We start from the raw sequence: 72,089 nt of genomic DNA, 5'->3' as shown, positions 1-72,089 counted from the left end.
GTAGAAGGTAGTGTTTAAAGGTATGGTCCCTGATACCAGAATGTCAAGTTTAAATCCCAACTTCCTTATTATGCATGGCTGTGGGTCACTGCTCAGGATTTTGTCACTCAGTTTCCTTTTCTGTTGGGTGGATCAGTGACATGCCTGTGAGGTTTCAAGGAGGTATCACTGAATAGAGCACATTTAAAAATCATCAGTAGGTGCCAACTGTTACTAAAATGTGGCTAGGAGGAGTTGGGACCAAACATCAGTTATGAGAGTACTTACTTAGCACAAAGCTCTGGGTCTGAACCCCAGCATGACATAAACTGGGTGTATATAGGTGGAGAAGTAAGTTTGTAATCTCAGTACTCAAGAAGGGGAAGAAATTGGGGTCAAATGTTCAAGGTCATCTTTAGCTATATAGTGAGTTTAAGGTCAGCCTGCAATGCATAAGAACCTGTCTCAAAAATATCCCTGGCAGATCTTTCCACATTGGTATGTGTTTCGGGAGTCCCTGGTATGTGTGTAGGATTCAGCTTAATTACTCGCTCTCCTCCTGTGCCCATCTTGCCACCTTCCAGATTCATGATCACGAACAGCATTTCAGAGACTTCTGTACTATGTCTATGCTACTTTGTCACTATGCAAACATATGTAGTGTTTTCCAGGATCGATTCCTTGAACTGAAATTGCTGGAAAGAAAAGTATGCACATTTTAATTGCCGAAGGCCTGCCAGATTGCCTTCCAAGAACATGGAACCAATTCATGTTCCTGCCAGAACTATTTGAGGCCCGTTCCTCCATCAGATGGGCAGACGCAGTAGCTCACTCTGGTCTAACTTGCATTTTTCTCATGGTCTCTGCTGCTGAGGTGTCTTTCCATATACTCAATGGCTACTTCCATAGTCACCTGTAAATTGCTTCTTTTTATTCATGGTCCATTTTCCATTTTTAAGTATCTTTTTCTTGATGTTACAATCCCTATATCTACCAAAGTGCTCTTCAGTCAGATCTATTTTGCTGAAAATATTTTTAATTTAAACAGTCATATTTTTCAATTGCATGCTCATGTTTTTAAATTTTGTAACAGTCTACTCTTGTTTCATGGATGACTACTCTGTTGAGAAAGATAATGCAGATCTCTTAAAGCTTCCTTTTGTTTCCTTTATATATTTGGAATTTTCTTAGAAATCTGTTGGGCTACTGAGATTTAATCATTCTGTTATTGTTGAGGTGGTCCTTAAATAACTCAATAATGAGACAGTCGTCCAACATTCAATCTTGTTTATTCATGTGTAGACAATTTATGTTTCCTAAATTCAGTGTCTTCTGTAGCCTTGGGGCCAACAAAGAGTAGCTCTTTGAGGGATATGGAAATGTCTGTGTTTTTGGTTTCCTCAGTTTCACCAGCAACAGGAGCACACATTTATTTGCAGTTGTATCCCTAATGTGTCCCCAGCTTGTACTTCTTCTTAGACAGTATATTTGTTTGTCACATTTTACTTGGTGGCCTTACTTCCTGTTTTTGCACACTATACAGAGGCATTTCTTTTCAAGGGAAGCTTCTCCCTTTTATTTCTAGGAAGTTGAGTGAGGGGAGGTAGATAAATGGCCTTAGTTTTCTGTCTCTAGCCATTTTCTACCTAACTCCCCATGAATGTTTATATCTTTTCTTGATATGAATTGGATTTCCTTTCTTCTCTTTTCCCTGTAGGAGGAAATCATCACCGTTTCAGGGGGAGAGTTGCTACAGGAGCCCTGCGGACAGAGGGATAGCCCACCAGACTATCACCTGTTGTTTGAATGATTTTTTTCCCTCCTCTTTGGACTCCTTTGAGTATCCTGATTTTAAACTGAGCTTAATAAGGTCCCAACTCAAAGCCTCATGGCATTCTGGAAGATCCACCATTCTTCAGATGAACAATTGTAGTACCGAGCCTCCAGGATGTGACCTATGAAATGTGACTACATTTGTGATACTGGTCCCATTCCAAAGCTCAAGACAGAAACCCCAAATAACGATGCATCTGGAGGCCTGTCTGTCATGGCTGTGCTAATCTGAACTCCGAGAGTGAATGGGTCATGTTTTAGTAACCCAAGTAATTCCAGTGCCGAACCTTCCATTTAATATAGAGCCAGTACTCAATTAATTATTTGTTGAGTGAATGCCCTTCTGAAAAACTCCCAACATCAATGACTTCTAGCAAATTATTTTCTATACCACTCCATAAAGTCATAGAGATAACGGAAGCAGGCTTGTGACTAACTTCCATGTAAGGCATACATATTGCATCTTTCCTACTGTTCAGGGACTTGTTGATATTATCATGGGCGTTACCCAAGGTTGCTATGCTTGGCTTTCAGGACAGAGGATTAATGTTGCGCTAGCTGCCTTGTTGAATCACTTCTACCTCTCTCTTCTATCTCACATGTGGCTCTGGTTTTTCAAATTTGTGGTAATGATGTCATGTGAATGTGCAGAATATCTGGATGGATTATAAATCCAAGGATGGTGTTTTGATACTTGACGAGGCAGGCCTTTGCTGTCTAGAATGTTCTCTGTGTGCTCTCTACTTAAAGGCTTTAGTATGTTTCATTTCATTTTATTTTTATTTCTTCCATCTGAACATGTTCTTCATATTAATGAGAATAACCTCCCAATAACTTAGTAACTCTCAAGGATGGAGTCTATCTTAGGGCTTTACTGATGCAAAGAGACACCATGAACATAACAACTCTTAAAGTAAAACATTTAATTGAGGCTGGTTTGTGGTTTCAGAGGTTCAGTCAGTCGTCGCCATGATGGGGACCATGGCACTTTATAAGCAGACACGGTTTGGGAGAAGAGTTCTACATCTTGATCTGAAGGCAACTGGCAGAGAGCCTGTCTTCTAGGCAGCTAGGGGGAGGATCTCAAGGCCCACCCCTGCCGTGAGGCAACTTCCTCCAGCAAGGCCACATGTATTCCAACAAGGCCATACCTCCCAATAATGGATCAGCATATTCAAACCAGCACAGTGTCTAATGCTAGCACAGTCATGCCCCCTTATGATGATAGTCAAGGAGATAGCAGATGTCACAGCAAGATTGCAGGTTCTGAAATCTGGAAGGTTTCAGTTCCAATCCACACTCTGAAACTTTGTGACATTATAATCCTTATAGCACTGGGTTTGGCATTTATAAAAGAATAGATGGACTCTGGAAACACCAGGAAACTGTTTTATCTGCCTTGAGAGTCGTGTCATAAGAAGAATAAGGTGTCTTTGTCCTCCACTCAACCTCTTGGCTCTTGTTTCTTGCATCCTTGTCCACTTGTACCATCACCCACCCTCATGGCTATTGTTACAGCCAGTTTTGGGAATGACTCTGCTTTCGTTCGTTCACCATATTCTCCAGACTCCTGTGTACATATGCCAATGGTGCTTTGCCACACACACGGTTCTTTGGGGGGAGGATTTATTTAGTTATTATCCTTTAAACTGTTTTTTCTTTATTCTTGAGAATTTCATACATCTATACAATGAAAAATTTACTGTTCCCCTTCCCCATCCTCTTCCCCAAATCTACCCCAGTGTACTCTCAACATCATGTATTCATAAAAAATAGCTCATAGGTACAATTAATGCTGCCATGTGAGCATGAGTGTGACCTTTCACTGCACCATAGAAATCTTACGAGGGGCCACATCTCCAAAGAAGAGTGACTCTGTCTTCTCCAGAAATTACCAACTACCAATAGCTCTTCAGTAAGGGCTAGGACCAAGAAGCATCTTTTATAGTCAGTTTCTTCTATTAGAGTCCTAACAAGACTTACATGTAGCATCTGGTATGCTCTTAAGTCTTTGATAACACCCTTCCTCCTTTACTCAGCCCATGACTGGTTGTATAAATTAGAGTTCTATAAAATGACCTGTATTCTGAACTTGTCTTATTGTTTCCTGTTGTTATTTCTGTGTTGGCTCTATTTCATATTTCTTGGCTTGATTTGATTGAGACTGGATTTGGGGAAAAAATACTTTCTTAGTACATCATATCACAGGGATCCTTGGGACACATTGGCCCAGATTTTCTAGACTTGTCAGTGGGTTTAGAATATCTCAACCTGAGTACTCCAGTTGTCCTTCTTCACCCTTGTCTTTTGTTTTTGTTTTTTTGAGGTAGAGTCTCATAACACAGGGTACTCTTAAATTCCCTATGTCGAACTTCTGATCTTCCTGTCTCCACTTCCCATGTTCTGGGATTATATGTGAGTACCACTATGCTTGGCTCCCCTTTTGGTCACCCTCTCCCTTTAAGCAAAAAACATGGCTCTCATATATTTATCCCCTGTTGCTTCAGTGAAGCCTAGGTCAATGGGATGCTCAGGTTGGTCGCTTACTTCTTCCTGCATCCTCCTGGATGAGAGACAGCTCTCGATGTGGCCTCTTAGAAGACAGTCATGCAAGATGACATAGCCAGATCTACCAACACCCGTGTTGCCACTCATTCTGTCTTTTCCCTCCCTGGAAAGTTCTTCTGAGATGCTACTCCAGAGCTTAGTGGCTGTCTTATTTAGTCTTTACCTCTTGGGAACTCAATAGGTAAGTGCCTTCCACACAAATATGTATTCTGACCTTTTGTAACTGGAATCAGGGTCTTCCCTGGAAATCATTAGCTTAGGTTTGGTTCTGAGTTCATGATCTTGCGTTAGTTTCCTGAGTGCTAGATGACAGATGTGTGTCATCACAACTGGCCACATTACGGTTTTATGTATCAGTTCCATGGCTTCCCTCCATCAGCCAGTATCACCGCATGAATGAAATGATGTGACGATGGAAGGATCTTGCTTTCTGAACTCTATGAACTCTCAAACCGTAGCCAAATTCTATTCTAATTACATCTATTCTACCAGGGCTCAGAAGACCCACTCTTGCTCTGATTTTTCTCTGTATTAGTCATGTGAATTTGTTCAGGCCTCTCTCACTAAACCTTTCTATAACCGGGAGTAAGATTTTTTAAAAAAATGTGGTCACCATTAGCTTCTTCCAGCTGATCAATTAAGTGACAACTAGGAAATCTTTGTCCAAATGAAAGACCTTGCTATCCACAGCCACACAGTGGCAGATTCCTGCCAAGCAGTGCTGTGTCAGGGGATTCCACAAGATGATTTCCCACACACTGGAAGAAAGTTCCAAGCAGCAGCTTTGAAAGGAGTCCAGGATGAGTTGAAAAACCTGACATCCTGGATGGTGGTTCCTGTTACCTGCTAATTAATATGTGAGAGATAACAGCTGAGTTTACCATCCCTAACCCATTTATTTCATTTTATTTGGGGCCTGCACTTTCTGTACGTCCCATATATTTTAGGTTTTACCTGGCTTTCAAATAAATTTCTTGTAAGTTGTCCTGCAAATGAAATTACTGTCTGGAAAACTGCAATTTCATCTTGAGAGTTTTATTATGCTAATAAATGTCAGAATTCTCAAATAAAGAAATGGCCTCTTTTTTCCCCCTCCAAGCCTTACAAATATAATGAAAAACAGTCAGCTCCAAGACTCCAGTAGAAGGAAAATTTACAATCTATAACTAGAAAGAGAAGCTGTAAAAAATAATATGCATCTTAATAAAAGATAAATTTCAGGGAATTAAAGGGCAAATTGGGGCGCAGATTCTTGGAGACTCCTGCATGGCAGGTATTCTTAGGGACTATTTAAGGGTTCATGAGCTCAAAAGAGACTAGGGACAAAGTGGTTGTTTAGAAGGATATGTGACAGTGATGGCCTTGGAGACTTTCAGATCATGGGCACTTAGACCTGTTGCTTTGTGCCTGGGATGGCACAGAACAGAGTGGCAGAAAAAATGTGGTCGAGGCTTATTTAACTCAGGGCAGCTAGGAAACAGAGAGTAGAGAGTGGCCAGCCAAGCCAATAATTCCCTCAAAGGCATACCTAGCTTTCTTCCACTAGGGTCTTTCTCTTAAAGGGTTTGCCCTTTTCCAGTAGTGTGCAGGCTAGGGACCAAGTCTTTAATTTGTAGGCCTCTGGGGGAAATTTCCAAACCACAGCACTTTGAAAGGAGTCTAATGCTCCAACCGATGCTTCAAAGAAACCCAAGTAAATGCACTGAATTTTATAATAATCTCTCCATCTGAATGTTGGCTTATAGCTCAGGTCTAGAATTCGCAAAGGGGGTCATTTTTCTTGTCCAAGGATTCTAATCAAAGTAAGCAGGTAGTACCACAACTGTATAAACACTTAGTTACAGAATCACTGAGGGCACTAATAGATGTGCTTTGTGTATTTCCCCCTCCATTCTGTGAGGTCCTGGGGGTCAGGAAATGTCATGTGTATATGTGTATTTTAGGGTTCCTCGAACAGTCAGTGTAGAACTCACTTTTTAATGGACTAGCAAAACTATGTTATACGATTTCAAAGACCTACTTTAAGCTTAAGAGACCCCTATGATGAAAAACTCCAGGTTGGGAATGTTTGCTGCCTTGGGTAAAAAAAACAATTGATTGCTTTGTGTCAGGACAGACACTAAGTAAGCATACCAGTGAGATGGGAGTCAAAAGCAGTTTTGTTAACAAGCCAAGGTGGGGAAACTGAACATTGAAACAGAAATCCTATCTCAGGAGGACAGGCGCTGTGGTGCCCCAGCATGCAACAGGGACTGGAGCCCGTGCTAACCAGCTCATGTTGCTGCTTTCCATGGACCCTCAGATTAGCCAACAGGAATGTTGCATGACTTTTTAAATATTTAAAGTAAAATGTATTTGTATTTATCACGTGGGAGGACAGAGCAGGGCATTGAATATCTCTATAGCTGTCAGCTCTACTGCCTTGAATCAAGGCCACTCGCTGAACCAGAAGACCACCATTTTGGCTAAATTGAGTTCTCGGGATTCACTTGTCTCCAACTCTCAATGTTGGGGCTATAGACATGTGGAGCCATGTCTAACTTTTTAGGCAAGGGCCAGGGATTTAAACTCATTTTTGACTGTAAGCAAGTACTTTCTTCCATTGAGCCATGTCCACAGGTTGACATTTTCCCCATTTCAGTGGCATTAAGTGCAGTCATATTGTGACTGTCAATACTGTATTCACTTTGCAAAATCAAAACTGTGAAGGTGTTAAACAATGACCTTCCCGTTCACCCTCCCCCAGCCCTGGGTACCTGCCATTCTTTTTATCTTTACAGGGTTGTGCCTGTAAGTGGAACCAGGCAGTGTTTGGATTTTCCCGAGTGCCACTTATCACTTAGCTTTACACCTTTAAGGGTTGTTCATGTTGTAGATGAATCAAAATGTCTTTCTGAGGTATACAACATCTCTTCTGATGCATATAGCTTATTTTATTTACCCATTTTCTGTCAATGGTCATATGAACTTATTTTGGTTACTGTGGATAACACTAATTTGAACATAGGTATGGATTTTTTTGACACTTGCTATAATATTCTTATGTATTCTTATATATTTTTGTGCATATTACTTCTCCTTTCTCGACTTCTCCTAGCTTCTCTCCACCTTGGTGACCAAGCAACTTCATAATCTCCCTTCCTTTCTCTCTCTTTCTCAAAAAACAACCTCAATAACGTATCAAAAATAAATATTAATACACACAAATAAAAGTAATCAAGAAACCACACAAAAAATCATGGGGTCTGTTTTGTATTGGCCAACTACTCCTGGGCATGGGAACTGCCCTAGAGTCTGGTTGATATACACAGTGAAACTTCATAAAAGAAAACTGATTCCCTTTGCCAATCTGTACCAGTTGTGAATATCTTCTTGTTTGGGTGGATCTTAAGTCCACTTCTTCTCAGTGTTTGTCTTGGTTATTTTAACACCTCCATATTGTACAGATTTTGGCCACTTTATACTGAATATATTTTAATAAAATTTTTTTCCTCTCAATGGTGTTATGATTCCTCTGTTAAGTACCCATTTTTGCTGCAGAGTCAGTTGTAGGTTTAGATATTTCAAAACCTACTTAATAGGGTTTTCAAATCCTTCAATCTTCCTTCTAGTCCATTGACCAGAGGCAGCAGAGAAAGAAGGCTAACAGGGAAGGGGGTTGTGGATCTGTTTAGAAGTAGGTCTTTAGAGCAATTCCAATCTTCATTGTCAGGATATTAGCAGTCTAGTTCAATAGCAAAGACCAAACACGAATCAGTAGTGGTGGCTCAATCCAGCAGAAACTGCAAGGCTCCTTCCAATTGACTGGAGTCAGAAGAAGTGGCAAGAATCAGTCAGAATACCATGAGAAGTTCTTTGGAGTGTTTCTCTCTAGGAAGTGAGGAGCAGCGAAAACCAGTGAAGTGCTACAAGGCGTAGCAATGCAAGAGCATCCTCTTACTGTCAGTGGGGTTATATTTATATTCTTTCTTTCTAAACATCAGGTGCTCTCTTAAGCATCCACTCCAGCAAAACATCATATGCACTCTCATGTGTCTGCTTAAGCAAAACATCCTCTCACAAGACAGCTTTCAGAAAAACATTGCATGGCCCAACTGAGTTACCAAAGAAACCAGATATGTATACTTTAGTCAGTCAACTTGACTTTGGCTATATGTGTTCCTGGTAGGACTGAGATGATGGGACATAGGGATGACACCCCTGATGCCCTCTAGGGCAGATGCTATGTAAGGCTCAGTGAAGTGATTTGCAGCATCCTGATGATTAGTGACACTGATCACATTAGTTATTTTTCTATTGCTGGAATAAAGAGCCCTGACCAAGGTAACCTACAGAAGGGAAGGACTTATTTGGGTTATGGCTCTGGAGGGATAAAAGTCCATCACTTTCATAGTAGGACAGCGTTGCATAAGCAACAGGCATAGTGGCAGCTGATCTTTCACAAATTGAACCACAATCAGGAAGTAGAGTGAGAGAGAACTGGTCTTCATGCTCTCAAAATCTGTTTCCAGTGACAGTTCCTCAAGCAAGGCCACATTCAGCCTCTCCAAACAATGCTAGGAACCTGGAATCAAGAGATCAGATGGCTGAGGGGAACATCTCAATCAAACTGACACTCTTACCATTTCTTTTTTTTTTTTTTTTTTTTACCATTTCTCATATATTTGTTAGCCACCCTTAAATATTTTCTTTTGAGAATCATCTCTTCAGACCAGTTGGTCATTCAACAAATCATATTATTTACTTTTTTGTGGTCATGTGTGTTTATTTTCTATTCTAGACATTTACTCCATTGGTGAGTTGGTTGCCATTGTCTTGCTGAATGTTGTCTCTTCATCCTGTTGTTTGTTTTCTTTGCTCAAGAAGCTTCTTTGTTTGACACAAACCTGTTTATGTAGCTTTGCTTTTGTTGCCTAGGCTATTGATGTTGGAAAATCACTGCTTATATTGGCATTCTGAAACGGTTCCCCTACGTAATCACCATGAAAATGCAAATCAAATTCATGATGAGATATGAACCCACCCCAGTCAGAATGGTTACTTGCCCCAACGTGAAAAGTCAGAGATGTTGAAAAGGGTGCAGAGGAAGGGGTCCTCTTATAGCTGCCGGAAGCACTCCTACCCATTCTTTCCCTTTATGGTGCTGAGGATTGTTCCTGGGGTCTAGCATGCTAAGCATGTTCTTTACTACTATGCTGTCTCGCTAAACCAAGGAGAGATTCTTTTTTTTAAAAAAGATTTTATTTATTATTATGTATAAGTACACTGTAGCTGTCTTCAGACACACCATAGGAGGGCATCAGATCTCATTACAAATGGTTGTGAACCACCATGTGGTTACTGGTATTTGAACTCAGGGCCTCTGGAAGAGCAGTTAGTGCTCTTAACCACCGAGCCATCTCTCCAGCCCCAAGGAGAGATTCTTAAAAATAAAGTAAAGGTCCAATATCTGTATGTTCCAGACATCCCACTTCTGGATATACAACCAGAGGAATGATCAATATACCAAAGATATCTTCACACCATTGCCAATAGCCAAGATATGGAATCAACTGAGTTATCTACCAGAGGTCATTTTATTAAGTGAAACAAGGCACAAACAGATAACACATATTTTCACTTATATTCATAGCTAAAGCTGATGATAAAGTAGGAAAGAGATTACTACAACCTGGGAAGGGTAACGAAGAAGGAATTACAAAGAAGTTGGATTATCTGGGCGAGGTGGCTGACATCTTTAATCTGAGCACTTTGAAGGCAAAGTCAGGCAGTTCTCTGTGAGTTTAAGTGAGGCCAGCCTGGTCTACAGAGCAAGTCGAGGACATACAGGGCTCTGTTACACAGAGAAACCTTGTCACAAAGGAAACAAACAAAATAAAAACCAAAACCCACTGAACAAAACAACCCTCCCAAACGACAGAACAAAATAAAACCCACTAAAAACCAGCAAACAAGACAAAATGAAATAAAACAAAATGGGGTTGGATTATGGGCACCAAAAATATAGTCTGGACATGTAGTATTTTACAGCATAGCAGGGTGACCACAGTTTACAGAGATGTAAATATTTAATGAGCAATTAGAAGAGAGGCCATTTGAGGCCGCAAATACAAAGGGACGCTAACTGTCTAAGGAGACAAAAATTCTAATTATCCTTATTTGCGTATGCCACACATATACACTTATTGAATTATACTGCAGCCCATACATATGTTCATTATAACAATTAGCATAAATTAAAAAAAACCTCAGTATTCTCTCTGTTTGTGCTGGGCAACATGCTCGTGTGACTCTTGGCTGTGTTTGTACCTGTGTCTCTTCTCATCTCAGAGAATGAGTTCAGAGACTTGCTGAGCTGTAAGTGCATCTCCTGGGAGGCCATTAAATGAGGATGGTGAGAAGGCAGAGCCAGACGCAGACTCATACGTAGTTGTGCTCGCTGCTTCTCTGTAGGACACTTCCTCCGCATGGGTGGAGTTCTAGTCTCAGAGACAAGAGGTCCCAAGGGCCTCCTCGACAGAATGTGAAGGACAAGAGACGGATGTCCACCCTACAGTGGGCCTTTTACCTCCTTCCCAGAGATGTCTGCCCATCCTCAGAAATCACCTTTCTTATTTTTTTGTCCTAAGTGGTAGGAGGAGACAGGATAGGCTAGAAAGAAGAGTAATTTCTTAGGGACTATCAATAAAATCTGAATTCAAGTCAGGAAAGGAATGGATGAAGTCTCCAGGAAAAGGAAACAAATTGGCACAAACAGAGATCTGGTGGCAGGAGTGTGTGTGTGTGTGTGTGCGCGCGCGCGCGTGAGTACGTGTGAGTGCATGTGTGTGAGTGCATGTGTGTGTGTGTATGTGTGTGTGTGTGTGTGTTTGTGTGGTGTGTATTTCTGTCTGTGGGGCAAGGCTGAGATGTGCGTTCTTGCTCCTTATTCTACTCTTAACGTATATACTAAACGTTTTCACAGTCAACTTCTTCTGGGAGGACCACTCTGTTTAGATTTGGAGGCACGAGTGAAGGGTGTTAGACAACTCTGCAAACCTTTACAGTAACAGCAATTTGTACCAATAGCCTGGGTGCTGGCAAAATACTCAACCCAGTCTTGCCCTGACTTGGTTAGCTCATCACAACTGCTTTATTTCACCACTGCTGTATTAAGGCAACAGTTAACTACCTATGTCCATGTACTGCATGCCTCTCCTTCTTACAGCTTTGTGAACATTAATATTTGGTTTATTCTGGCTTGCTGCAATGCTAGCTTCTTACTGGAAATGCTGATTCGCGGCAAAGCGGTAAGCAGGAGGCTGATGTACCTGGCAAGTGTATTCTGTTCTGCTCAGGACCAGAGGATTGATTTAGGGTAGTTAAACCTTTGTCCACTTCCGGTTTCCGAGGATTCATGGAAAGTAAGGCACTCGTGTCAAACACAACAAACAGAAACATCAGATGATTTCATGATAGTAAAAGTAATAGTTATTCTAGTAAATAGCTAAATTCCTTAAATCATCTGGAAGCTAGAAGCCCAGAGTCTTGTTCTAGCATAGTATTTTCTCAATCAGCCCTCCTGGAGTCTTTCTAACAAAATACTACTTTCTATTAACAATTTAGCCATGTAAGAGGGAAGGAGTCCCTGAGTGAACCAGCCACCAGAAAACTGACGGCTGCATTAGATCTTCTGCTAACTTCAAAGACTAGCTTCAGACTCTGTTGAGGCAGACATGTAAAATCCTCTTAGGAACAACTTAGCTTTTATTGCATAGTACACACCAGGGGAGAAATAGTGCCTGTTTAACATCATTCACTTGACACACATATACAAACAATAAGGCTCAGGTCCAAGCTGTAGCACACCTTATCCTTAAAGAGAAAGTGTCAGCATTCACAATAGAGATTTATGTCCCCCATTAGGTAATTCCATTATTGATTTAAGGGAGGCACCGTCTCTCCCAACAATTTTAGAAGTCCCCGGATGCTACTTTAACCAATTGTACTCAAAAGAACAATAAAGACTCAAAGAGGAGGAAAAGAGATGCATTCCCACTGAGAAGCATTTTCTTAAATCTCAGTTTCTTCTTCAGGTAGAATCATCCTTCTGCCCTGCTGAATACACGGTTGATCTTCTACGGTCGCCTGAGAAGGGCTGGGGTGAAGCGGATCTAGGGACTGTTGGTATTAGCATTCGGTAGGGACCTTGGAGGAAGGATCAGGAAGCTAAAAAACAAAAACAAAAAACCAAAATAAAACACAAAACCTTTTGAGCAGGACTTTTTTTTTTTTTTTTTTTTTTTTTGGTGAAGGTCTGGAATTCCACCTTCTCAGAGGTTGAGGCAGGAGAATTGCCTATTTAAGGTCTGTCTGGGAAAGACACACTTAGCCAGGAACTGCCTCAGTGCTCTTGTTTAATAGGTTCCCAGTCTCATTCACCTAGGCCAGAAGGACAAGATAGGAACAGAGATGCACGAACAATTGGGCACTTCTGTAGAGGGGGTGGATCACAGGAATAAAGCCAGTCTAAGGAAACGGCGGTGGTTTGAATTAAAATGGCCTCCATAGGATCAATATATTTGAATGCATAGTTCTCAATTAGTGGAACTAGTTGGGAGTGACTAGGAGGTATAGTTTTGTTGGATAAGGTATGTCAATGGGGATGGATTTTGAGATTTCAAAAGCCTGTGCCCCGGATGTCACCCCACTCCCCTGCACTGCGTGTCTGTCTGTCTGTCTGTCTGTCTGTCTGTCTGTCTGTCTCCCTCTCTCTTTCTCTCTGTGTGTCTCTGCCTCTGCCTCTGTCTCTCTCACTTCCTTCTGCATTTGAATCAGGTTCTAAGCTCTTAACTACTGCTCCAGCACCATGTTCGTCTGCTTACTTGTATGCTGTCATAGACTAACCCTCTGGAACTATAAATAAGCCTCCCCCGACCCCACGTTAAATGCTTTTTCCTATAAGTTTCTTTGGCCATGGTGTTTCTTCACATCAATAGAACAGGAACTATGAAATCAACATTGCAAGAATAGTTTGCACCGAACATGTTTGCTAGTCTTTGTTGCTAATCTTGGTAGATAAACTAGGTTAAAACCAGCAAGTTTCAGTCTCTTGGTATAACCTACTCAGGTCTGCTGCCTTCCAAGGAGGCTAGAAATTACATATAGAAGGTTCAAGTTAGTCCTGAGGTATTTCTTTCCATAAAGGAGAAACTTTGTCCAAATTGTACCAAATACTTAGCCTTCAGCCACACACATACGTGGAAATTTCTTCCCATCAACTGTGGTGTCTTATGATTGATCTCAATTCTGTCACCCTCTCTAGATTTAGAGTTAGATCTCTCTGGCTGAGGGCTCAGACCTACAAGGTGGCCTCTCCTTTCAAATGCCAGTTCCCAGCTGCAGATAGTAACGGTGTTTCTGACTGGATGTATGTCAGTATCTTAACAGGCTCTCCCAGGTTTGATTAATCTTCTGTTACACCTCACAGAACTCAGAAACACATCCACCTACTCACTATGGTGTATATTGTCTTCATGCAGGTGAAGGCGGGCACAAGATGAGACAAGGCCTGTGATTGGACAGTGAAAAAGTAAGGCGGGCACAGAGTTTTGAAGGGAGGAGAGAGGAGAAAGGGAGAAGAACCAAGATGGAGGAGAAGAAGTGTGGCCAGATCTGTGTGGCCTTAAGGGGCCACAGGTAGTTATGAATATTTCATAAGGGATGGATTTCTATAGGACAATTTGTCTCATCTAGGTGGGCACTTGATGTCATTATCAGTTGGTTGCGAGTCTATTGTGTGGACATTTTGTGGAATGAGAATTTAAGTTATAAATCGGATTGCTAAATTACCTGCTTATTGAGTTTTGATTTCAATGGGCTACTGGGAGTTGTGACTATAACCACAGGGGGCGGATGCTGGGATTGTGAGCAGTTGCAAGAGGGTGGCGGCTGTTGGGCTCAGAGAGTAGCCCACGACAACACGGGATGGAGATTGGACCAGAGAGTAGCCCACGACAACTCGGGATAGAGATTGGGAGCTTAGTGGTTGAGACACTTGGCTGATTGAGATGAAAATACCCAAGAGATTCCATGTGGCCCATCAGAGCCGGCACTAGCATGGGTTACTAGATTCTTTTACTACTGTTTACCCCTACATTACGAAGGCTACAAATGAACAGCCTCAAAAAAGAGAGGTGTTGTAGATCAAGGTCTGGTCTCGCCCAGCTCCTAGATATCTTCTTTTGATGTATGACATTCTAGACATCCCTGCATATTTAGTAACCCAGAAGTCCTCTTAAGCCTGTCCTTCTTTTAAAATGGCGGTTTGAGTGTGCATGTGACTCTCTCTCTCTCTCTCTTTCTCTCTCTCTCTCTCTCTCTCTCTCTCTCTCTCTCTCTCTTCTGTGTGATTACATCATCAGACAGCAATGGCCAGCTCAGCTTTCACCACTGTCCCCCAGAGGTTGAAGGTAGAGCTGGACATTTAAGCTCTTTAACCCAATCCTTTCCTGACTGTTATGGTAGAGTTCTCAACCTTCCTAGTAACCCTTTAATGCAGTTCCTCATGGTATTTCATTTCTACTTCATAACTATAGTTTCGCTACTGTTACAAATCATAATTAGGCATCTGATATGTGATTCCCAAAGTGGTCGGGACGTACACCTACAGGTTGAGAACTGCTGTGTGTATCCATGAGAGAGTTTCTAAAACGGTTAACTGAGGAGAACATGCAAAATCATCTCTTGGCTGTTTCCCCGAATGCACCCCCCTTCCCCACCCCGAGGAATAAAGAGAACCAAAGGAGGAAGTGCACAGGGTGCCAGCATACATCTCTCTCTCAGCTTCCTCACTCAGATACAATGTGGTGAGCAGCCTCCTATCCCGGCCACTGTGCTTTCCCGTTGTGGTGGAGTGTTCCTTTCAACTGTGAGCCCGAACAAACCATTTTTTTTCCAATTCTTTTTTTTAATTGAATATTTTTTTTATTTACATTTCAAATGTTATCCCCTTTCCTGGTTTCCCCCTATCCCATCCCCCTCCCCTTCTTCTATTGAGGGTGTATCCCCCCACCCATCCACCCATCCCTTCCTGCCTCCCCCCACCCCACATTCCCCTACATGGGGTGGTCCAGCCTTGGCAGGACCCAGGGCTTTGCCTCCCATTGGTACCCAAGAAGGCCATCCTCTGCTACATATGCAGCTGCAGCCTTGAGATCCTTTGTTCTTTTTTTTTTTTGATTTTTTTTTTTATTAACTTGAGTATTTCTTATATACATTTCGAGTGTTATTCCCTTTCCCGGTTTCCGGGCAAACATCCCCCTCCCCCCTCCCCTTCCTTATGGGTGTTCCCCTCCCAACCCTCCCCCCATTGCCGCCCTCCCCCCATAGACTAGTTCACTGGGGGTTCAGTCTTAGCAGGACCCAGGGCTTCCCCTTCCACTGGTGCTCTTACTAGGATATTCATTGCTACCTATGGGGTCAGAGTCCAGGGTCAGTCCATGTATAGTCTTTAGGTAGTGGCTTAGTCCCTGGAAGCTCTGGTTGCTTGACATTGTTGTACATATGGGGTCTCGAGCCCCTTCAAGCTCTTCCAGTTCTTTCTCTGATTCCTTCAACGGGGGACCTATTCTCAGTTCAGTGGTTTGCTGCTGGCATTCTGTGATTGGGTTAGCTCACTCAGGATGATATTTTCCAGTTCCAACCATTTGCCTACGAATTTCATAAACTCGTTGTTTTTGATAGCTGAGTAATATTCCATTGTGTAGATGTACCACATTTTCTGTATCCATTCCTCTGTTGAAGGGCATCTGGGTTCTTTCCATTTTCTGGCTATTATAAATAAGGCTGCGATGAACATAGTGGAGCACGTGTCTCTTTTATATGTTGAGGCATCTTTTGGGTATATGCCCAAGAGAGGTATAGCTGGATCCTCAGGCAGTTCAATGTCCAATTTTCTGAGGAACCTCCAGACTGATTTCCAGAATGGTTTTACCAGTCTGCAATCCCACCAACAATGGAGGAGTGTTCCTCTTTCTCCACATCCTCGCCAGCATCTGCTGTCACCTGAGTTTTTGATCTTAGCCAATCGCACTGGTGTGAGGTGAAATCTCAGGGTTGTTTTGATTTGCATTTCCCTTATGACTAAAGATGTTGAACATTTCTTTAGGTGTTTCTCAGCCATTCGGCATTCCTCAGCTGTGAATTCTTTGTTTAGCTCTGAACCCCATTTTTTAATAGGGTTATTTGTTTCCCTGCGGTCTAACTTCTTGAGTTCTTTGTATATTTTGGAAATAAGGCCTCTATCTGTTGTAGGATTGGTAAAGATCTTTTCCCAATCTGTTGGTTGCCGTTTTGTCCTAACCACAGTGTCCTTTGCCTTACAGAAGCTTTGCAGTTTTATGAGATCCCATTTGTCGATTCTTGATCTTAGAGCATAAGCCATTGGTGTTTTGTTCAGGAAATTTTTTCCAGTGCCCATGTGTTCCAGATGCTTCCCTAGTTTTTCTTCTATTAGTTTGAGTGTGTCTGGTTTGATGTGGAGGTCCTTGGAGATCCTTTGTTCTTTAAGTTGCTTCTGCCACACATTTATTCACAACACTGGGAAAGTGGCTAATGCTCAGACTTTAAGGAAATTGTTTTCAGTTCTGTGTCCCCTGCGTAGGTGCACAGGACAAGACCGGCACGGTTCTGTGGTGAGGATGATGTTTACTCTTCATCACAGGACAAGCACTGTGGTAAATGCAACTCTGTTTTTTAGATTGATTTAATTTTCAACAGTTTCCATCCTACCGAGATGAAACTCAGGTACTTCAGGTCAAAACCAATTTTGAATCCTCTCTTCTTTCCAGGCTGAATTTGGGGGTATACGGTGGGATTGGCTGAATGTTGTTATCTCAAGAGGTGCTCTCTTTGTTTTCAATACCCCCTCACCTTGGGTGGCTGTCCCTGTCCCTGGTGGATCCAGGGTCTTAGTTAAGGAGTCACATGGCTACAGGGATGAGTCTTCTCTGGGCTTTTAAACATTTCCAGTTCTGCTTCAGAGCCCTGGAGGAAACTTGCTGCCTGCTTTCTGTGTTCTCTCTGCCCAGGTACGGAAGACACCACAGCACTCCTCTGAGCCTACCCTCCTAGAATCTCTTTCCAATCCTTTTGTTCTGAGTCTGGTGCTATGGTGGGCTGTGGGAAGTCTGGTTGTTGGCTTTCAGGCCTCAACCCTCACCAACGTGCTGACTTATCTCTGCTTCCAACCTGCAGGGCTCCTCCAAAGGTGGGGCTCCCTAGGTGTCACTTGTCTAGCATAGTTATCTTGTTCTTTCCAATTCTTTTCTTCTCATCACTGGGAGGAGTTCTCTCTACTCCAAGAGAGCAAAGCTCAACTGCTGGTCTAATCTGTTTCTTCCACTTTGTTCCCTTAAGCTTGGACAATGGCCTCTGGACTGACATCCAAACTGCATTGGTAACCATAGGACTACCTGGGGAGCGATTATTCTATTATTTCCGTTTGCAGATGTGGTTGAAATTTTTATGTTAAAAACGTGGTAGTTTTTGTTTTCCAAAATGTGAATAACATGGTTTTTCGGGCTCCTTTGTAAAAGCAGCCCCAAAGGGTAATTTGTGTCTGGAATCCTGAAAAGGCAAGGGTCTCAGGGACAACAAAGAATCAGTGTGTCAATGTGTACCTCTGTCTCTATTTCTCTGACTCTGTCTGTCTGTCTTTCTCTGCGTGTGTGTGTGTGTGTGTGTGTGTGTGTGTGTGTGAGAGAGAGAGAGAGAGAGAGAGAGAGAGAGAGAGAGAGAGAGAGAGAGAAAGAGCGAGAGAATGTGCACACACTCTGTTCTTGACTCTAACCAGAGCAAGGAAATTGTCCTCATCTCTGCTCTTTCTCCGAGGCATAGGATTAAACATTGCCTGTTCACTGCCATGAATCCTTCAGCGCTCTCCTGGGAAAGCTCATCTGTCAGGGGCTTACAAGCCTGTTCAGTCCTGCCTTCCACTTGCTAGTTGTTGAAGAGAAGTGAGCTGCCATGGCCAATTGCCTGTGTCCTTTGGGTATTTCATGTGACTTCTGGAAGCCGAGGCTTCTTTTCTCCTTCTCTGGGGAATACGAAGCTACTTTCCTGCTTCGATTCAGAACCTCTAGAGATTTGTCCCCTCTATAGAGACCATGTCCTCCAAGCAGTGACTCCATTAGATCTTTAGTAAATGACATGGGCTTCCAGCTTTGGGAATGACATGATTTTTTTTCCTTTGATGCAAGTGGCCAGGACTTGTAAGACCAAAAAGTCAGTGTAAATCAGGACTCGAAGCCCCCTCCCTTTGCCTATATTCTTCTTGTTTGGGACTGTTGCTGCATTTACAGCCTGTAGATCTTGTGTACTGTCTGGTCAGTTCCTCCTTTGCTGGATATTTGCTGCAATTTTGTAAGCCTCCTACCCTGTGCTGGGTTATGGGAACACAGGGACAAGTCAGCAGCGGGCAACATTGGTGGATCTGCAGGGGCCACATGAAGTCATTGTGTCAGAGCTCTGTCCCTTCAAAAACCCCACTTACCAACACTGCTGCCAACTTCTGGCTCTCAGCAGTTCCCACCTGCTGCTCTTCCTTCAAGGAGTGGTCTGGAGGCAGTTGGACTGAATGTTTGCACTCTTCATTCTAACCATGCTGCCACTATCAAGGCGTGCTGACTATGGGCTATGGAGTTGCAGAATTGTCTATAGTTACCCTCTAAGGTTTCCTTGGAGTGAAATGTGCCAGCCTGAAGCTGTCCTCTGCCCTCTTTTGTCTGGGATCTGTACCTCACAGGCTTTGCCTTCTTTTGTTTCCCTTTTCTTTTTGCTCATAGGTCTGCTCTGGGAATACTTTACAAATCAATTATGAAGGTCAGGTTTTGGGAAGTCTTTCTAAGGTAGTCATAGGATCCTATGTCTTAGGGCAAGACATGATTAAGGTTTAGGGTTCTGCAGGTAAACATACTTCTAGGGCTGTATGTTTGCTTGTGTGTATGTGTGACTTGTAGAGGAAATACATAAGAGAAGGTCTTGAACTTCCGTGGTGCTCTGGTGGCTTGGCAGCAGAAAGGGGCAGAACAGCCTGCAAGACGGACATTGTTGGTAGTCCATACATTGATGACTTCATGTGGCTACCAGTGAAGCCAAATGTGGAGGCAGAGGTGTGATCTCTGGGCTGTTTTGTCCAGAAATCTTGGCTGGGATTCTATTTTTTCATGATTTTTATTTGTGAAAGTTACTCTTGCCAACTAGTTGGAATTAAAAAAAATCATTAAAATATGAGTATGCTTTCAAAGAGGCTTCTAGATTAGGTTAGTTGAGGTGGGGCTATCTACCCTAAATTGGGTACAATCCCATTGACTCTACACTGAATAAAAATGTAAAAATGAGCAGATCGTTACTTCTCCACTGCCCCTGGGTACGATGTGACCAGTTGCTGCAAGCTCCTGCTGTTGTGCTTTATCTACCATGATGGGTAACATCTTCAAAAAGTGAACCTTCCTTAAGTTGTTGTTTGTAGGAGGCTTGGTGGTCTTTGTGCTCCCAGATAAGCACTAGGGGAACCTTGCATGTTAGCATACATGGTAGTTCCCTCAAGGAAGGAATGCAGTACCTGTTATCTGCCCAGAAGGCAGGGGATGGATGAAGTTTAACCTGCTGAGTTTTGCACTATCTGTGTGTCAGGAGACCACACCATACCCTTCTTCAAGTTCTTATCATAAGCTTGTTTTTTCTCATTCAGGTCTATAAGACTTGTCTTTAAAGAAGGTGTCACATGTCATTTACCAAGAGCTTCTGTGTAGCCATGCCCAATCTTTATTTAGTTGACTTTATTCTTCAAAGTGATTTATGTATGCTTTATTGTGCCCACAGGATCGAGTTAACTATTACTAGAAAGTTTTCACCAAATTGTGTTGTGTTTAAAATGCCTAAAATAAAAAAAAATGGAGTCAGACTCGGGAAGTTTGAACCAACTCTGGCTACTGAGTTGTGAATCAAGCTCCCTTCTTGCTTCCTTCAAAACATCACTCTGCTGGCTGTGGAGGTCACAGAGACCCTGTGTCTTTTGTTATGCATTTTGTTGCAGCAACAAGACAAATAACTAATACATGGCACACTTGTATAGATACTTCTGCAGCCTTCCAGGTGGTTCCATCATCCTCTGCAATCTGAACTCTGGTCTTGGGCTAGAAGTCTGTGGAACACGGAAGATAAAAAGGAAAAAGAGGGCCATGTGGCCAGGTTTAGAGGTGTATAAAAGGGAGTGCTTATGAAGCAGAAGGAGTTTGGGCTCAATAAAGATGGTGCCAGGGATAAGTTAGACCTACTTGGCCAGAAGTCAGGATAGAGAGGTATAGAGGGAATTTCAGATGAGGAGACAGGTCATCTACCCTTCATAACCTAAAGTCTTTAATGGTAAAATAAATTCCCACCTGCTTGATTTTTTTTTTCGGAGCTGAGGACCAAACCCAGGGCCTTGTGCTTGCTAGGCAAGCGCTCTACCACTGAGCTAAATCCCCAACTCCCCTGCTTGATTTTTAAATGGACATTTCTATATCAGCTTTTGTTTCTGATGTCCTAGACTCACAGGTCCAGAGCTGACAGCAAAGAAGTGCTTCCGTGTGTCTTAAATTCTAAGCTTTCTTATTTAAGAGACACCAAGGACAAGAATGACAACCTTTTGAACCTCTAAACTTCCTTGTTTTTAGATTTAAGGAAATAGATATTTCTTTTATATTCATCAGTGTTCTGTTCTTATGCACAACAGAAGAGGGAATAAGATTCCATTAGAGATGGTTGTGAACCACCATGTGGGTGCTGGGAATTGAACTCAGGTCCTCTAGAAGAGCAGACCGCGCTCTTAACCTCTGAACCATGTCTCCAACCTGCGAACCTCCACATAGTCTTTGCAGACATACATACTACGATCATTATGCTGGGGAAGAGGCTGAGGCTACAAGAACTTGTAAGGTTTGCTGGGATCATTTGGCTACAGAGAGATGATTCTGCTATGTGAGCATAGCCCCTCTAGCTGGACAGCACCATGTTTTCCCCTTTATGATCCAGGAACATTTTACCTGCAGGTCACGTTCTGGTGTCTGCTCAGCGCACATGTGAAATACAGCTCACCTCCAGTGTGGCCATGAGGCATCAATCTTAGTTCTTTTGTGTCTTTCCAGTTTGGCTATGAGAGAACAAGCACATTCATCAGGGCCGACTGAGACCACGATTAAGTGAACTGGCTGTGAGCCTTGGGTTTACAGATGTAGGTGGGTCTGACCTTGGCAGCAAGGGGGCTCATAAATGAAACTATGACGTCCATGACTTTGAGATGCTGTGATTTACACCCCTGTGTAAATGAGCACCCTTTAGCTGTACTGTGCATAGGCAGCAAATTGTTGAAGACGTGAACGTCCTGGATTGAAATCAATGTGGTGATAAGGGCTACCTGTCTGCTTACTGTGTGCCAGAAGCACTACTCAGATGTTTACACGTCATTTCTACATGCCACCCAAGAGCACAGTGAAGTACGTGTTGGTATGCCTGCTTTAAATACATGGAGTTCAAGGTTAGAGATCCTTTAGATGGGGTTTCATAGCTGGTAAATAAAAATATGGACACTTAAGCATTTGGATTTGGCACTCAAGTCTATGTACGTCCACATCAATTCTTTGCTACTCAGAATATACTCTCTTATGGGTAACATCACCTAGGAGCTTGTGAGAAATTCAGGATCTCAGGACCCAGTCGATGGGTGTGTCTATCTCCATCTTAACAAGGTCTCCAAGTGATGCTTCGGCGTATGGAATTTCAAGGCACTGGTCTGAGTTATATTATCTCAGTCTCTTTCTTTAGAGGGCTTGCTTCAATCCTGATTGCCTCTGAGCAATCTTAGAGAACTGTTTCAAGTTCTGGTGGAGAATTCTCCCAGTTTTCTTAGATACCCATCACAGAGTTCTGGTGCTGCCAGGCTGTAATACTCGATGCGACCAGCAGGTGGCACTGTTGGACTCTCTCCCAGCGTATCTATAGAGACCTCTTTATTGCAGTAAAGGCCGGGCACTCAGACCTGGGTCACTGGGAGGGTGCAATGCGTGGATTAAAAATGTCACCGGCACAATTTGAGACCCATCCCTTGGGCAAGCACCAATCCATAACACTATTAACGATACCCTGTTATGCTTGCAGACAGGAGCATGTTGTCCTCTGAGAGGCTCCGCCCAACAACTGACTCAGACAGATACAGACACACACAACCAAACAGCAGATGGGGCTTCGGGACTCTTATGGAAGAATCGGAGGAAGATTGCAGGCCCTGGAGGGGATAGGAACTCCATAGGAAGACCACCAGAGTCAACTAACCTGGATTCTTGGAGCTCTCAGAATCTGAACCACCAACCAAAGAGCAAACATGGGTTGGGCCTCCGGCCTCCCCGCTTATATGTAGCAGATTTGCAGCTTGACCTTTATGTGGGTCCTGAACAACTGGAACAGGGCCTATCCCAAAAGCTCTTGCCTGTACGTGGGATATGATCTACTAACTGGGCTGCCTCAGTGGGAGAGGAAACACCAAGCCTTGAAGAGACTTGAAGTGCCACGGTGGGGATGGCGGGGGATACCTAGGGGAGCCCCTAACGGCTCACAGTCTCCTCTGGGGAGGAGGGATGTAGGAAGGATTGTGGGAGTGGGTGACCCGGAGGGGGCCAGTGAATGGAAGGTAAAGTGAATAAGTAAAAACAAAACCCAAAACAACAAAAACCAAAACCAAAACCAATACACAAACAACAACAATAACGAACAGTAAAACGTCACCATAGAGGCGCATGTAGCACTGTGGCACAGAGGAAAGAGGATTTTTGCCAGTGTCTGTGCTTCTAAAACAGTGGCGTAAATAATTTCAGGGGAAAACAAACCCAAACATGACACGCCTGTGCCGAGCTGCAGTCAGTACTCAGGCTCAGGAGGACAGGCAGGAGGGGCCTGGCTACTACTGTTTACTTTGCCATCTGTTCCATCCAAACTCTGGGTCTTGGGTTCATATCCTGCCTTTGCGAAACCAAGAATATAAGCTCGCCACAAGGTTCTTTTAAGTCGCAACATTCCAATTGGTCATCATTAAGGGAATCTCTTTGTTAAGCTGTGTACAAATCGTCACGCCCAAAATCATGCATTTTTCTTTCTAAATTTATAACACATATAAAAGTGAAGACGGGGCCCACAAAGATGACTCAGTCAGGGAAGTGCTTGCTGTACTGCATGAGGATCTGAGTTTGATTCCAGTACCCGTGTTTAAAGAGACAAACAAACAACCCCCCCAAACGGTGTGAAACAGTGTATGCTTGCAATTCTAGCGACAGGGAAGTGGAGACAGCAGGGTCCCTGGAGCTCACCAGCAGGGCAGCCTAGTGAAAGTGGACGGCTTCGGGTCAATGACGGACCAAGCCTCAAAAATAACATGGAGAACCATTGAGGAAGGCATCTGATACCAAACCTCACCATGTACTCCTGGACACACATGTGCACACATGTGCACACACATGTCTCAAAGTAAAAGAAAAGAAAAAAAATTGCAATCAATTTTTCCCACAATCTCAAGGTCTCAAGGACAGCCCTGGCTGTCCTGGAACTCACTATGTGGACCAGGCTGTCTCCAACTCACAGAGATCCACTTGCCCCTGCCTCCCAAACGCTGGGATTAAAGGTGTGCGCCACCACACTGGGCCTGGATTTCTATCTTTCCACAGTTCTCTGGAATTCATGTGATTCGCTGATCTTTCCGTATGAATTGCCATTGAGTAATGATTCATACGAAGGACTAAAATGTTAGCTTGCTCCTCCGTTAGTGTTGAGCCCCATTTCTGCATGTCTTATTTTGATAGCTGGGATTTGGAAACTATAGAATTTCAAATCTAGTCTGAGTGTTGCTAGCATTACAAACGAGTGCTTTTCAAAAACTGAAACCAGCACCTCACCGCCGTGTTTCACGCTGTTTCCACCAATAGAGCCGCAGTGCGTCTGTAACTTCGTGGTCTGAATTATCGAGTGTATTCTTGAAAGAACTCCCGTTTCGACTAAATGTCAGAGAGAATTCTGGCTATTGCCATTAATTGTACGTATTTTATAATTGGAAGGATTTCCCCCAGGTAAATATCGTGTGTTTCAAACCTTCCAATTCCTTTACCCTCCTTATTGAATTCTGGGGGGACAGCTACATGGGAGTATGTTCCTAGGGAGACAGAACTGGTGGCCCTCCACAGTCACAACAGATCGTCATGGGAGCCAGAGCCTAGTGTATATTATTATGTGGGTACTATTCCCACTGCTGCTTGCTCTGTCTAAAATCTAAAATCAGGGCTGTCTGTTGCTGCAAAAGGATTCTGAGCTGCAGGGGGCAGCATGAGACACTAGCCAAGGCTGAGCAAGGCTTGAGACATCCCTAATAAGGTTTCCTGATAGGGATGGTGGGTAAGCTTTCACAGCTTCTATTTTTCTCCACCTCTCCTGAGTTGATTCAAAACATCAACCAGTGTTGCTTGCACCCCTTGTTCTCATGACTACTTTCCCCACCACAGTCCTGAAGCCTGGAACATTCTCAAAGTGGGTTTGGAATAGGAGCAGGTAAACTCTACATTTCCCTCTCACTTCTAAGGGGAAGGTTTATTCATCCAGAGAAATATTGATTAACTAGGTCTGGTCTCTTGCTGGTGCTGGTGATTTTCTGCCCTCCCCACCCCCGATTTTGGAACTGGGCATTTTTATGAGGATGCATTAAGTCAGATGAAGACTGAGATCCATTGAGACAATGCCGTTCTGAGAAGTCAATTTGAGCAAACAAGTCAGGAATGAGGCATCTCCAATCAGATTCAGGATTCAGTTCAGAGCTCTGCATATGGATGTGAAGGGAGGGAAGTAGCTGGTTGTTTATATTCCACAGCTAGTGTATTTGTCCAGCTCACTGGACCACTCCTAGTTAATTATACCTCTGTTGATGGATTCTGATTGATTGAGCTCAAGTTCTGTTTCTTTCTAATGGGGATTTACAAGAAACATTCCAAGGCTTTGCTTACGCTGGCAAATCGAGCAGTTAACGTTGCTTTGGGGAGCGTGTTCGTCATCTCTCCAGCATGGTAACAGATAATGGAGATGATGAACCACATAAGGAAAAGGCTTACAGTGACTGAGATTTGGATCTTTTAGGTGTCTCTGACGGTGGTGCTGGAGACAGGGAAGCATGCACTATCTAGAAAGCCTGACAAAATAATTCACTGTCCCCTAGGATGGGATGTGAAAGGAAAATGAGAAGGAATTGGGCCTACCACGCTTTTCCAGGACACAACCCAAATAACTCTGAGGTTTCCCAATAGTTCCTATCTCATAAATGTCAACCATTTTCCAATGCTTCCACCCGGGGGGTGGGAGGAGGGCAGTCTTTAACCTTTAGCCTTTGGACAGTTTTAAAGATAAACTTTAGAAGGGATGATTAGCTTTGCCTGTTTAGAGACTCCCTGGCTTGCTCTCTATTTTAATTTACTTTAATAACTTTATAGGGCCAATGACCCAAGTTCTTCAGAAAACAAATGACACACAAATAGGAGTGCACACATGAGTGTGTGTGTGTGTGTGTGTGTGTGTGTGTTGGTATTGTGTACATGTGTATGCTTGCGTGCATGCATATATGTGCATGTCTGGGTTGCTATTGTGAGTACATGTGTATGTGTGTGCTAGTGTATGTGGTTGTGGTGTGTATGTGGGTTTATATACGTGTGTGCACGTGTGTAAGTATGTGTGTGTGTGCGTGTGTGTGTGCATGTGTCTTGTGGCAGAAACTTTTAGATTAAAAGAAATGTAAAAGAAAGGTACAATATGTAAATTGGGTCTCTTTTTAAAAAATGTAAAAAGAAAGTAATGTAAAAATCAGGTACAGAATGCCGACATTTTTCTGGAAAGCTAGTGTTGTTGCGTATCTATTTCAAGCTTTCCTCCTGTCTTTGGTGCAACTAAGTTCTAGTCAAGTGTTCTATAACTGATGGTAGCCCCGGTCATTTTATGAACACTGATTTGAATCGACTGTAGTAAAGGACACTTGTGGTACAAATATGGTCTGGGAATTAATTGGTATTAAGGAATTTTTATCAGTGTTGTCAATGTGGTTGGATGTGAGCTGGAGATAGTTTGAATTAAGGTTCAGTTAAGGGGTATTACTCTAAAATGCACCCCCTCTCTGTATGTGGGGGGTATAGGGGATGTGCATAAAGGACAAGGCAGAGTAATATGCTCAAGAGAAGATGACAGGAATCTGGGTAAAGGAGACCACATCCACATTTTTCTTCTCGTCTTCCTGTCCATCCTTTCCCATAGTTACCCTCTTTCTTGCCCATGGCCCTTGACCAGGCTATGATAAGTTATAGATCACTTGGCTAGATCTTAGTTGCGGCAAAGACAGGGGGAAGCTTGAAATAGATATGCAACAACACTAGCTTTCCAGAAAATGTCAACACACTGTACCTGATTTTACATTGCTTACTTCTCAGGAACACTCCTTGACTCCTTCCTGTTCATGATGTTTCAGCTTTCCTTGATCTGAACTGGACTCTAATCTCATTGCTGTTTTTTCAATGAACAAACATTGGATTCCTGAGTTTGCAGGCTATTATTGCTTATGGGTCAATGATTGGCTCCATGTTCATCTTGCCAACGAACAAGCTAAGTTAAGTGTGTTGTCTGCTCTATCCTTTGTGCCCAGGAGAAGTTTACCAATTGAAAAATACACAGGTTCCCCCAAACCTTATTTTGAAAACTCTATTTGCAAAGACAGGGCTATTCAGTGTAGGGGCAGTTCTGATGCTAAGGTCCAGTTCCCCAGTTGGTTCTTGATCTGTCAGTAAAGAAAGCCATGGGTCAATTGCCACACAGGCTGCTCCTACAAGAGGGTGGTCAGGGGTGTTTAGCAGGGGCTGGATGGGGCAGGGAAAAGCTACACGAAACAATTCAGAAGCATGGATCCTGGAGGATCTGTGAGCAAAGACAGTACAGGAAGGGATCCCGGAGGATAACAAGCAGTGAGACTTTATTGTATCTTGACCCATCTCTTCTGAGATGCTTGGATAATGGAAAGGACTGACTGACAGAAAGATGCCAAAAGAGAAAGGGGACAGTAGAGGAGAGAAGGATAGGCAAGGGGGAGGGGAGAAAAGTGGAAGAAAGGAGAAGGGTAAGAAGGAAGGGAAGGGAGAAGAAAGGATGGAGGTTACCATTTTTTTTTTACCTCAGAGTAGAATTTCCTGGGGTAGGGAGGACTAAATTTCAACTCAGTTGTTTCCTGAAAACTAATTAAGCCATAGCCTCTGGGAAATGGGTGATGAAGTTCCTTCCCCTACCCCCTGGATCTATACAGATGGTAACAACCACAGCCAAAGTAGGGAATCACTGGGCTGTGGCTCTCTTTTCCTCTTTCCAGAACGTGGATTCTATGGAGTCATTTATAATGTCACCAGCTGTTTTCTGTTAGCCGTACCAACTAAGAGAACACACTTACATGTTTTACTTCTGTAAAATACAGTCAGTAGTCTCAGTGGTGAGAAAAGGGAGAATTTTAAAGCTGTGTTCTTTGGGAGAAAAAGCAGGATAGGGTGTCATTTCCCAGGGGAAATTCAGAGGCATAGCCAGAGGCTCTCTTCAGAAGAACAAGGGCTAGGTAATCAAGTCACATTGCTTGCGAAGAGAAGAGAGTGTGGAAGAGATAGTGCTCAGGGTGGGTGAGAAGGGAGCAGGCAAGATCCTCAGGTTGTGCGACCAGCCTGGAATTCATAGTTTAAGGAAGCCTAGGAGGAGTGGCTGTCACTTCCCTCCATTTCAGGACGAATCGCCCTCTTCTTGGCATGAATACTCTCCTAGAGCACAGATGAAGCTCTTTTTATTACATCTACTCCTACTTAGAGGTTGAGTCATGGTGGGTATGGATGGAAGTGAAGAGAGCAGACTTGGGGAGATTAGAGCATTTATGAGGAAAAATGTGCACTAGCCAGAGTGGGTGCCCCTCTCATATTCCCACACCAAGGGTCTTCCTCCAAGCCTCATGTGACTGACTACTCTCAGTTCTAAGTGACTAGAATCTGGAAAAAAATCACTTACATAATACTTATGGTATATAAAATGACATTTTGTTGTTGTTTGTTTGTTTGTTTTGTTTTTATTCCTAGTAGCCATTCTGCTCAGAGGCTTAGCTCATGAGGAAGCCAGGTTTATTTCTTGCATTTCCATAGATAAGAGTCCTGAAACTTTTGTGCTACATGATCTTCTCTGACTTTTCCTCTCTCCTTGGCTCTGCTAGCAAAACCCCTGCTTTTTTAGGAACTCACTGGAATGCAGGTTATATCACCTCTTCCTCTGCCTTCAGCCTAGGCCCTTTTAGGTATTCCTTCTCACTATGACCTTGCTCTTCTTGGGGGGGGGGTGCTGGGCTCAAGACAGGCTGTAGGGCCTACTAGGAACCAAAACCCAACCCATACCCTATTCTGTAGCTGACTAGAAGGGGCTAGCTCCACTAGTTGGAGCTGAAGCTTCAACTTCCTCAATTTTGGCCTCAGGTTCCTGCCAGATTCCCCAGAGGAGCTCTAAGAAGCACAGTGATTGGCTTTGAGCTCAGAATTCTTGTTTAATTGGTCTGGATTCAGGCTTAAAAGTTCCAGGTGATTCTATCTGCAGCCAAGGTTGAGAGTTACTGCCAACTCAATTCCTCTTCATTACGAATAGAGAAGTTTCACAGCCCAGCTCCCTGTAGAGATTGAGCAGTTAGTTAGCATCCAGGTAGGATGCCAAACTCCCCACCTGGCCATATCCAGGTCTTCAAAACCTTGTCCATAATGAAAGTCGTAGCTAAATGTGCCTTTGGAGCAACATGAGACCACTCATTTAGGAGTTTGAAAACAAAAATGTACTTATATCACAGCAAAGGCAGCCCAAGTCCTTAGGATCACAAACCCTAGACTGTTCTTTGGGGGGCACAAATCAAGGTTGTTCCTAAATCAAGTTGTGGCAGATTTATAAAAAACCATTCTGTTGTGTTGGTTAATTTGTGTACTTGAATACCCACTCCATAAGGGCAGATGTTATGTCTGTGATTTCCTGCTAATACTCTCTCAGATACAGTGGATTGTTGTTGGAAAGACTGTGAATGAATGGATGGGTGGGTTGGTGGGTTTATGGGTACCTTGATGCATTTGTAGGTGGATAGTAGGGGTGGGCAGATGTTGGATGGGTAGGTGGATAGAGATATGGATGAATGGATGGATGAGTATATGTAGATAGGTGAGTGGGTGAGTGGGTAGTTTGATAGGTGGGTGGATAGGTAGGCAAATGGATGGAGGATGTTAGAACCACTGTCTCCTGAAACAGTGTGGAAAACCAGCTTCATTAGTTCCTTTCAAAAGCCAACAGTGGCAAGGAACCCATCAAAGCAGGGAAACCCATAACTTCAACCTTTAGAAGGACTGGAATCAGACGCTTCATTAGTGCACTAGATCGTACATATGTCAGTTGATGAAACGGCTAGACTCAGAGGGCAAAGGTAAGGTTTATTTTACCTGTTCATGGGGTCACAATTTAAGATTCTATGAGTATCTGCCAGATCAGCCTCTCCATCTTGTGACACTCAGTCTCCATGACTAAGGACCAGAAAGGAAGCACATTCTTCAGAAAGCCCTCAGGCTCAAAGAGTGACCTTTCAGACACAATGACTTATAAGAGAAGTAGTAAATGCCACAATGAAAAGGATGAGATTTTCTTTCATTCTTTTTCAGCCATCTTTATTCCTAGAGGGAACAACTTGAGCTGCTTTTTACCTCTCCATTGTACAGGGCTTCCATCGGCAAGCTGTACAGAGGGGTCCTCTAGGAGAAAGAGACTTCTAAGTAGTTCGGGGTAGAGCAGGGTTGGGGGTGGGAGGCCTTGAAATTGATGTTGTCAGCTGTCCAGACTTGGTTCCATTCCTGTTGCTTCTAATCAGCAGGCAGGGCCTATTGGCTTGGTTATCAATTTTCCTTGGGAATGAACAGAAGGTGTTTCATGTCCAGAAAGCACTGCCTTCTGTAGCCAAATAGTGCTGGTGGGTCCGCATATGCCTCAAGGACCATGTCTTGGAGATGGCAGGTTCTTTTTCTTGTCCTGTGGAAGAGGTTTCACATCCCAGTATGGGATAGAGGGGTGAAGAGCTCAGAAGGAACGCTCATGGTAGCAGTTTATTTGACAAGCCTGAACTGCCTTAACTCTAGCCCCACCACTTACCTGTGTAGGGACTAACCCCATGGACCCATGCTCTTAGACTTTATCACAGATCATAAACCTATCTGTGATTCCTTTCTCACAACAAAATATTTTTGAAAAGTCAACTTATACAGAGAAAAGGTTTACTTTACCTCACAGTTTTGAGGGATTTTGTTGATGAATGACTAGATTCATTGCTTTTAGATCCTGATATTGCGTGTGGGAAGTTAGAGCTGCACATCGTGACAGAGTATATGGCATGGGAAAATTGTACATATTCTCACAAGAATACAAAAGGGAGAAGAGACTGGGTTACTGTAATCCTCTCCTAGGGTACATTTTCAGTGACCTAAAGCCTCCTAGAAGGCTCCACCCCTTGAAGGTTCAACCACCTCTCAATAGTGTCAAGCTGGAAACTGAGATTGGGGGCATATTTAAGATCTAAACTATAGCATTATGCTCAGGACGAAACAGTCCCCTCCCTGTTTGAGGAAGTGGGCATGAGCTTATCAGGGAGATCAGGGAGATGAGTATGTCCTCCCTCCAACTCAAAGCAGTAAGTGATAGCCATGAAGGGCTTGGTGACTCCATAAAGAATGTCTTGTCTTGTTGAGTACAAGCAAAAGAAATTTACTATAAATACTGTCATTTTGTTTTCAGACTCCATGTAATTATAAGGGGAAACTAATTTCAAGGTCTCAGGCCCTAGGGGAGTCCAGGACTTCCAAATAGCTGAACAGCTTCTGTTGTAAAGCGACAGTGGTCTGAGTCCAGCCATCTCAAGGATGAAGTCTCCATCTTGCTGCTAGGGTTAAAACTAAGTTCGTGTTCCCAGGTCCAGGGAATGACGATCCTGATTGGTGGAAAAATGTAACAATCACTTGACCCAGATGTTTGAGGTTTTTCAAAAGCTTAAATATTCTGTGATATTCTGGCTTGCTGTTGCAGTTCAGTTCCAGAGTCTGTTTTGTGGCCTTGATCAACCAGTAGCAGTTTGATTACAATAAATTTTTGTCATCCTCATTGACCTGGTGTTTGAGTTATATTGCTTTTCAGCAGACCCCATACCATTCCGAAGGGTTGAAATTTCTGCTGGAAATTCAACTGGAATTTGAATTTGCTCCTTAGCCTGCTCCTAGCACACATGCCTTTCCAAATGTTAGTGATTATCCTGGAAGCCAAGGGCAAAGACAGAAGTCTTGTAGGATACAATTAAATTCATTACTAAACAATGTCCGCATGGGCACGCCACATAAATGTTTGCCACATGAATCTGGGAATCACTGGAAATATCCTAAGTGGATGGAAGACCTTGATGGAGGGCTGTAGCGAAAGACAGAGGGATGATAAGGAAGGTTCTAGAAGCTAGGAGAAAGATAATCCGAACAGACATTGTCCTGCCTCTGCCTCTGAAGTACTGGGATTAAAGGAATGTGCCAGAGCCATCTGGCTCCCAGGTGCCATTTTAAGGTCGATACACATCTATTCTGTGTAGCAATGGAAGCAGAGTGAGGATCGTGCAGGGGTTACCGTAAAGATGGTTTCATTTGTTACTTCAGGAATCTGAGGTTGAAGAGACAGGCTTCATTCAACATGGTGACAGAGTTGACTAATGCCCATGCATGACTGTGATCATATCCTAATGCCACAATCTTTTTTCTTTTTCTCTTTGAAAATTATCTGTTTTTGTTTTACGTGCATTGGCATTTTGCTTGCATGAATGTCTGTGCGTGAAGACGTTGGATCCCCTGGAACTGGAGTTACAGACAGTTGTGAGCTGCCATGTAGATGCTGGGTATTGAACCTGGGTCTTCTGGAAGAAGAGCCAGTCTTCTTAACTACTGAGCCATCTCTCCAGTCCCAGTTTTTTCTTAACTGTTTAGTTTCATGTGAGAACTGCCTTGTAAACCTTACAGCTCATTCAAAGGACTGTGTAGGTCTCTCCACAATCCATTGCAAATAAAGGTCTCTGTTGATGTTTTGGCGAAGATCCAACAGCAGACATGAGGAATGACAAAGTTCTTTTCCAAATGGCAGCAGCTGGCAGTAGAGATGGACATCCTACCTATGTTTATAGTGGTTAGTGTTAATGCAGAACCCGATACACCCGGAGCTCAGCACACACCAGGTATGGAGCTCAAAATAACCTGAGAGTTCCGCTCCCTGCTAATTAATTGGTTTTGGCTAATGATACATTGTCTGCGACCAACTTGCTGTTAGGATTACAGAGTGCATCTTCAATAATCCTATATGATATTCCGTTTGGGGGTTTCTGAGGCAGATGCTACAATTCCTGTTTTGTAGATGAGGAAACAAAGATCCAGAAAGTTTGAGCCAAACGCCCGGGGTGACAAAATCAATCAGTAGAAAAACGGAAGCCCATTTGCGGATTCAGCTGCTTTTTCCAAGGGCCTGACTTTACTAAGCAAGTTGGTGCCCAGAGAGGGAACGCCCCCTCCCCCAGAGTGAGTCGGAGGGGCTAAAAATGGGACCAGAAACAATTGAGTTTCTTAATGTGTGAAGGTGATTTTCCTAAGGTTCTAAGCCTAGCACGGCATCTCCTGCTTGCCAATGCAAGAAGGAAAATGGGGCGTTGAAAGTATATCCAGCATTACTGCTGTACAAAGGCAGGCGCTTGGAGTGATTGTGCGGTAACTACCTGGAAGCTCGGCAGTGAGACTGCAGCTAATTAATTTTGCCTGACAGTATGGAGTCCTCTTCCCTCCTAATCCTCTCTGTTCTTTGCCAGATGAATGAGGGGGCTGTGGATAGAAATGACATCTGTTACTTTTGAAGTAGCTCCTCTGGGTGGCTGCTTGGCATTTACCCCACAGCCCACACCAGGTTTCCGAGCATAAGGATTTGCTTCATATGTGGCCTGGGTGGAGAGTAAGCGGGAGGCTCGTGAGGAGGTTTCATTCACTTCTGAGGAACTCCAGAGAACTCAAAGTAAACAGTCTGCAGGAGGAAGGATATTGGGGCTTAAGAGGCTCGCTGTGCAGATTTGATGGAGAAATTCAGAGCCTTTCCTTAGTATTGGGAAAGTTTTAAGAAGCCATCTATTCTGTTTTGTTTTGATGCTTTCTTATAAAAAGAGGCAATATTTTATTCCGTTTGTACGGAACCCTGGAAGCCTGACCTGGAAAAGAGATCTTGGGCAAAGACCCACGGGGCTATTGCCCAGTTCTTGTTAAGAACTTAGAGTTAGCTTCTGGAATGACCTGTGGCTGGCTATAAGGAGCCAGCATCGCATCCTCTTCAAGCTATTTAAATTCAATCTGACCCCGTCAGATGCTCCGACTCAAGGAAGAACTCCTGTTGGTTTAATGCTGGGATCTCAGTCTTAATTGTTGCTTGTACTCAGATCACAAGGCTTTCAAGGCAAGCACTTATACCCACTAAGCCATCTCGTTGGCCCTAACCCTGTGATATTAGTATAATAGGAAATACATCTTTGGTTTCTGTCCTGGGCTTCTAGTATAAGTGTGCAGAATCTGTAGCATTCCACAATTTGAGTGAAATAAATATTTAATATATAAGTCTCAGTCAAACATCCCCAATGCTAATGAGATGACCATTAATGTGCCTTTGGTGGTTCCAAGAAAGAGTTTAGTTGTCAGAGAAACAAGCCATATGACTACAGGGTTGGAAGGTTTAGCTCCACTTCTCAACCTTCAGGAAGTATAACGGGTCTGAAGGTTGATTTCAGTTGCTAATGACCAATGATTTGTTCAGTTGTTCCTGACATGCTGAGAATTCCATCAGACTCCTGAACTGTGGTGTGGGAAAAGCTTCCAGGCTGGTGAACACGCACATGGAGAAGGAAGAAGAAAAGTGCATCTGGAAAGGTCACGTGAGCCTCACACCCCTTCTTCCTTACCTTGCCCATGTATATCTTCAACTGCTCCTGGCTTTTATCTTTTTCAATGAAAAAAAAAAGGTGTGTGTGTGTGTGTGTGTGTGTGTGTGTGTGTGTGACACACATGCCAGAACAGACATGTAGTGATCAGAAAAACCTCACGTGTCTGTCCTTACCTTCTACCTCATTTGAGCTAAAGTCTCTTGTTGCTCATCCCTGGACACTGAAGATTATCTGGCCCATTAGCGTCAGTTTCCGGGGATTTTCTTGTTTCTACGTCTTCTCTGGCTATAGGAATGCTGGGGTCACATACTTGTGCCAAGATATTTGGCTATTTGGGGTTCTAGAGATATGAATATATATGTATGGCAAGTGCTTTACCCATGGAGACTTGTTGATAAGTTGTATTGGTATGATACAACCCCCCTTTCCCCCCCTCTCTCTGTATATATATATATATATATATATATATATATATATATATATATATATAATTTTCTGAAATTTGTGAACCATTCCAAGAAATTTTGGAACCTAAGAATGAGGTATTGGGAACTCCTCTCCAAACTTCATAGCTTACCTGCCAGATTACAAGTGGTCTAGGCTTCTGGATGTTATCAGAAGCTAGGACAGCCTCATGGGGCTGGCTGCATGCTCAGGTTGCAAAGTTTGCGCTAATTTGGGAATTAAATTGTAATGTAATCAATTGGTGTACAAAGACTTGTAGAATTGGATGATATGAGAAAACAACAATGACAATAACAATAACAATAAACCTCTCACCCGCAACAACAAATCAGTCCATCCGTTCATGCATCCATCCATCTCTCTGTCTGTCTGTCCATCCACCTGTCCATCCATCCACCAAACAATGGACCCCCAACAACTATTCATATTCTTACTGTTAGAGGCATTTTTGCAGGTAGAAAGTGTACATGGTAGCTTTACCTATTTTTCTGATCTTAAGGTGTTATGTGTGTGGATATATATACATATATATATATATATCACAATTTAACAATTGATTACCCACTATTCATATGTTGTTAGCTTTGTTTCTAGGATGCCAATCACATTAGTCATTCTGTAACTTAGGCTCCTCTTCCTCATCTGTAACCGTTCCTCAGATCCGTTGAGGAATGAAGCATGGTTCTGGAACCTGAGTGGAGCAGGACCGGGCTGGAAGGATGACAGGTTAGCTTGCCTCTGAGCTGAGATCCTCTGTTAGAGGGGCAGCAGACTTGGTGGGGGGTACTGAATACTCACTCTTTCAAAGCTGTGTTCTATTCCTACTAACAATTGTCCTTTTATTTAGATTTGCAAATCAATTAACATACAGTGGCTCTATTTATTATCTTTTTTCTATATTATGTCTATAGATTAGCTTATTTTATAAATTTTTCTTAATCAGCCTTTTTAGAAGGAATCAACTGTAGTTAAAATTTTCAAAGAACTAGGTTTTATTTTTATAAAGTGTCAAATTTTGAAACTTTGGCTTTATTTATTTTTGACATTGACAATATTGTTTTGTCTTTGCCTTATAATTCTCACAACTTCCTTATGCTTATATTTTTCAACTCATTGTCTTATAATTTCATATATGTTGACAATGTATCTTGATCATAACCACTCCAAGCTGACCCCTTTCTCTGCCTCCTTGACTCCTTCCAAAGACATACCCTTTTCGTCTTCATGTCCTCTACTTTAAAAATATACCAAAAACTTATTGAATCCAATTCGTGCCGTCTGTATGTACACGGGTCATTTGCCAGAATATGGAAAACCTATCAGTGGCCGGACCCTCAAAGAAAACTGACTTGCTTTGATCAGCAGCCATTAATTGTCAATATCCCCTCAGTTAGGGATGGGGCCTCATGAGTTCCTTCCCAATCCATACTGAAATTTTTGGCAGGTTGCATCTTGTGTAGACAACCACTTCTAGAGTTTACAGATGTGCCAGCCATATCATATTCACAAGGCAGCATCTTGCAGCACTCTTCCTTAGCCTCTTGTCCTTACTCTGTCTGTCAATATTTCTGAGATGGTCCCTGGTCCTTCAGAGGCATACAGCTTAATATAGATGTCTCATGTAGGGCTGAACGCTTAACAGTCACTTATTCTTAGTACCTTGACAGTTATGAATCTCTGCATTAACTTCTACCCACTGTAAAAAGAAGCCATCATGGAAAAAAGTCGAAAGCAGCACTAATTTATGGGCATAATCACAAATATTTAGAAAGCAGTTTCACGACATGTCCATTTAGCAAGACAGCAGTAGAATATTACCCTCAGGGGTCCATGATCTCCTGAACCATGGATTTTTGACCAAGTTTATAGTACAGACATGAATTCCCTATTATGGAGAGATCCTTAGAGTCAATCACAAAATGAAGTCATTGGTGATCTCCATAACTCTCATGCCACTATTGTGCCACTGAACACATTTTTTTTTATTAACTTGAGTATTTCTTATATACATTTCGAGTGTTATTCCCTTTCCCAGTTTCCGGGCAAACATCCCCCTCCCCCCTCCCCTTTCTTATCGGTGTTCCCCTCCCCACCCTTCCCCCATTGTCCCCCTCCCCCCAACAGTCTAGTTCACTGGGGGTTCAGTCTTAGCAGGACCCAGGGCTTCCCCTTCCACTGGTGCTCTTACTAGGATATTCATTGCTACCTATGAGGTCAGAGTCCAGGGTCAGTCCATGTATAGTCTTTAGGTAGTGGCTTAGTCCCTGGAAGCTCTGGTTGCTTGGCATTGTTGTACATATGGGGTCTCGAGCCCCTTCAAGCTCTTCCAGTTCTTTCTCTGATTCCTTCAACGGGGGTCCTATTCTCAGTTCAGTGGTTTGCTGCTGGTATTCGCCTCTGTATTTGCTGTATTCTGGCTGTGTCTCTCAGGGGCGATCTACATCCGGCTCCTGTCAGCCTGCACTTCTTTGCTTCATCCATCTTGTCTAATTGGATGGCTGTATATGCATGGGCCACATGTGGGGCAGACTCTGAATGGGTGTTCCTTCAGTCTCTGTTTTAATCTTTGCCTCTCTCTTCCCTGTCAAGGGTATTCTTGTTCCCCTTTTAAAGAAGGAGTGAACCATTCACATTTTGATCATCTGTCTTGAGTTTCATTTGTTCTAGGCATTTAGGGTAATTCAAGCATTTGGGCTAATAGCCACTTATCAGTGAGTGCATACCATGTATGTCTTTCTGTGTTTGGGTTAGCTCACTCAGGATGATATTTTCCAGTTCCAGCCATTTGCCTACGAATTTCATAAAGTCGTTGTTTTTGATAGCTGAGTAATATTCCATTGTGTAGATGTACCACATTTTCTGTATCCATTCCTCTGTTGAAGGGCATCTGGGTTCTTTCCAGCTTCTGGCTATTATAAATAAGGCTGCAATGAACATAGTGGAGCACGTGTCTTTTTTATATGTTGGGGCATCTTTTGGGTATATGCCCAAGAGAGGTATAGCTGGATCCTCAGGCAGTTCAATGTCCAATTTTCTGAGGATCCTCCAGACTGATTTCCAGAATGGTTGTACCAGTTTGCAATCCCACCAACAATGGAGGAGTCTGAACACATTTTGTATAGCAGGTTAATATTGTGGTATACAGGGTCAACTCTGGTGAAGACTATTGGTGAATTTAAATTTTCCACTGGATTGCGTGACATCTTGCAGTAGGGTGCCATTCTGAAAGCTGAGCAGTAGAGAAGAAGTTTCCAGGTCAGTTCAGTTTTATTTCTCTAGATTCTATAATGAAAGTTTTCTTATAACTGCTTGAACTGAATGTTTATGTCTAATATTATATTTTAATAAGTTTATATATAGCTTGAATGTCTGTTTTAACTATTCTCACAAAAATGGAGTTATTTCAATTTAAGTACAAATTTTATTTCTGGTTTTGTTAGACCAAATGTTGTTAGTAATATGTAATCTTGTTTAACAATTCATGTGATTTCAAAAGTAACTTTTTACTATTAAATGCTAATGCCAGATATTAGGGACAGAGAACATATACTCAGTGATCACAAGTTCTTAGGTTTTTATTGAATATCGATTGTTTTTATAAAGGACAGCATTTAATTGGAGTTGTCTTACAGGTTCAGAAGTTCAGTCCATTGTCAGCAAGGCAGGAGCATGGCAGCACCTAGGCAGGAATCTTTAATATTTAAAAAAATACATAGTCTTTAGTTCCTGGACACAGAGTTGATCTGTATTCAATAACTCAGCTACTCGGATATCGAAGTCCAACGGTTTATGTTTTCGTACTTGAGAATTAAGGCCTCAAGTATAGAAGTTGATTTCCATATTTTCCTGAAGTCTGTCATTGCTTTATACCAAGAAATTAAAATTTAAGATTCTAAATATTCATGATTATGTTTTTATAGTCTATTATTTGTTTTGATCAATTTGTAACCTTTCTCTTTGTGCTTTGGATTTCATTTTGTCAAATATTGTTTCTCTAGCTTTCTTTTGCTTCCTATTTGCCCGGCATGTCTTTTTAACTGATATTGTCTTTATTCTTTGGTTTCAAGTGTGCATGTCTCAGTATCTAGTGGATATGAATTTGTTTAATATAATGTGGGAGATTTATTTTGAAGTGTAAGTTTAACTCATTTGGGTTTTTTTTGTTATTGTCAAGTTAGAACTTATTTCTGTCACATATACTATTTTCCATTTGTTGCATTATTTTATATTTTTATCATTTTTAAAAACTATTAAGCTTCATTTGGTTCAGGATTTGAAAGCCCTATGCTCTACTGTGATTTTGTTGTCTCTGTCTCTTGTCTGACAGCATTGGCTTTTATCTTTAGGGTGTGAAGTGAGTGGTAGTCCCCCCCCCCCCAGCTGGGGACCCAGGGCCTTGCGCTTGCTAGGCAAGCACTCTACCACTGAGCTAAATCCCCAACCCCTGGGGAGTGGTAGTTTATATACTTGTATTTGACTGTGTTGAGAATGCATCCAGTGCTTCTATACTACACAGGACATACACTGTAAACTGCATTGTTTTTCTACTTTCTTAGCTAAGTATGGGATTCATTGTTTCCTCTCCAATGCATGAAGAATTTACATTTACACTCATTCTTTCCAGGCTTAGTATAGCTGGAGTCCTTTTGAATGAGTACGTCATCAGTATATGCATGCATTTTCTTTTTAAAAACATTTATTTTGTGCATGTGCGTGCATGTATGTGTGCATGTATGTGTGTATGTATGTGTGTATGTATGTGTGTATGTGTGTATGTGTGTATGTATGTATGTGTGTATATGTGTGTATGTATGTATGTGTGTATGTATGTGTGCATGTATGTGTGTATGTATTCTGGTGCCTGTTTACGATGGAAGAGGGTGTTGGATACTCTGGAGCTGCACTTACAGGTGGTTGTGAGCCATCTGATGTAGGTGTTGAGAATTGAACTGGGGTTTAGTCAGAAAGTGCCTTTAACGGCTGAACCAGCTCTCCAGCCTCACACTTTCTTTTATAGGAAGAATGATTTATTTATGCCACCACTTGGAAATAACATTGTTATAATCATGGCAATGAGCTTAATATTAACATTGTGTCAGAGATAGAAAGTTTCCTGGGATACATTGCTACCTGGAATGAAGACTACATTTCCCGGTTTGCTTTGTGACTAGGTAGGTCATAGGTGGTTTGAAAGAGAATGTCCCCCCACAGTCTCATGTAGTTGAATGCTTGGTCCCTAGTTGGTGGCACTGTTTGGGATATGAAGGTGTAGCTTTGCTGGAATATTACTAGAGTAGGCTTTAAGAATTGAAAACCTCACACCAGTTTTGAGTATGCTCTCTCTGTTCCTGCTTGCAGTTTAAGTTGTATACTCTCAGCTTGCTGTTCTAGTTGCCATCATGGACTCTAACTATCTGGAACCATAAACCCAAATAAACTCCTTCTTCTATAAGTTGGTGAATTGGTCATGGTGTTTTATTCCAGCGACAGGAAAGTATACTGTGTGACTACACTCCCAATGACAGACTTAAGTGGCTAAAATGGCTCTGATTAATGACTGCAGGGATGCTTGCTTCTTTTAGCACTCTTTCGTTCCTCATAGCTATAATAGTGATGTGCAGGAGATGATGAGCCATGATTCTGCAGACATTATTAGCCCAGCCTGTTAACCAGATGTCTTAGGGTTTTACTGCTGTGAACAGACACCATGACCAAGGTAACTCTTACAATGGACAACATTTAATTGAGGCTGGCTTACAGGCCCATAGGTTCAATCCAGTGTCATCAAGGCAAGAGCATGGCAGTAACTAGGTAGGCTTTGCATAGGAGGAGCTGAGAGTTGTACATCTCATCAGAAAGAAGGCAGGAGTAGACTGTTTTCAGACAGCTAAGAGGAATGACTCAAAGCCTACCTCCACAATGACTCACTTCCTCCGACAAGGTCACACATACTCCAACATTCCTTGGGCCAAGTATATTCAAACTACCATACCAGCTGACCTTCAGAGTTTTAAGTAAGAAAAGTGTAGACCTCTACTTAGTTTGAGCCACTGTCATTTTGTGTCACTGGTAGTTGTAACTGAATTTATCCCCTCCTTTCTCCCTTTCTTCCAATCAAACTTTCTCATATAACTCCCCTCCTTACTTACTTACTTTCAAATTTATGGTCATTACCCCCTTAAATTGTGTGTGTGTGTGTGTGTGTGTGTGTGTGTGTGTGTGTATTTCCTAAATACATAAATGTACCCTTATCAGTCTATATGATGTTACACAATAAAATAAAATCTTTCTAAAAACCAAAAGAGAATTCATTAATCTCAAAAGTTTTCCACAGCCAGTCTGTTTAGCTTACTTTTGTTCACTTCATGGAATGGGCTGCACTTCCACAAGGGAGGCAAAGCCTCTGTCTTGAACAGTTTTGTGCAAGGCCAACTCTTAAGTAAGTCTGCAAAAATGTGTACACATCCAGAGAAAGGGTCACAGGACAAATGGGGAGTGCTGGCAAGTGTTCAAGCCCCAGGTTTCTCTGAAAGAGCTTGAGTGGAGTAGAGCATTTCCACATACATGATTGGAAGTATCCCAGGTGGGTATGGCAGGGATATTTGGATGGTAGTAACACATCTGTAGGAATACAGGCACAAGCCCTGGATAGCCTACCTATGCACCAAGCTAGAGCTCTGTGCAAGTCAGCACCGCAGAAAATGCCTAGTTGGTGTGTAGCCCTGTGGCATCAGACTGAAAGCAGCAGGCAGGAACTGGGAAGTCCTGTGTTAGAGTTCGAGTTTCCTAAAGGGTAATGATGTATCAGCAGGGAAGGAGAAGTGGACTGTTAGGGGAAATCATAGCCAGGCAGACTAGCTAGGAAGCCACTGCAATCACCAAGTAAGAGAAGACAAGAGCTAGAATTAGCTACCACCGTCTGAGGACAGAGAGAAAGGGGCATGTCTGAGATAAGGAGACAGAATTAGTATCACTTGGCTGCTGATTAGATGTAGGATTTCAGGCTGACTCTCTTTCTGGAGTGGGTGAAGGAATGAATGACGAGGCCTCAAACCAGCACAGAGCACCCAGGGAGGGAAAATAAAGCTATTTTAAAGAGGATGTTGCCTTTCCAAAACCCTTCTCCTCATCCCTTAGATTTGCCTTGATTTTCTTTTATTGGGTAGGTGCTACTTGAAACTGGCCATTGCCCTTGTGGGACATAAGAGCAGCCCATGGCCCAAGTGTGGTGTTGAGAGAGAATGCTTCTGGCAATATAAGAAGGTCCAGGTTAGAGCAGGAGGGAAGAGAGAACTGAGTTGGCAAAGGCTGTAGAGTTGGGCTTCCTGCTTATGCAGATCCTTCCTAGATCCTTCCCAGGAGAAACATGGTGGTCTTAGCAGACAGACTGGAGGAATCCCTGCTGTCTGAAAAGCCAAAGGACAGATGGAAAAAGGAGCCCATAGCCACATTTCGCGAAGTAGAGGACCTTCTGTGAGACAGCAGGACCTGAGACTGGCCAATTAGGCTCATCTGTCTGACTAGTGAGCCCCAGCGATTTGCTTGCCTCTCCCTCAGCACTGGGTCTACAGGTGTATTGCTACTACGTTGATCAACTTTTTTATGTGGGTGTTGGTGACTGAACTCAGATCACTCAGAATAGACAGCAAATACTCTCCCTACTGAGCTAACTCTTTTCCCCAAGACCTACTTTTCTTATGTGCACACTGATATGCTGAGGCACATTTGAAACCAATTAGGGATACATAAAGCATAGTCCACTCTTAACAGAGTTTTGAGATTACTGGTTAAATATGTGTATGTGTGTGCCCTAAGGTGGGATTGGGAAGAAATGGACAGGGTCAGGAGAGATGGTCAGCACAGATAGTATGTGCAAAGGAGGAAGGGCATCACCTGACCAAGGACATCAATGCAGGACGGGCTTTGATTTGAACATTATTGACTGGGTGGATGTGAAACTCAGAATCATTTAGACGCCAACTCTGAATCGACAAAGAGGTGAACCCAGTTCACCCCGAACCCCATGTCACATGTTTATGCTGTGTCTCTCAACTGTGGCCATATGGGGAATGAGGGAGATGGATGTGAAGGCCTTTGCTTCTTACCTCCCTATTTACACGTTAGAGATACATGCTAGGAATCTTGCACTGGACTCTCGTTACAGAGTCTTTATGTCTAGTTGCTGTAGGTATGGCTTCCCCAGAGACACCAAATAGTCTCCCAGAAGTGTGACAGTATTTTTATCATATCCCACTCTGAAACATTCAGATACACCGAGTCACTTCTGTAAAGCTTTTCACAAAAGCCTACTAACAAGATCTCCGGAATATCTGTCCTGGCCCCCAAATTCCAAACCATCTAGGCCAGGCTCCAGCAGTCTCTGTCTTTAACAGGCACCCAGGTAGTAGTCAAACTTAAGCAAATTAGAGAAACAGCAGCCTTTTGGAATAAATGCTGAAATGGTAATCCAGAAGCCTTGGAGAATTCAGTGAAGTCATATCTAGAGGAGGGAAAGGGGAAGATGGATGGCCAGGGAGACATGGAGCTGCAAGAAAGAAAGAAAGGTGGAGTTAGCTCTCCCTATGGTTTGAATATGAGTAGTATTCTCAAAAACTTCATTCTAAATTTAATTGCCAATGTAATTGTGATGAGAAGTGTTGGGGTTGTCAAGAGTTGGCTACATGAAGATGTAGTCTATGTACCCTCATGAATGGGTTAATATTAATGCCATTATTGTGGAAGTAAGTTGTTTCTTCTTTCTTCCTGTTGTTGGGTTTGTCAAGACAGGGTCTGATATAGGCCATACTGGATCAGAATGTGATGTTTAGCTGAGGTTGGCCTTGAATTCTTGGTCCTTCTGCCTCTACTTCCAGGATCACGGACATGTGCCGCTGTATTTATCTCTGGGATGGGTTAGTTTATAATAGAGTGGATTCTGGCTGAACTCATCCTGAAATTGTTAAGAAGGAAGACTGTTTCCAATATGCTCTTTTCTCCCTTTCTTCCCTTTTGTCATGTTTGAAATAGTCCAAGGTCTTCACCAGAAATTAAGATCTGAGCAGTGTACATGCACTTCCCCATCTCTGATGTCTCTTATCTCTGCCTTGACATTGTGAATAGATGAGGGGCTTGTGGCTTAACAAGGACCTTAGTTAGGGTTTTACTGCTGTGAATGAACACTATGACAGTATTTAGGACAGTATTTGGAAGGACAGTATTTACTTGGGGCAGGCTTACAGGTTCAGAGGGTCAGTCCGTTATTATCAAGGCAGAAGCACGGTAGCATTCAAGCAGGCAAGCATAATACAGAAAGATCTGAGAGTTCTACATCTTCATCTGAAGGCTGCTAGAAGACTGGCTTCCACAAGGTTAGGAGGAGGGTCTTAAAGCCATGCCTACAGTGACACACTTCCTCCAACAAGGCCACACCTGCAAATATTACTACTCTCTGGGTCAAGTGTTCCAACTACCATAGCAGTCTTCCAATATAAAGAGTTTGGGTGTTTAAAATGTGCCTTTCCTCTTGCTATTGAAGCCAGCTTTACTCTCTAGAATGACCCCTTTCCACGTTACTACAACTACTATTTCTTCCTCTTCCTCTTCCTCTTCTTCCTCTTCCTCTTCCTCTTCCTCTTCCTCTTCCTCTTCTTCTTCTTCTTCTTCTTCTTCTTCTTCTTCTTCTTCTTCTTCTTCTTCTTCTTCTTCTCCTCCTCCTCCTCCTCCTCCCCCTCCTCCTCCTCCTCTTCCTCCTTCTTCTTCTTCTTCTTCCTCTCCTCCTCCTCCTCCTCCCTCTTCCCCTTCTTTTTCCTCTTCTGTCCCTTCTTCCTCATCCTCCTCTCCTTCTAAATACAATTCTTACATTGTTACCTTTAGTCAGCTGCTTCTGGTTTTTTTTCTTTGCATGTGCTCTGGCTTGTTAATTTTCTTAAAGTGAACACAGATCTCTACAGTGGTCTAGTGATGAGACAAAACATCTCTCATTTTGGCATAGGAAGTTTGCTAAGTTTAATGTGGGTATCTGCACATGTGTATTAGACATATAGCATATTAATTTGTCACTGATTCTCATCTTTAGCTGTTATAACGGGATACTATGCACTGGCTAATTTATAATTAACAGAGTTAATTGGGCTCACAGTTCCTCATGATTCTGTAGACTGGAGAGTCCAAGATGGTAGCAATTGGCAAAGGCCTTATTCTTAAATCTAAATGTGGCAGAGGCTGTCACATTACTGAAGAGAACAAAGAAGGGGAAATTATGACAATGATCCCATGTTCTGCTCTTTTTGATGTCCTCTTCAAAGTGTTATCCCTTAAGACTTTTTCTGTAAAGGTTATGTTTCCAATATGTAAACTCCAAGGAACACAGTCAAATCCTTTGATTCCACATTGAGGAAAGTTGACTTTGTCTTGATTATATCACTGTGCCCTTTACTTAGCTTGAACCCTGGCCTTACCATAGGTAATACTGATTACTCAAGTCTGTCACCTAATATTCTCTCCTTTTATAGACACATGCAACTCTCAGGGAGCCATCAGAATGCTGATCATTGTTCTGAGGTATGAATGTTTAAGTATGGGGTTAGGACAAAAGCAGAAGTTTGTCTGCCAGACCCAGGTACCAGCCCTGTTGCTACCACCTACTGTGACCTAGGACTCTACTTTTGTATCATTGGAGCATGGTGCTTTTCCTATTTACTAAGGGGACCAGGAATAGAAAGTTACCCAAGCAACTTCTGATTTTGACAAGGCCTCAAGGCAAGGTCAGAGAATGCTTTAGAAAAATTTTATATCCTTGACATGGAGGATGTAGGAAGGGAGGTGCTCAGAAGAAAGGATGTTTAGTAAAGTACCACTTCCCTTGGCAACATCAAGAAAATGCCAAACTCATTCTACCAAAGTTGCTCCAGCACAAAAATTCAATGGGTACCTCTGCTTCTGCCTTTCTTACCTTTGGTTCCTGCCTGTTCCGGAGGCATGGAAAAGTGGTCAGTAGCACAGGTCAGCTGGGTCCAATGTTTTAAGAGCAATGTTTTAACTGTGGCAGTAAAATTATGGGTGAATTCCAATTAATTTTTGCAGAACAGTTATATTCCTGGGATATATCAGGACCCTGTAGCAATGAGGAGGAATGGAATGGTTTAGACCATAGATACTGGGACAATGCTTGGGATTGGCTTTCTTGTTCAAGCTATTAAGAAATCCTCCATCCTGGTTGCTGCCGCCGTGGAGAGCTCATAGGCAGCACCCCACGAGCAAACTTGAGCCTCGGGACCACAGGTAAGACCAACTTTTCTGCTGCAAGAGACCTGCCTAGTGAACTCAGGATACACAGAGGCAAAATTCCTCTAGGACTGGGCACTTCCTGTGTTTACCAGGAGTCCCAAAGCCACGGATCCCGGCCCACAGCAGCTCTCTGCTCCCAGACCCCGTGGAAGAGAGACCTCACTGCCTGGTCAGGTGGGCACTCCTGAGGATGCAGAGCGGAAGAGACCACCAACACTGCCCACCCCTGCCCAAATCCCTGGCCCAAGAGGAAACTGTATACGGCCTCTGGGTTCCCGTGGGGGAGGGCCCAGGAGAGGCAGGACCCCTGCGCCTGAGACACCACCAGAACCTGAAGGGACAGACCGGATAAACAGTTCTCTGCACCCATTCTTGTGGGAGGGAGAGCTAAACCTTCAGAGAGGCAGACACGCCTGGGAAACCAGAAGAGACTGCACTCTGCACACATCTCGGACGCCAGGGAAAACACCAAATGCCATCTGGAACCCCGGTGCACGGAGGCTCCCGGAAAGGGCGGCGCAGATCTTCCTGGTTGCTGCCACCACGGAGAGCTCGTAGGCAGCACCCCATGAGCAAACTTGAGCCTCGGGACCACAGGTAAGACCAACTTTTCTGCTGCAAGTGACCTGCCTGGTGAACACCTGACACAGGCCCACAGGAACAGCTGAAGACCTGTAGACAGGAAAAACTACACGCCCGAAAGCAGAACACTCTGTCCCCATAACTGGCTGAAGAAAACAGGAAAACAGGTCTACAGCACTCCTGACACACAGGCTTATAGGACAGTCTAGCCACTGTCAGAAATAGCAGAACAAAGTAACACTAGAGATAATCTGATGGCGAGAGGCAAGCGCAGGAACACAAGCAACAGAAACCAAGACTACATGACATCATCGGAGCCCAATTCTCCCACCAAAGCAAACATGGAATATCCAAACACACCAGAAAAGCAATATCTAGTTTCAAAATCATATTTGATCATGATGCTGGAGGACTTCAAGAAAGACGTGAAGAACTGAAAGAATTCCAGGAAAACATAAATAAACAAGTAGAAGCCCATAGAGAGGAGTCACAAAAATCCCTGAAAGAGTTCCAGGAAAACACAATCAAACAGTTGAAGGAATTAAAAATGGAAATAGAAGCAATCAAGAAAGAACACATGGAAACAACCCTGGATATAGAAAACCAAAAGAAGAGACGAGGAGCTGTAGATACGAGCTTCACCAACAGAATACAAGAGATGGAAGAGAGAATCTCAGGAGCAGAAGATTCCATAGAAATCATTGACTCAACTGTCAAAGATAATGTAAAGCAGAAAAAGCTACTGGTCCAAAACATACAGGAAATCCAGGACTCAATGAGAAGATCAAACCTAAGGATAGTAGGTATAGAAGAGAGTGAAGACTCCCAGCTCAAGGGACCAGTAAATATCTTCAACAAAATCATAGAAGAAAACTTCCCTTACCTAAAAAAAGAGATACCTATAGGCATAAAAGAAGCCTACAGAACTCCAAATAGATTGGACCAGAAAAGAAACACCTCCCGTCACATAATTGTCAAAACACCAAACGCACAAAATAAAGAAAGAATATTAAAAGCAGTAAGGGAAAAAGGTCAAGTAACATATCAAGGCAGACCTATGAGAATCACACCAGACTTTTTGCCAGAAATTATGAAAGCCAGAAGATCCTGGACTGATGTCATACAGACCCTAAGAGAACACAAATGCCAGCCCAGGTTACTGTATCCTGCAAAACTCTCAATTAACATAGATGGAGAAACCAAGATATTCCATGACAAAACCAAATTTACATAATATCTTTCTACAAATCCAGCACTACAAAGGATAATAAATGGTAAAGCCCAATATAAGGAGGTAAGCTATACCCTAGAAGAAGCAAGAAACTAATCGTCTTGGCAACAAAACAAAGAGAATGAAAGCACACAAACATAACCAAACATCCAAATATGAATATAACAGGAAGCAATAATCACTATTCCTTAATATCTCTCAACATCAATGGCCTCAACTCCCCAATAAAAAGACATAGATTAACAAACTGGATACGCAACGAGGACCCTGCATTCTGCTGCCTACAGGAAACACACCTCAGAGACAAAGACAGACACTACCTCAGAGTGAAAGGCTGGAAAACAACTTTCCAAGCAGATGGTCAGAAGAAGCAAGCTGGAGTAGACATTCTAATATCAAATAAAATCAATTTTCAACTAAAAGTCATCAAGAAAGATAAGGAAGGACACTTCATATTCATCAAAGAAAAAATCCACCAAGATGAACTCTCAATCCTGAAAATCTATGCCCCAAATACAAGGGCACCTACATACGTAAAAGAAACCTTACTAAAGCTCAAAACACACATTGCACCTCACACAATAATAGTGGGAGACTTCAACACCCCACTCTCATCAATGGACAGATCATGGAAAGAGAAATTAAACAGAGACGTAGACAGACTAAGAGAAGTCATGAGCCAAATGGACTTAATGGATATTTATAGAACATTCTATCCTAAAGCAAAAGGATATACCTTCTTCTCAGCTCCTCATGGTACTTTCTCCAAAATTGACCACATAATTGGTCAAAAAACGGGCCTCAACAGGTACAGAAAGATCGAAATAATCCCATGCGTGCTATCGGACCACCACGGCCTAAAACTGGTCTTCAATAACAATAAGGGAAGAATGCCCACATATACGTGGAAATTGAACAATGCTCTACTCAATGATAACCTGGTCAAGGAAGAAATAAAGGAAGAAATTAAAAACTTTTTAGAATTTAATGAAAATGAAGGTACAACATACCCAAACTTATGGGACACAATGAAAGCTGTGCTAAGAGGAAAACTCATAGCGCTGAGTGCCTGCAGAAAGAAACAGGAAAGAGCATATGTCAGCAGCTTGACAGCACACCTAAAATCTCTAGAACAAAAAGAAGCAAATACACCCAGGAGGAGTAGAAGGCAGGAAATAATCAAACTCAGAGCGGAAATCAACCAAGTAGAAACAAAAAGGACCATAGAAAGAATCAACAGAACCAAAAGTTGGTTCTTTGAGAAAATCAACAAGATAGATAAACCCTTAACCAGACTAACCAGAGGACACAGAGAGTGTGTCCAAATTAACAAAATCAGAAACGAAAAGGGAGACATAACTACAGATTCAGAGGAAATTCAAAAAATCATCAGATCTTACTATAAAAGCCTATATTCAACAAAACTTGAAAATCTACAGGAAATGGACAATTTTCTAGACAGATACCAGGTATCGAAGTTAAATCAGGAACAGATAAACCAGTTAAACAACCCCATAACTCCTAAGGAAATAGAAGCAGTTATTAAAGGTCTCCCAAACAAAAAGAGCCCAGGTCCAGACGGGTTTAGTGCAGAATTCTATCAAACCTTCATAGAAGACCTCATACCAATATTATCCAAACTATTCCACAAAATTGAAACAGATGGATCACTCCCGAATTCCTTCTATGAAGCCACAATTACTCTTATACCTAAACCACACAAAGACCCAACAAAGAAAGAGAACTTCAGACCAATTTCCCTTACGAATATCAACGCAAAAATACTCAATAAAATTCTGGCAAATCGAATTCAAGAGCACATCAAAACAATCATCCACCATGATCAAGTAGGCTTCATCCCAGGCCTGCAGGGATGGTTTAATATACGGAAAACCATCAATGTGATCCATTATATAAATAAACTGAAAGAACAAAACCACATGATCATTTCATTAGATGCTGAGAAAGCATTTGACAATATTCAACACCCCTTCATGATAAAAGTCCTGGAAAGAATAGGAATTCAAGGCCCATACCTAAACACAGTAAAAGCCATATACAGCAAACCAGTTGCTAACATTAAACTAAATGGAGAGAAACTTGAAGCAATCCCACTAAAATCAGGGACTAGACAAGGCTGCCCACTCTCTCCCTACTTATTCAATATAGTTCTTGAAGTTCTAGCCAGAGCAATCCGACAACAAAAGGAGGTCAAGGGGATACAGATCGGAAAAGAAGAAGTCAAAATATCACTATTTGCAGATGATATGATAGTTTATTTAAGTGATCCCAAAAGTTCCACCAGAGAACTACTAAAGCTGATAAACAACTTCAGCAAAGTGGCTGGGTATAAAATCAAATCAAATAAATCAGTAGTTCCTCTACACAAAAGAGAAACAAGCCGAGAAAGAAATTAGGGAAACGACACCCTTCATAATAGACCCAAATAATATAAAGTACCTCGGTGTGACTTTAACCAAGCAAGTAAAAGATTTGTACAATAAGAACTTCAAGACTCTGAAGAAAGAAATTGAAGAAGACCTCAGAAGATGGAAAGATCTCCCATGCTCATGAATTGGCAGGATTAATATAGTAAAAATGGCCATTTTACCAAAAGCGATCTACAGATTCAATGCAATTCCCATCAAAATACCAATCCAATTCTTCAAAGAGTTAGACAGAACAATTTGCCAATTCATCTGGAATAACAAAAAACCCAGGATAGCTAAAGCTATCCTCAACAATAAAAGGACTTCAGGGGGAATCACTATCCCTGAACTCAAGCAGTATTTCAGAGCAATAGTGACAAAAGCTGCATGGTATTGGTACAGAGATAGACAGATAGACCAATGGAACAAAATTGAAGACCCAGAAATGAACCCACACACCTATGGGCACTTGATTTTTGACAAAGGAGCCAAAACCATCCAATGGAAAAAAGATAGCATTTCCAGCAAATGGTGCTGGTTCAACTGGAGGGCAACATGTAGAAGAATGCAGATCGATCCATCCTTATCACCCTGTACAAAGCTTAAGTCCAAGTGGATCAAGGACCACCACATCAAACCAGATACACTCAAACTAATAGAAGAAAAACTAGGGAAGCATCTCGAACACATGGGCACTGGAAAAAATTTCCTGAACAAAACACCAATGGCTTATGCTCTAAGATCAAGAATCGACAAATGGGATCTCATAAAACTGCAAAGCTTCTGTAAGGCAAAGGACACTGTGGTTAGGACAAAACGGCAACCAACAGATTGGGAAAAGATCTTTACCAATCCTACAACAGATAGAGGCCTTATATCCAAAATATACAAAGAACTCAAGAAGTTAGACCGCAGGGAGACAAATAACCCTATTAAAAATGGGGTTCAGAGTAAACAAAGAACTCACAGCTGAGGCATGCCAAATGGCTGAGAAACACCTAAAGAAATGTTCAACATCTTTAGTCATAAGGGAAATGCAAATCAAAACAACCCTGAGATTTCACCTCACACCAGTGAGAATGGCTAAGATCAAAAACTCAGGTTACAGCAGATGCTGACGAGGATGTGGAGAAAGAGGAGCACTCCTCCATTGTTGGTGGGATTGCAGACTGGTACAGAAATCAGTCTGGAGGTTCCTCAGAAAATTGGACATTGAACTGCCTGAGGATCCAGCTATACCTCTCTTGGGCATATACCCAAAAGATGCCTCAACATATAAAAAAGACACGTGCTCCACTATGTTCATCGCAGCCTTATTTATAATAGCCAGAAGCTGGAAAGAACCCAGATGCCCTTCAACAGAGGAATGGATACAGAAAATGTGGTACATCTACACAATGGAATATTACTCAGCTATCAAAAACAACGACTTTATGAAATTCGTAGGCAAATGGTTGGAATTGGAAAATATCATCCTGAGTGAGCTAACCCAATCACAGAAAGACATACATGGTATGCACTCATTGATAAGTGGCTATTAGCCCAAATGCTTGAATTACCCTAGATGCCTAGAACAAATGAAACTCAAGACGGATGATCAAAATGTCAATGCTTCACTCCTTCTTTAAAAGAGGAACAAGAATACCCTTGGCAGGGAAGAGAGAGGCAAAGATTAAAACAGAGACTGAAGGAACACCCATTCAGAGCCTGCCCCACATGTGGCCCATACATATACAGCCACCCAATTATACAAGATGGATGAAGCAAAGAAGTGCAGACCGACAGGAGCCGGATGTAGATCGCTCCTGAGAGACACAGCCAGAATACAGCAAATACAGAGGCGAATGCCAGCAGCAAACCACTGAACTGAGAATAGGACCCCCGTTGAAGGAATCAGAGAAAGAACTGGAAGAGCTTGAAGGGGCTCGAGACCCCATATGTACAACAATGCCAAGCAACCAGAGCTTCCAGGGACTAAGCCACTACCTAAAGACTATACATGGACTGACCCTGGACTCTGACCTCATAGATAGCAATTAATATCCTAGTAAGAGCACCAGTGGAAGGGGAAGCCCTGGGTCCTGCTAAGACTGAACCCCCAGTGAACTAGAGTGTTGGGGGGAGGGCGGCAATGGGGGGAGGGTTGGGAGGGGAACACCCATAAGGAAGGGGAGGGGGGAGGGGGATATTTGCCGGGAAACCGGGAAAGGGAATAACACTCGAAAAGTATATGAAATACTCAAGTTAATAAAAAAAAACAGCAATGTAAATATGAGATATCCACAAATGACTTTGCCACTGAAATGTATTCAAGAAGCTGCACGCATGCTTTTAATTCCAGTTATCAAGAAACAGAGGCAGAAGGATTGTGAGTTGAGGCTAGATGATGAGAGTCTGTCATGAAAAAAGATCAATCAGTCAATCAATCAATCAATCAATCAGACAATCAATCAATCAATCAATCAAAGTCTGGAGGTGTAGCTAGTGGTAGAGTGCAATTGTGGTCCTGCTCAGCAAATGGCTCTCTCAGAGTGATTGTGGGGGTGGGGTGTGAAATCTGGAAAATGGAGTAGGGAGGCCCTGGAAGCACTGATGGGCAGTGGAGACAAAGCATCCTGTCGGGAGGGCTGTCAGTCTCTGCAGTGAAGAGAAACCTGTTCAGCCTGCTCAGTGGCTCCAGCAGCAGAGATACCAATGCCCAGGTCCCTGTTTGTATCTGGCTCCCCAACCTAGGAACAGGTGAGTTAAGGCTGACCTTGTAGGTAGGACAGGTCCGGACTGGATAGTTAGCACGCATCACTTAGCTGAGCTCACAATGACTCAAGACGGGAAACTGAGTCTCAAAGCAGGGAGTCTTAGAACAGGTCTTCTGGATGTCGTTGAGAGGCTTAAGGCAGGGTTCTGTGATCCTCTTCTTCCCCCTCCTCCAGTGCTACTCCTAGACACCCCACCCCACTTAGTTCCTCAGCTATATCTCTGCCCTTAGCATTCTTTTCCTGAATCAGAGAGCAGCTTCTCAGTGTCTCAGGCAAATGCAATTATCTGTGGGCTTCTTGTTAGGTGGGGTCAACTCGGTTCTCTTCTGCCCCTACTCTTTCTTTTAGTCTCCTTAACCACTCAGGTACTTTCAATTTAATTAAAAAGTATCGTTCACTGCAGGTCAAGTAGGTTCTGTGATTACATTTTCTTCCTTGGACATCTTTTCATTTTCCCGGAATTAAAACACACACGATGCCTGTTCATTTGCATGGCTTGTGCTATGCCAATGTCTGCCAATGTCTCTCCTCAGACCTGTCAGAACCTTGACAGGTGAGTCCTCCGGAATGGAGAGCTGAACTCTCACCTGCTCTTATTGCTCCAGCTCCATTCCCAGGACCCTTATTTCTCAGCATCCTGGCGGGAGGCAGGTGGGGCTCAAGTAGGGTGTCACTTATAGGAGGCATGTGCATCACCATGCTGGGCCTGGGTCTTGCATCTCACAAGGCTAAGGACATTCCACAATGGCTCACAGACCTTTTCTGTTGTGTTGCTACCTGTTTGCTCTCCTGGTTCTCTCTTCCCTCTGGCTTTTTCAAGAAGCAGCATTTCCTAATTGGTTGGTGTTTGTGTGCATAGAATTACTGCTATGTAACACATGAGATGCTATAAAGGCCCCATATGCTAGCCAGCAGGGTAGTGTATGGTGACAAAATGGACTGGATGCTCCCCTATATGCTGCAAGGCCCTGAAGTACAGACATTCTTTGTTACATGGTCAGAAGCAAGGTTCTTTCTTTGCATTTCTATTCATGCCCAAAGTGCTCAAGTTCTACAAAGAGCAGTTGAAGAAGCTACCCTTAATGGCAGCATGTGCTTTTCCCTTGGTGTCTGGCCTCTCCTTCCTTTTACCCACAGCTCTGGGTTTGCCCTGCATTCTCGACATCCCCTCTCTTTTCTCTCACTACTCTAAGCCTCAGATAAATTTAGCACCGAATGTCTTTATGTGGGCTGGCACCTACCTGGTGGTGTCTGTGTCTTGATTTGAGCTGGGTGCTCCAGGATACCTGACAGGAGGGAACAGAAGCACACAGAACACAAGCCTATTAATACTTCGATGCTAAGCTGCCTCCTTGGGAGCAAAAGTGATGGTGCCCGCACCCGGTGATTCAGTGGTTTTGAGTAAGGCTCTCCTGTTAGATTGCAGTTGTGTTCCCTCGGAGAATTTGCAAGGTTATAGACTGATGAGGTCACACACACCTGCCTGGGTGATCATGCCTCCAGTCCTGTTCCTGGGCTACCAGCAGTCTCAGCTCTGGGATTGAGCTTTTCTTGTCCTACTGATCTTAAATTCCCCGAGCAGGTGCCATGGCTTCCTCTTCCCCAGGGCTTTTTAGAACATGACAAAGCCCAACCTGGCTGCAATTTTGATTTACATGGAGTATATTTTTCAATATGTTTTGAAATGACACTAGATTTAAAATGTTTTTGGATCTGTATAAAGCATGACCCATTTTGTAAACCATTGTAAAACATTTTACACAAATCAAATTAACATATTGGGACCAATTTCTTTTTCCCCTATCTCCACTATCCCCTTTTCTGTCTCCTTTTCTACTGTTTCCCTCTCCTTTCTTCCTGTCTCTCTCCCCTCTTTGTCTCACTTGAATCACTCTTTTTCTTCCCTCTTTTTTTCTTCCTCCCTGCTCTATGCAGATTCTCTCTACCGTCTCCCAGATACCTGTGACCTGTTGACTATAAATGTTTTGTATTTCAGATTTATTTTAAATTTTGGATTACAGAACTGAGACCCAAGTCTAAACCGGAAATTCAACTTGGTTTTATATACGCTGTATCCGTGCAATCTGAAGGTTGTTTTACGGCTTTGTTTTTAGTGTGGCAAAATTGGGACTATGATTTGCCTGCCAGGTGAGGTCAAAGGTGAACTTTTCCACTTGTGGTATTCCATTTGTCAAGTCCGAAGAAAACTGTTTCCCTAAATTTGAGAAGTTGTCAAATGCCAATGTTCCTCAGAAACTTAATGAGGCTGGTTCCCCTCTACCAAAGGAGTGGTTTCCTTACTGGAAGAAGAAACCAGTGACTATCTGTGGTGCCTATTAGCATACCAAAGTACACGCTGGCCTCCAGGCTCCCTTAGTGTCATAAATACCGAGCACTTCTCACTTCCTTCCCTATTCCTGTCTTAAACATCTCCGTCTCCTGAATTTCCCTCCTCTCTACAACTCTGCCATTTCCACTGTGTACTGTCATGGCCCCCTCTTTGCCTCTGTCCGTTTCTCTCTGCTCTGTTCTTGCTCCACTACTGGCCATGTTCAGTCTACTTCTTCTGCTCTAGACTCTTCCAGATGCTATTAGATATACTCTCCCTTATATCTACAGTAAAATCCTTCCTCTTGACCACACTGTGAAGTTGTTGTCAGTTTATACACCATTGATGTACAAAGTTTCAGATTTTTGGAGTGTTTTGTATTTCAAATTTTTAGATTGCAGATTAGCGAATATATAACCTGTATTTTGGTTCAGAAATATGGCTGCTTTGCACATGCAGGGACCAGTCTGAGCACCCGTTTTTACTATGCCTTCCTTTCCGAGCCCTGAACTGCATCAATTTCCTAAAGCCTCTGCTCTCCCTGCTTCAAGGGAAGTTGTCATCAAACAGATGGATGGGCACTTCTCAGTTTTAGAGGAAATTCACTCAGGCAGCCCTACAGCAGTTTGAGAAACAAACATCTCTGTTGTAAACATCTCACACAACCATAAAATGCAGACTGTCTGTAGAGCCACAGGGAGAGGGCCTTGCTCCTCAGTGACCCCTGCAGCAGGACCTTGTGGTTTATGAATCCTTTCCTCCACAGGGAAATTGGTGGCATTCTCAGGAGGGGGGCAGAGAAGCAGAGGTCACGCAGGGTCCCAGGCAGGCCCTGTCAGGCTGTGCTGTATTGGTTTTCCTTCCATTGTCTGTGTCCCAATAGGGCAAATGAACACACGTCAGTTTCTGTTGGGCTGCTCTGTGAGGTGTGAGTTTCTGTTTTTTTTTTTTAATTTATTTTTTTATTGGCTAGTTTATATATTTACATTTCAAATATTATCCCGTTTCCCCAGTTACCCCCTCCTATCCCGCCTCCCCCTGCTTCTATGAGGATGCTCCCCCTCCCACCCACCCACTCCCACCTCAACATCCTGGCATTTCCCTACGCTGGAGAAGGAGCCTTCACAGGACCAAGGGCGTCTCCTCCTACTGATGCCAGACAATGCCATCCTCTGCTACCTATGCTGCTGGAGCCATGGATTTCTACTTAGGAAAGTTTTCTCTGTCCTTGAGGGCTGAACCCTTATGCCACGAAGCTGCAGGGACTATTAAGCTAAGAAGGCACATTAATTTTCTTGGGTTGACTAACAAAATCCCGCAGACAATGTCATCCGAAATCACAAAGGTTTATTGTTGTAGCTTTGGAGGCTGATACATGCAAGATCAAGGGATGCTTTCTCAGTCTTCCTGTGCTGTCACCTCTCACATCTGTTAAAATAATAAAAAAAAACCATGTTTATTTATTTGTTTTGGAGAGTGGAGGTGATGGTGGTGGTGGTAGTGCTGTGTGTGTGTGTGTGAGAGAGAGAGAGAGAGAGAGAGAGAGGGAGAGAGAGAGAGAGAGGGAGAGAGAGAGAGAGGGAGGGAGGGAGAGAGAGAGAGAGAGGGAGGGAGGGAGGGAGGGAGAGAGAGAGAGAGAGAGAGAGAGAGAGAGAGAGAGAGAGAGAGAGCTTGTGGAGGTCAGAGGACACTCGGTAGGAGTCAGTTCCCTCATATTATGTGGGTGCCAGTGACTGAACTCAGGCCATCGGGATGGCAGCAAGCTCTGTGACCCACTGACTTATATTGCTGGTCTTATATTGGTAGTTCTCTTAAAATCTGTCCAATTATTCCTTCTGAGTGACAGTCATCAGATTCGATTATGTCCTTCCTAATAATATCATATTAACTTAATTACCCCCTATAAAAGATGTGTTTCCAGATCCAGTCCATTCAGAGTTCAGCTCTTTAATGTATGGGTTTGGCGGGAACAAAATTCTATATAGAAAAGATGAGGAGCTTAACTTGAGACCCGTGCCACAGAAAGGGGCACATATATATCCTATATTGCCTGGATGACCAGGAATTGGAGACTGGATAGCCCAGAGACCTAGAGTAGAATGAAACACAAGAGGGAAAACATTAATAAAATTATTCCTAATGATATCTGCTATTGCTCAAAGATGGGTGTCGTGTACAATTGTCATACAAGAGGTTTCTTCCAGTAGCAGATGGGAGCGGGTGCAAAGATCTACAGCCAGAGAGTATGGGAAAAGAGTGCATAAATTGGAGTTCTTCATTGGTTTCTCCCCTCTAAACCCCCATGGAAAAGGAGGAGGAAAGATGACAGGAGTCAGGAGGGATGGAGGATAAGGCCCACCAAATCAACTAAGCAGGGCTCACATGGGCTCACAGAGACGGGATCAGAAACATGGGACCTGCATCCTGGCTCTGCACCAGGTCCTCTGCGTACGTCATAACTGTTGGCCTGGTGTTTTTGTGGGACTCCTAACAGTGGGAGTGGGTGTGTCTCCAAGTCTTTTGTTTGTTCTTGGGACTCTTCTTCCTATTGGGTTGCCTTCTGCAGCCTTGATATGAGGGCTTTTGCCCTATAGCATCCTTTTTTCTTTTTGTCCTGTTTGGCTTGTCCATCTCTTTTCTGAAGAAGTGGACAGGGAGTGGATCTGGGGAAAGGGAAGGTGGAGTGTAGGTGAAGAAACTGGTCAGGACGTATATGAGGGAAGAATCCATTTTCACAATAACAAAATAAAGAAAAGATGAAAAGAAAGAGAGGGCATCCTGCATATAGAATAAAGGGGGAAGAAGTCCAGCATTTAATTGAATAGGGATGGAATGGTTCTGCTCTGCCTCTGAGCGTCAAGGTCGGGTGTTCATTTATTATTCTTCTGGGCACTGATGTTTCTCTTGCATCCGCGTCTTCAGTCCCGTAGGACAGAACTGCTTACAATGCTCACCAAAGGTTCTGCCATTCTGTACACGGTTCACAGAGGAGCTGTTTTGTTTTGACAATGTTTGAGAATCGAGACAATTTGGAGACATATGGTCTCCACTTGTAAAGGGTCTGCATGACACCCACCCAGCACCTGGCTTGTTCAGGCAGGTGTGTAATCACGGTAGTCTGCCCAAACAGATGCCTTTTAATGTTGGAGACATCCCAGCAGAGTCCTCATAGATGATAAAGCACCTATTCGGTGTCCTTAAAGCCAGAGCGACTGGAGGGTGGCCTGGGAGGAGGGTCACAGAATCCGAGAGTCAGAAAGGCAAATAGCACGGATTAATCACTGGGAACTTTTTGCTATTCATATATCGTGTGAATGGTCCAAGACAGGGTGTCCCAAGCTTTTCTAAAATTTGGGCAGAGACAGGGAAGGGACCCTGGAAGCCTGGTCTCTGGTGCAGCCAGAGAGGAACCTGTAGTTCGTCCAGCAGGTGGTGCCATCCAGCCAGGGATAGGGAGAGCCCACTCTAACATAGTCTGCAGCAAGCCTTCACCACATGGTGGGCACTATGTACCAACACCCCACATAGAGGATTCCAGCCTAATGTGACCTTATGTTTCCCGGAGAGGGAGAAGGAAAACATTTATTTGCCATCCCCACCGTTAGGACATCTGGCCTAAACACATGAAGTAAGCTGCAGACCCTGGATTTTCTGGCCAGTGGTCAGTGGGCTATGAAGGATCTAGAAACAGCCAGAACAGGGTGCCACAGTAATTAATAAAGACACATTTTTTTCTTCAAGGCCTCCTCCCAGGTGAGAAGATACAGTCACAGACATTTTCTTTCAAAATTATAACTTGGATTTGAATTAATATGAGTAAGTGGCTGGGATGATTTTGGCTTTTTTTTTTTTTTTTTTTGGTACTAATACTTAACCCCTTTTGTGCCAATCTGAGTCTGGTAGGAGGATTCAGGCACTTCTGTGAATTTCAATGAGTTCCCTAACCTGTCTGTGCCTTAAAATGGACACATTAACAGTTCTTATTTTATGGGATTCATCATGAGGGTAAAGTTAATACATACAAAGCACTTAGGGATAGCGTCTGATGCATGGTTATTACCACTAAGCTGTGATTGCCATAAGTTTAGCCCAAAGTACAAGTAAGCCATGTAACTCTAACGCCTGGTGTGCAATATGTTCCCAGTAATGCTGCTTTCAGGTTATGGGAAAACTTCTCGCAGGTTATGGGAAATGGACAGCCTATGTTATTGGCTAGAGGCACCAGCCAAGGACCAGAGAGCTATCCATGACTTTCCTTATGAATGCACTGGTTGGACAAGCCAACCAGATCTAAACTTGGAGCAAAATTGAACGGAAGAAAAGCCAGGTCTGAGGGAAGTAGAGCAGGAGCATGCCAGAGGGAGCCAGACTCAGCACCTCGCCAGGGCAGGAGCATGCCAGAGAGGAGCATGCCAGGCTCAGTACCTTGCTAGGGCAAGAATGGGAAGCTAACTGGGCATTGAGAGGGCACCAGAAACTCTGATCTTTGTCATCCCAGATCTAATGTGGAAGATCATCAGGCCAGGTATAGGGTTATCCAAAGAAATAGAGCTAGCTGCTGGGGTCCTGGGGACCTCAGGTGGGTGTCACAGGGGAGGGAGGAACTGGCTTAATGCTGGACCATAAAGAAGACTTGAGGGAACATGCCAAGCAAAGAGTAGGATACCAAGGCAGGACAGAAAAACTTAGGGTAGTGGCGTGTCTGTGTGTGTGTGTGTGTGTGTGTGTGTGTGTGTGTGTGTGTGTGTGTGTGACTTTGGCAAGTTAATTACATTTTCTATATCTCAACTTCTGTCTGTCTTTGTCTGTTGGTCTGTATTTTTCTGTCTCTATCTCTGTCTCTCCTCCTTTCTAGAAGAGACTCTGGGATTAACTGAATTATAATGAGTTTGGAAGAGTTTCAGTGCCTTAAGGTTATAAGCTCAGGAATATTTGGGACTTCAAGTTCATATTAGGCCTGCATTGTTTGTGCCACAGCCTAGCTCCTGGCTTGAAGGATACATTTGTAATTGGGTAGACATAGAAAATTTAGTTGTCTGCCCCATGTTGGCATGAATAGTCAAATCCCAGGATCATGTCCAAAATATTCTGTGGGTCTAAAGCTCTGATACAAAATTTGGTGGTTGAAAAAAAACACCAAAGGCTCAGATATTTGAACAATGGTCCTCTGTTGGTCCTGTGGTTTTAAGAGGTTGTTGAGGGCTGGAGAGATGGCTCAGCCGTTAAAGGCTAGGCTCACAACCAAAAATATAAGAGGCTGTTGAACCTTGGGGATACAGAGTCTTGATGGAGCAAATATGTCCCTGGGAGATGGTTTTAGATAGTTGGAGTCTTGTCCCACTTCCTATTTTTGCTCTGCTTTGTGCTTGCATTTGAAGACAGAAATCTCAGCTTCCTAATTCTGTTGCTATGGCTTGGGATTATTGCCACACCATGCTTCCCCACAATGATGGAGTCTTACCTCTCTGGAGTTGTAAGCCAAAATAAACTCTTCCAGAAGCTGCTCTTGGTCATTGTGTTTTATTATCACAGCAACAGTGAAGTAGATTAAATGAAATCTGATTCTCTTCCCTCCTTTTTCCATCCAGGACAAGGCTCGGGCTCTGATCTCGAATGATGCTGGAGAGGAATGCAGACAGTCAGCACATCTTTATGGTTCTGTTTCCAAAGGTCTTAGCCTTCAGGAGATGCAGCCCTGTGGACCTTGAGTTGGGGAGATTAGTACTGATGCCCTTACAAAACCTGACCACTGTAACTTCCAGTAAGATGTACCAGGAGTGGGGCGGAGCCTAGGAGTGGGAGTTGGCTTTCTGATCGTTCTTGTAGCAGTAGACGGGGGATTGGAGCCAGACCATGTGATAGCTGGCCTGTAATGTCAGCATTTGGGGGGGAGGTGGAGACAGACGCAATAGTTCATCTAGCCTGGGTTACTTAAACCCTCCCTTAAAACACAGCAAAAAGCAATGTAAATGCATTTGGGAAAAAAAATAAGCTTCCTGCATGGACACAGTAATTTCTGATCCTCTAAGACTTCTTGCTGAAATCCCCGGTTCATACTAGAGCCTCTGTGCTCGAAACCCGAGTTTGAGAAAAATCTATCAGATTGACAAATCCTTATCAAAACTAACTAAGAGATGGAGAGAGATCTTCTCAAAGAACTAACTCTGTTTCATTCTTTGTATTTTCCCTTTTGTTTTATTTTATTGATTTTTGCCCTGAGTCTGATTATTTCTTGCTGTTTACTCTTTTTGGATATGTTTTTTTTCTGTTTCTTCTAGAGTTTATAGATGTGCTGTTACAGTGCTAGTATGAGATTTCTTTGTTTTGTTTTCTCCTTTTCTTTCTTCCCTTTCTTTCTTTCTTTCTTTCCTTTCTTCCTTCTTTCTTTCCTTCCTTTCTTCCTTCCTTCCTTCCTTTCTTTCTTTCTTTCTTTCTTTCTTTCTTTCTTTCTTTCTTTCTTTCTTTCTTTCTTTCTTTCTTTCTATCTTCTTTAATGTAGACATTTAGGGGTATGAATTTGCTTCTTAGAACCCTTTTTACTGTGTCCCCTGAGTATGGGTATGCTGTGTATTCATTTTCATTGTATTGGACAAAATCTTATTTTATTTTATTTTATTTTTACTTCTGCCTTGACTGAGGAATCATTCAATGGACAGTTGCTCAGTTCTCATGAGTTTGTAGGCTCTGTTGTTTCTGTCGTTGTTGAAACCTAATTTTTATCTGTGGTGGCCTGACAAGGTACAGGATGTTAGTTCAGTTTTTTTGTATCTGTTGAGGCTTGCTTTGTGTCTGAGAATGTGATGAAAAGAGCCATGGTACAGAGAAAGAGCCATGAGGTACAGAGAAGAATGTTTATTCTTTTGCGTTTGGGTGAAATGTTCTGTAAATATTTGTTAGCTCTATTTTGTTTATTAAATCTCTTAGCTCTGGCATTTCTATGTTTAGTTTTTGTCTAGATGACCTTTCTATTGGTGAGGATGAAGTACTAAAGTCTCCCACCATTAGTAGTATGGGATTGTTTGTTTTCTGTGTTTCCTTGGTTATATTTAACCTCCTTAGGTTCAAGTTTTCCTTCTAGCACCCTCTATAGGGTAGGATTTGTCAGTACGTCATTCTTAAATTTGGTTTTATTATGGAATGCTTTATTTTCTCCATAAGGTGATTGAGAGTTTTGCTGGGTATAGTAGTCTTGGTTGGTATCTGTGGTCTCTTAGAGTCTGTAACATATCTCTTTAGGACCTTGTCTTTTTTTTCTCCCTTGATTCTAAGCAAGTGCAAATGTGTGCACATTGGTGTGATGAATGCCAGAGGACAACCTCAGATGTTACTAAGGTGATGTCTACTATATTATTTTATTTATTTATTTTGAAATTTGCTAGTATTTTAGTTGAAAAATAATTTTAAATATAAGACATTTATATATACTTTTGAATTGCATTTTTTAATTTATATTTTAAATGTTATCCCATTTCTCAGTTTTCCTTCCAGAAACCCACTATCCCATCCCCCTGCTTCTGTGAGGGTGCTCCCTCACCCATTCACCCACTCCCTCCTACCTCCTTGCCCTGACATTCCCCTACACTGGGTCATTGAGCCTTGACAGGACCAAGGGCCTCTTTTCCTATTGATTCCCATCAAGGCCATCCTCTTCTACATATGCGGATGGAGCCATAGGTTCATGCCTGGATGGTGGTTTAGTCCCTAGGAACTTTGGGTGTGTGTGTGTGGGGGGGAGGGAGGGGTCTGGTTGGTTAATACTGTGTTCTTATGGGGTTGCAAAGCCCTTCAGCTACTTCAGTCCTTTCTCTAACTCCTCCATTGGGAACCGCGTTCTCAGTTTAATGGTTGGCTGTGAGTATCTGCCTCTGTATTTGTTAAGCTCTGGCAGAGCTTCTCAGGAGACAGCTATATCAGTCTCCTGTCAGCATGTACTTCTTGGCACCAAAAATATTGTCTGGATTTGGTAGATGTATATGGGATGCTTCCCCATGTGGTACGGTCTCCAGATGGCCTTTCAGTCTCTGTTTCATACTTTGTCTCTGTATTTCCTCTTGTGTGAGTATTTTTGTTCCCCCTTCTAAGAAGGTCTGAAGTATCCAGATTTTGGTCTTTCTTCTTAGCTTCATGTGGTTTGTGAATTGTATCTTGGGTAATTTGAGCTTTTGGGCTAATATCTACTTATCAGTGAGTGCATGGTAATGTGTGTTCATTTGTGATTGGGTTACCTCACTCAGGATGATATGTTCAAGTTCCATCTATTTGCATAAGAATTTCATGAAGTCATTGTTTTTGATAGCTGAGTAATATTCCATTGTGTAGATGTACCACATTTTCTGTATCCATACCTCAGTTGAAGGGCATCTGTGTTCTTTCCAGCTTCTGGTTATTATAAATCAGGCTGCTATGAACATAGTGGAGCATGAGTCTTTGTTATATGTTAGAGCATCTTGGTAAATGTCCAGGAGTGCTATAGCTGGGTCCTCAGGTAGTACTATGTACAATTTTCTGAGGAACTGCCATAGTGATTTCCAGAGTGGTTGTACCACTTTGAAATCCCACCAACAATGGAGGAGTGTTCTTTCTCCACATCCTTGCCAGCCTCTGCTGTCACCTGAGTTGTTGATCTTAGCCATTCTGACTGGTGTGAGGTGGACTCTCAGGGTTGTTTTGATTTGCATTTCCCTGATGACTAAGGATGTTGAACATTTCCTTAGGTGGTTCTCTGCCATTCTATATTCCTCAGCCTAGAATTCTTTGTTTAGCTTTTTAGCCTATTTTTAAAAAATGGGCTATTTGATTCTCTGGAGTCTAACTTCTCGAGTTCTTTGTATATATTGGATATTAGCCCTCTATTGGATGTAGGATTGGTAAAGATCTTTTCCCAATCTGTTGGTTGCCATTTTGTCCTGCTGACAGTGTTGTCTGCCTTACAGAAACTTTGCAATTTTATGATATCCCATTTGTTGATTCTTGGTGTAAGAGCATAAGCCATTGGTGTTCTGTTCAGGAAATTTTCCCATGCCCATGTGTTCAAGGCTCTTGCCCTCTTTCTCTTCTATTAGTTTCAGTGTATCTGGTTTTAGGTGGAGGTCCAAGATCGGTTTGGACTTGAGCTTTGCACAGGAGATAGGAATGGGTCAAATGACTACTTCTACATGCTGACCTCCAGTTGAACCAGGACCATTTGTTGAAAATGCTATCTTTTTTTCCACTGGATGGTTTTAGGTCCTTTGTCAAAGATCAAATGACCATAAGTATATGGGCTCATTTCTGGGTCTTCAATTCTATTTCATTGATCTACCTGCCTGTCTCTGTACCAGTACCACACAGTTTCTATCACTATTGCTCTGTAATACAGCTGAAAGTTAGGGATGATGAGTCCCCCAGAAATTCTTTTATTGTTGAGTATAGTTTTGACTATTCTGGGTTATTTTTATTCCAAATGAATTTGCAAATTGCTCTTTCTAATTCTGTGAAGAATTGACTCGGGATTTTGATGGGGATTGCATTCAATCTGTAGATTGCTTTCAGCAAGATGGTCATTTTTACTATATTAATCCTGCCAATCCATGAGCATGGGAGATATTTCCATATTCTGAGATCTTCTTCAATTTCTTTCTTCAGAGACTTGAAGTTCTTGTCATATAAATCTTTCACTTGCTTGGTTAGAGTCACACTGAGGTATTTTATGTTTTTTGTGACTATTGTGAATAGTCCCTCATTTCCCTAATTTCTTTCTCAGTCTGTTTATCCTTTGAGTAGAGGAAGGCTACTGATTTGTTTGAGTTAATTTTGTATCCAGCCAGTTTGCTAAAGTTGTTTATCAGTTGTAGGAGTTCTCTGGTGGATTTTTTTGTGGTCACTTAAGTATACTATTATATGATCTGTAAATAGTGATATTTTGACTTCTTTTCTAATTTGTATCCCATTGACTTCCTTTTGTTGTCTAATTGCTCTGGGTAGGACTTCAAGTACTATATTGAATAGGTAGGGAGAGAGTGGGCAGCCTTGTCTAGTCCCTGAGTTTAGTGTGATTGCTTCAAGTTTCTCTCCATTTAGTTTGATGTTAGCTACTGGTTTGCTGTATATGGCTTTCACTATGTTCAGGTACGGGCCTTGAATTCCTGATCTTTCCAAGACTTTTATCATGAAGGAGTGTGGAATTTTGTCAAATGCTTTCTCAGCATCTAATGAGATGATCATGTGTTTTTTTTTTTTTCTTTGAGTTTGTTCATACAGTGGATTACATTGATGGATTTCCGTATACTGAACCATTCCTGAGTCCCTGGGATGAAGCCTACTTGAGCATGATTGATGATCTTTTTGATGTGTCCTTGGATTTGATTTTCAAGAATCTTATCCAGTATTTTGGCATTGATATTCATAAAGGAAATTGGTCTGAAGTTCTCTTTCTTTGTTGGGTCTTTGTGTGGTTTAGGTATAAATGTAATTATGGCTTCATAGAAGGAATTGGGTAGTTTTCCTTCTGTTTTCGTTTTGTGGAATATTTTGAATAGCATTGGTAAAATTATTATTTGAGGGTCTGATAGAATTCTTCACTAAACCCATCTGGTCTTGTTTTTTGCTTTTTTTTTTGGTTAGGAGACTTTTAATGACTGCTTCTATTTATTTAGGAGTTATATGACTGTTTAGATGGTTTATCTGATCCTGATTTAATTTGGTATCTGATATCTATCTAGAGAAATGTCCATTTCATTTAGATTTTCCAGTTTTGTTGAGTACAGGCTTTTGTAGTAGAATCTGATGATGTTTTTGAATTTCTTCAGTTTCTGTTGTTATGTCTCCCTTTTCATTTCTGATTTTGTTAATTTAGATACTCTTTCTGTGCCCTCTGGTTAATCTGGCTAAGGGTTTATCTCTCTTGTTGATTTTCTCAAAGCATCAACTCTTGGTTTTGTTGATTCTTGTATAGTTCTTTTTGTTTCTACTTGGTTGATTTCAGTCCTGAGTTTGATTATTTCCTGTTTTCTACTCCCCTTTGGTGTATGTGCTTGTTTTTGTTCTAGACCTTTGAGGTGTGCTGTCAACCAGCTAGTGTATACTCTCTCCAGTTTCATTTTGAAGGCACTCAGAGATATTAGTTTTCCTCTTAGCACTGCTTTCATTGTGTCCCATAAATCTTGGTATGTCGTTCCTTCATTTTCATTAAATTCTAAATTGTCTTTAATTTCTTTCTTTATTTCTTCCTTGACCAAGTTATCATTGAGTAGAGAGTTGATCAGCCTCCATGTATATGTGGACTTTCTGTCATTTTTGTTGTTATTGAAGACCAGCCTTAATCCATGGTGATCTGATAGGATACATGGGATTATTTCTATCATCCTGTATCTGTTGAGGCATGTTTTATGACCAATAATTATAGTCAGTTTTGGAGACGATATCATGAGGTGCTGAGAAGGTATTTTTTTTGTTTTAGGGTCAAATATTTTATAGATATCTATTAAATTATTGGTTTATAACTTGTTAGTTTCATCATGTCTCTGTTTAGTTTCTGTTTCCATGATTTGTCCTTTAATGAGAGTGGGATGCTGAAGTCTCACACTATTATTTTGTGAGGTGCAATGTATACTTTGACCCTTAGTAAAGTTTCCTTTATGAAGTGGGACCCCTTGCATTTGGAGCATAGATATTCAGAATTTAGAGTTCCTCTTGCTGGATTTTCCTTTGATGAGTATGTTGTGTCCTTCCTTATCTTTTCTGATAACTTTTGGTTGAAATTCAATTTTATTTGACATTAGTATGGCTAGTCCAACTTGTTTCTTGGGACCATTTGCTTGGAAAAAAATTTCCTGACTTTTATTCTGAGGATGTGCCTGTCTTTGTCACTGAGGTATCTTTCCTGTATGCAGCAAAATGCTGGGTCCTGTTTATGTGTCCTGTCTGTTAGTCTATGTCTTTTTATTGGAGAATTGAGTCTTTGATGTTGAGAGACATTAGGGACCAATGATTGTTGTTTCCTATTATTTTCGTTTTTTGATGTGGAATTGTTGTTGTAAAAAATAATAAAAATAAAAAAATAAAAATGAAACGGTAAATGTTTTTCTCTGGGTGTTTTACCCTGCTTGGGTTCCACCCCTCAGTGCCCCAGATATCTGCTGGATATCTTGGCGGAAACACAGCCCAGCCACACACTTTCTTACACTGAGACTCTTACATATAAAAACACACCACACAATAATCTTAGATCCAATTGGTAAGATATAATTGCCCACTTAAACATACAAAGCCCGGTACCATCTATCCCTTGCACCTTTTATTTACCAAGTCTCCAGCTTCTCCTTCTCCCACAATGACTCCTTGCTTCTCCTCTCTCTCTCTCTTTTCTTTACTCACTCTCCCAAATATATCAACTCTTTTATGCTTTAGTTTCTCTTTCTCTTACAATGACTCCTAGCTTCTCCCCTCTCTCCATCTCCTGTCTCTTCTAACTCTTCTCAGTTCCCCATCCTGTCTCTAAACCGTTCCCTTCTCCTCCCCTCACACTCTCAACTGTCCATCCTCTCCCCCTCCTGCTCAGGTTCCACTGGCTCAACTGTCGCCAACTGTCCTCTCTAACCCTATTCTCTGAATCTAATCCCCCTCTTGCTCCTGACTTTTCCCTCTGTCCAAATCTCACGCTCTTGCCTTTATTTAACAAATTAAGAGAAAATTTCAAGGCAAACCACAACATGGAATTATGTTTGTGTGGCTATCTTCTTTTGGGTTAGTTGAAATTTGATTACTTTCTTGCTTTTTTTCTAGGGTGTAGCTTCCTTTCTTGTGTTGGAGTTTTCCATCCATTATCCTTTGTAGGGTTGGATTTGTGGAAAGATATTGTGTAAATTTGGTTTTGTCGTGGAATATCTTGGTTTCTCCATCTATATTAATTAGAGTTTTGCTGGACATAGTAGCCTGGACTGGCATTTGTGTTCTCTTAGGGTCTGTATGACATCTGCTCAGGATCTTCTGGCTTTCATAGTCTCTGGTGAGAAGTCTGGTGTGATTCTGATATGTCTGCCTTTATATGTTACTTGACCTTTTTCTTTTACCGTTTTTAATATTCTTTCTTTGTTTAGTGCATTTGATGTTTTGACTGTTATGTGACAGGAGAAATTTTTTTTCTGGTCCAATCTGGAGTCCTTTAGGCTTCTTATATGCTTATGGGCATCTTTTTTTTTAAGGTTAGGGAAGTTTTCCTCTGTAATTTTGTTTAAGATATTTATTGGCCCTTTAAGTTAGGGATCTTTGCTCTCTTCTATACCTATATCCTTAGTTTTTATCTTCTCATTGTGTCCTGGGATTTCTGAATGTTTTGGGTCAGGATCTTTTGAGTTTTGCATTTTCTTTGAATGCTGTGTCAATGTGTTCTATGGTATCTTCTGCCCCTGAGATTCTCTATTCTATCTCTTGTTTTCAGTTGGTGATGCTTGCATGTATGACTCCTGATCTCTTTCCTCTTTTCTATCTCTAGAGATGTATCCCTTTGTGATTTATTTATTGTTTATTTTTCCATTTTTAGATCCTGGATGATTTTGTTCAATTTTTTCACCTGATTGGTTGTGTTTTCCTGTAATTCTTTAAGGGATTTTTGTGTTTCCTCTTTAAGGGTTTCTACCTGTATACCTGTGTTATCCTGTATTTTTTTAAGGGAGTTAATGCCCATTTTAAAGTTGTCTAATATCATCATGAGATGTTATTTTAAATCAGGATCTTGATTTTCTGGTGTGTTGGGGTATCCTGGACTTTCTTTAGGGGGAGAACTGGGTTCTGAAGATGCCAAGTGACATTGGTTTCTGTGCTTATATTCTTGTGCTTTCCTCTCACCATCTGGTTATCTCTGATGTTAGCTGGTTTGCTGTCTTTGACAGTGGTTTGACTCCCCTGAAAGTCTGTGTTAGTACTCCTGGGAGACCAGCTCTCTCCCAGAGGAATCCAGGCATAGAGAGCTGTGACCCAATGTCAGCTCTGAGTGCACACAGCAACTGGAAGGATCCTGTCCCAGACTTCTCCTCAGCTCCTCTGTCCCGAGGGCTCCAGGGGAGTTCCTCGGAGCAGAAGTGGTGGTCTCCTCTGTGCTCCCAGGTGTGTCTGCACTCCTGGGAGATCAGCTTTCCCCCAGCTAGATGTGGGCGCAGGGCTCAGGCTCAGCTTTGGCCTTCAGGCTTTTAAAGGCATCATTGAGAAGTCAGGTGCAATTTTAACAAGTCTGCTTTTATATATTACTTGGTCTTTTTCCCCTGCAGATTTTAGTCTTTTCTCTCTACATTTAACATTTTGAATATTATGTGTTGAGGAGACTTTCTCTTCTGGTCCAATCTATTTGGCGTTTTATGTGCTTCTTGTACTTTTATAGGCACATACCTAAAAAGTTTAGGTAAACTTTCTTTTATCATTTTGTTGAAAATATTTTCTGGCCCTTGGAACTGTGTTTCTTTGCTGTCCTCTATGCATATTATTCTTATATCGATCTTTTCATAGTGTCCCTGATATCCTGAATGTTCTGTGTAAGAAAAGTTTTAGATTTAACATTTTATTTGACTGATAAATTCATTTTTCTATTATAACTTCAACACCTTCCTTCCTTCATCTCTTGCAGTCTGTTGGTGAAGCTTGCCTTTGTAGTTGATGTTTGAATTCCCAAGTGTTCATTTCCAGCATTTTTTTCACCTTGATCAACTCTATTTCCATCTTCAGGTCTTAGGCAAATTTATTAATTTCCTCACTGTTGGTGTGTGTTTGTCTAGATTTCTTTTAGGGATTTATTCATTTCCTCTTTAATAACTACTATTATCTCCATAAAGGCTGTTTTAACACCTTCTTGTGTTTCAGCTATGTTGAAACAGTGAGGGGATGCTGTGGTAGGATTGCTGGCATTTTGTGGACGCACATTGTGCATGCTGTTGCTGCATTTTTACGCTGGCATCTAGGCATCTGGGATTGGGATGATCATAGATCTGGGTGATGTTATCCAGTTTTGTGTTTGTTGGTGAGCATTTTGGTCTTGGTTTCTGCTTCCTCCCTGGACTTTAGGAGAATGTGGTGCTTGTGTGCTGCCTGGTAAATAGTTTTCTGTGGACCTGTTTCCCTGGCCTGCTCAGCTGCCATGTTCACCAGGAAGGCCTGTTGGTGTTGCAGGCTGGGATTATTGACTGAGTTGGGGGAAGGAAGGTTTTTGGAGAAGATCTTTGTGATATATTGGGGACTGGGTCACAGAAGAAGGGAAGACCATAGCAGGTTTTCTGTTACAGAGCTGGGGATGAGACTGGGGGGGTGGATTAGACCTGGAGGAGCAGACGTAGAGCTATTAATATGCTGTCAGACGACTTGTCTCCCAGGCAGGAGTGGCCCTTGGGTTAGCAGGGTGCACATCCTGGGGTTTGGGGCTGGGAAAAAGGAATGGGTATGTGGGGCACAAGGCTAGAAGAGGAAGATCTGTGGGATCCAAAGGAGTTGTGACCAGTGGTGCCACAGGTGTTCTGAAAAGCAGGAGATGAGATTGGAGGATTGGATCTGGGAGAAACAGAGGGAGAAGCAGAACTTACCTGCTTCCTGCTTACTATGTCTGCAGGTTAGCAGGCCATGCTTGCTGGAGTTGGGGGCTGGGATAAAGCTACAGGTTGGGGGAAGGAGGTTAGGAGAGGATGGTCTGTGGGGTCTACAAGAGATGTGTAGGTGCTGCAGCTGGTGTTCTGTTGCAGATCTAGGGATGAAACTGAGGGATTGGATTTAGGGAGGAGGAGGGAGCAGTGAAGGTCTTCTGTAGGTTTATCTGTTTCTCCGTTTCCCTGTCCTTCTTAGCCTAGTGATTGCCTGCTGATGTTGGAGGCTTGGGGGTGGGGGAAAGGATCTTTGTGGTTCATTGTGTCAGAGAGGAAAGGGAGACTGCTGCATGCTTTCAACTACAGAGCTGGGGGTGACACTAGGGGAACAGAAGGAGAAGAAAAATTTGCTGTCAGCCTACCTGGTTTTCTGACAGGTGTCTAGATATGAATTTTGTTAAGTCTATTTAGCAGGTTTTTTGTTTGTACAGCACTAAATATGGAGCCCAGGTCTTCAGGTTTAGCTTAGAACTACAATCCTTCTGCCTCAGCCTTCTGACTGTTGAGACTGCATGTGTGCACATATCAACCTCCCTGATCATACTCTGAGCTTTCAAAATCAGAACATTTATTTATGTTCAAGGAAGTGGCAGTTTTCACAAGGCCATTCATCTTTCCATCCTATTTTGATGGAAAATTACATCAGAATCAGCCTTTTAATGTGAAACCTGAGACTCTAATTGCATGCTATTATTATCTCACCAGCCTCCCCACTAGACCATGAATTCTGCTTCATGGCCTCCAGGCATGGTGCTTCCCACTCTGGTTGTGGGGAGAGCATCCACCCCTGTCAGAATTCTCCTTTTCCCAGTGCAGAGGGATAGGGAATGGTGGAGCGAGAGGCAGCCAGTGGGGAATATGCAAGGGTAGTGGTGGTAGCTGAAACAAGAGCGAGCATGCATTGGCTAGACCATCCG

General features: G+C 42.5%; 1 protein-coding gene and 1 long non-coding RNA gene across 4 annotated transcripts in view; one reads left to right on the top strand and one right to left on the bottom strand.

Moving 5' to 3' along the window:
- Positions 1-5,455, top strand: part of Sh2d4b (SH2 domain containing 4B) — a 108,626-nt gene extending 103,171 nt beyond the window's left edge. For 2 of the 3 annotated variants that reach the window (XM_039094271.2, XM_039094272.2), the window contains one exon: positions 1,697-5,455. In XM_039094271.2, the coding sequence (XP_038950199.1) occupies positions 1,697-1,789 (93 nt within the window). In that variant the 3' untranslated portion in view covers positions 1,790-5,455. The remainder of the gene's footprint in view (positions 1-1,696) is intronic. The other variant, NM_001170349.2, reaches the window with a different exon arrangement.
- A 14,712-nt stretch (positions 5,456-20,167) lies between these two features.
- LOC134482461 (uncharacterized) lies at positions 20,168-21,821 on the bottom strand. Its single transcript, XR_010058627.1, has 2 exons — positions 21,450-21,821; positions 20,168-20,566 (listed from the first exon to the last, which is right to left on the bottom strand). It is a non-coding gene; the product is annotated as an uncharacterized LOC134482461 (long non-coding RNA).
- Positions 21,822-72,089: the final 50,268 nt, after the last annotated feature.

Source organism: Rattus norvegicus, chromosome 16, assembly GCF_036323735.1.
Source record: "Rattus norvegicus strain BN/NHsdMcwi chromosome 16, GRCr8, whole genome shotgun sequence".
NCBI lineage: Eukaryota > Metazoa > Chordata > Mammalia > Rodentia > Muridae > Rattus > Rattus norvegicus.
This window is presented reverse-complemented; position numbering and strand designations above follow the sequence as displayed.